Source organism: Phoenix dactylifera, unplaced genomic scaffold, assembly GCF_009389715.1.
Source record: "Phoenix dactylifera cultivar Barhee BC4 unplaced genomic scaffold, palm_55x_up_171113_PBpolish2nd_filt_p 000275F, whole genome shotgun sequence".
NCBI classification, from domain to species: domain Eukaryota; kingdom Viridiplantae; phylum Streptophyta; class Magnoliopsida; order Arecales; family Arecaceae; genus Phoenix; species Phoenix dactylifera.
In genome coordinates this window covers 479630-540577 of record NW_024067760.1, presented here as the reverse complement: position 1 = coordinate 540577, position 60948 = coordinate 479630, and the positions used below count along the sequence as shown (strand labels likewise).

Here is a 60948-nt window from a genome sequence, read left to right as displayed (position 1 = left end):
AAGAGAAGATAGCAGAGAGAAGAAAAAACTGTCACTTAGTTCTCTCATAGAAATCCTCGAAAATGATGAGCCGTAAAGGAGGCCATCCAGTCGGCCATACTATTTGTCTTTCGGTAAATATGGGTGGCTCAGAAAGAGCTATATCTCTCGCTAGTCTTTGAAGATCGTAAAACAGCGATTGTTTGTCTGCATTGCTATGTCGATTTCGAAGCTAGTCGATCATAGTAACTTTTCCATGTTTGTCATGGGAAAGATTTTTCCATGAAATGTAGAATCATATTTCTGTTGGAATACAATTTTTTCGTGTTTTTTGTTTGAAAACTCTAATCAAAACAAGTGGCATCTCATTACTTTTTCATTGACCGTACTTTTTTTTCTTCTTCTCCTGCGAACCAAACGAGCCCATGATGTCGGTTCATTTGGATAGTCATGACTTGAAAATGAAGGACAATTTGGTCACAAGGGCATTTTGATAAAATAGGAGGAGGGGCGGGAAGTCTTCGACAAGGCGAGATCGGGCCCTTTCTTTTGAAACGCAAAGTGGGTTTTCTTTAGGGAGGTTTGGAGGGCGTGGAAGAGGGAGTAAAAGAGAGAGATGACGAAGAAGGAGGGAGGAGGGGGTGAGGGCGGGGCGGCGCCGGCGCTGGCGGTAGAGGAGCTGCCGAGGGCCATCGTGCGGCGGGTGGTGAAGGACAAGCTGGCTGAGTTGTCCACCGGAGGCGCAGGAGGAGGGGAAGAGGAGGTTAAAGTTCACAAAGACGCGCTCCTGGCCTTCGCGGAGAGCGCCCGCATCTTTATCCACTACCTTTCCGCCACGTGAGCCCACTGATCTTCGCCCCTCTCGATGCCCTCGATTAGGGTTTTCTTTCTGTCCCTCTTGCCGTGTGAGATCTTCTAGGGTTTCTGAGACTCCAGTTAGATCTTTTGATAAAGCGATTTTCTTTAATCGAAATATCTGATAAAAGTGAAAAGGGTCCGATTTTGTCGTATCCACACTGTAAATCCAAGTAGAATGAGAGGGAAAGAAAAGTTTTTGATGATAACTTGATTGTTAATTGAGTTGTTATTGTTTCTTTGAGCCTGTTTTTTTTTTTCCAATACTTTTTTGAAAATATACCAATTTATGGATGCAAAGTATTCATCAGATGTAGTTGGATTTCGTTGATTCAATTATTTCAATTTTGTTTCTGTGAAAAATTGTTGTTACTGGATAGGTTATGAGGTGTTGTGAGCTGACTTCAGAATCGTAATTTTGTGCAGTGCAAACGACATTTGCAAGGAATCGAATAGGCAAACAATCAATGCAGAGGATGTTATCAAGGCACTTGAAGAAATTGAATACCCTGAGTTTATTGAGCCTCTTAGAATTTCTTTAGAGGGTCAGTATGATTTGCTTTTTCCCTGAATGTCCTATTTTCTCTTTTGTTCCCTGAACGTCCTATTTTCTCTTTTGTTCCCTGAAAGTCCTATTTTCTCTTTTGTTAAACATATAGTTGCTCTGTATTACTTCTATCCCAATGCACTTATGCACAGTAATTTGAAACTTTTCATCATAGCATTCCTGGTCTTGCATTCTTTTAATTGACATACATTTTTCATGTTTCTTGTCCAATATTTTCCCATTGCTATTTTAATCCTATAATTATCGTGTTTTTTTTTTTGAAATTCATTATAAAGCTTCTTCTTTTTCTTAGTTATTCAATGCTACCATGATATGGATGATTTTAACTAAGTCATGCAATCATATATGGTTATCAAGATGTAAAGCTCTTCTGGGCTCTTTATATTTGAGCTGATTATGCTTGATCTGTTATCTACTTGTGTTATTGCTGAGATAGCATGATTGGAATTCACAGCATATTTTCCTTTTTCATTTTTGACTATTCCTCCTTTTACATCTATCGTTTTGGTGCTCTTTGATGAATCAAATGGAGTAAAGTTCATGCTTAGAGTGTACTGATAAATTAATTACTTTAATTATGTTGTATACACCTTCTGTTGAAACTGCAAACTGTGTATATGAACTGCCCTACAGTTTGCTTGTTTTGAAACAAGCTTTGTGAACTCAAACAATCTGCTGTGAATGCCCCTTTCTGCAATTTTATTATAGTGGAGAACTTGCAAATTTTTGTCTCGAAAGAAGAATTGTAAATTATTCATCCTTTTCAAACAATCTGGCCGATAGCTAATGAAAGATCAGCTATAATATCTCTTATTTTAAATGTAGAAATTTCAAAAGGAAGAGAAAAATTAATTGTTGAAGTGCTGTGAGAAAGAAAGCCAGGAGATTCCATGCTTTCTTCTTTTCCAAATTAGGTGGAGAGAGCTTACAGCTAGGGGTGTAATCAAGCCAAGCTTGATCTGATCAAGCTTGGTATGGAATTAATTTTGAGCTTGAATTCCAAGATCAAGCTTGATTGTTTACCATTATTTCAGGCTTGATTCGAGATTAATTTCAAATCAAGCTCGACATGAGCCTACTTGATCAGCTTGACAATCCTAAATCAAACTGAATTCAGCTTGAGAATAAATTAGCCTTGTGTGAAACTTAATGAAAGCTTGATTCTTGATTTCAAGTTTTCATTCAAAATCTGGTTAAGGTCTAAATTAGCATTTAATTGACACAAAGGATAAAAGAAAATACCAATTAAAACTTTAATTAGATGGCCCATTATATAAAAATTATATAATATGGATAATTTAAATGTACTCGAGCCTTATTGGGCTGAGCTTGATCGAGATGGGTCAATTTTTGGCTCGGCATAGAACTAAGCCTATTTTGCTGGTCAAGGTCAGTTTGTTTAGCTTCAAAGTGAGCTGGATTCGAGCTTTTCTCGACTCTCGGTTCGTTTGACATTCTTACTTACAGCACTCTTTCAAATGCCTGTTCATTCATTTGTTTGATAGTCTTCCTCACATTTTTGTTTCATACATATTGCCTTCCTAAATGGTACTACTGTTGGGGAATTCTTCTTGGATTAGCTAAGTATTGTATCAAACAATGCCTAAATCCCCTATAAATTGAGGTGTAATTCCTGAATATGTATGTAAAGTTAGAGCGAATTGAGTGGCAGGTTTTGGAGTTGCTGTTTGAACTTTGTTATATAGGAGGTTGATGCCTACCATGCCTTGCCAAATATTATTTCCCATGAAAAGTCAAATATTAATAAAACAAATGGGGATAAAATGTGAAAACTAAGTATTTCTAGTTACTATTTTGAGCTTAGTTTTCCAGGAGTTTGATGCCTTTCTGTTTAAATATGCTTTGTGAAACCTATTGAACTTTTGTTCCATTATATTTTCTCTATGATTAATAAGATGGTCATCATAACATCAAAATAAAAGGCTCTGCAGTTGCGTTTTGTTCTTATGGGGCCGAACGGTAGCATTCAGGATAAGAAACTAAAGACAATCGGTAAAAGCCATGCTTTGGTGCTATGTAATGGAGTTTTTTTCTTAATTTCCTAATAGTGGCAAAATAAAAAAGAAGCAGGCCCTATTCTCCACCTCCATAAGGAATTCTGATTCAGCCACTACCTAGGAATACTTAGTTTTTACATTTCATTCTCCAGTGTTTTTTATTAATTAGTCCTTTTGTGGAAAAATGGTGTTTATGCCAATATCTTTATCAAGGAGAAAAAATGTTACGTTTTGAAAATACTCGAGGAGTGATTTGGAAAGATATATAGGTTATTTTATGAAGCAGAGGGTTCTGGATATATTTTCATAAGAATAGCACTAATTATACATTTTAGTTAATTGATGAGACATGAGATATTCAAAGGTTTACCTAGATGAGTGGTTCAATTAGTTGAGGATGGGAACCTTGGGATTCACAAGAACATTGTTTGAGAAGTGTTTTCATGTCCTTTTTATTGGATGAGATTGGTTTCATGAATAACTCATTCAAGATACTAGATCAAAAAGTTTTATGTATTGAAGCTGTGGCAAAATTTTGAAATCGAATGGTTAAAAATTTTGTATTTTTGGGTAAATAACTGTGATTTGATCTTGTTGTGCCAATGAAACATGAAACATTATTCCAAATGATCTTACTTCTGGTGTTTTAGATATAAATAATTTTTATATTCAAAAATATGAAATCACTATATAAAGATTGATGAAATTGTAAATGTTAAATTTGGTGCTATCTCCATGCTCATGTTCCTAGATTGGCTTACCACTATAAGTTTTCTTGACCTGCTTATTTGATCGGCAAACCCACATTGTTTATCATTGTACAACCTTGAATTCCAGGTCTGCACTGATAGCAGAACATTGAGTGGAATTAACTCATATAGTTCCGCTCATTGTAATGATTACAGATACATATTATGGTGGCTTGGGAGGTTGCTTTGAGCCTCATAACATTGTTATAGTCTTCACGCACATTGGTCAGCTCCATGGTCTCTTTGTTTGCTTGTATTGCATTAAGCTTCAACATAATAGCACTGAAACAACATTTATACTAAATATAATGGGATTCGCCTTTTACCTGTCAATAGTGAAATTTTCTTTTGCCAGTAGCATTAATCTTCAAGATTAATTGCTATTTTTTTTTATCATCATTCTTTCTGATTATACAAGTTCGCGAACATGGTTGACTTGTTCATTATTCATCCATTAAAAGGAATTGCTTGTACATACATAAGAACGAGTTCAGTTTCTCTTCCTGCTATTTGGTTTTTCAAGGTTTTCCTCTTCCTGCTATTTGGTTTTCAAGGTTTTCAGCAGGCCCCTCGCTCACCCAAAACTAACAATTTGGGGATTACACCTATTTAGACAGTTGATTCACGTCTGGACCAGTTATGTGAAGCCTTCAAATGAAACATATAGGCTCTTACGCTATCATTCATGCATGATGCCAGGAGAAGGAAAAATTATTTATTTTTTATTAATTGAATTGTGCTAGGAGGGAGGAGAAGTGAGCTAATGCTATGAAGTAGTCACTACTAAATAGTTAGCACTGGCACCACTAAGAATTACAGTGGGTGCAAAAAAGTTTGAAATTTCACGCTATATTACATTACTAGACTGTTTTACAGAAATAGAGTTTGAAAGGAGGGAAAGTCCAAACCAGGGAAGTTTATTAGTAATGAGTACTTTCAGTAAATCCAGTGAGTCGTATGAATGGAGATTATGCTAAGGGATCCCATTTCATATAGTTTGGACATGTGCAGTATTGGTTCAAGATGATCTCATCTTGAAGGAGTCTGAGATTCAGCATGAGAATAACAAAAATGAGTGAGAGACAATAGAACTTGGCTGAGTAGGAGTTTACAAACTAATGGCCCAGTACAATCCATAGAAGTAGCCCCAGATTCATTAGTTAAGTCTTGCAGTTATGCTAGTGCTTTCAATTAACTATTGGTTTTCGAATTTTAACAATCCAAGTGACTCTCAGATCACAACCTGCTTTTATGTGAAAGGCCCTGGACCGGGGTAATGTTTGTAAAACCTATTTGGTCAATAATAAAACCTTGGCGGTGTTACTCATTTTTGTGAGCATCTGTTTTTTATGTTGTTCAGATCCTTATTACCTCAAGGGTTGCAACTAGATGTGTGCGTTTTGCTTCATTATATTATGCTTGCTGCAATTTCTATTCTGAAACCTACTTTTGGTGCTGAAGGAATCTGGGAATGAGTATGCTGAACCGACTTGAATCGCTCGGTTCCGAGCATACTGGCTCGAATCGGCTCGGCATGTTATCGGGTCGATTCAGGGGTTCGGCTCAGTGAACAGTTTGAACTAGGGTGAACCATATGGAACTAAGTAGAACCACCCAGTTAGGGGTAGTTTGGGCCCTTTAGCCATTTTTATTTCCTTTTTTAGTCTCTTTCTTTCTCTTTTCATTATGTTCGTCATTTCTCTCTTCTCCTTTTTATCTTTCTTTCCTTTTTCTTCTTTCTTTCTTTCCTTCATTTATTTTTCTTCTCCTTTCTTTTCTTTCTTTCCTTTTCTTCTTCATTCCTTCCTTTCTTTCTTCATTTTCTTCTTCTTTCCTTTCTTCTTCTTCCCTGCGTGGATGGTAGTTTAAAAAATATTGTATTGGTATGCATATGCATACTGAGTGTTAATATAGTATGCTTCAGTATGGTATCGTACCGATCAGGTATTGATATTGTACTTGGTATTGAAACTGCAGACCTTGCTGGAATATATTTCTTTGCAGGGACCACTATTGTTTTTTTTTCATATGCCTCGTTCACAATGCGTTCTCTTGCTTGCAACAATGATTTTATTTCTACTAACTATTTCTTTGCAATCTCTTAATAAGAATCATACTTCCCAATTCAATTTTGAGATTTCCAGCTTGGTGTCTGTTATCTCACGAGCACCTTTTCCTTTTCATTGCAAAAGGTTATTCCATCTACAAATACCTAACTAAAATTACTTATCGGAGTTCATGAAAATTGTGCTTCTGCTCCATTGTCAATCTAAAGATTTGTGCTCTGAGTTCATCATCTTCCATTTCTGCAGATTTTAGAAGAAAAAATGTGGCAAAGAAGTCCGGGGCGAAGGCAAAAGAAACAGATAGAAAACGGAAATTAGAGCAAGAGATGCCGACACAGAATGGATATGATGGTACAGAAGGTGCACCAGAAGAAGATGAGAATGGACACGATGATATTGAAGGTGCAGCAGAAGAAGACGCAGAGGATGAAGGCAATTCTCCTGAGAATGATGGATGAAGTTCTTTTGCATTTGAGCTCATAGTCTTCCTATTTTGCTTGGCTGTGCTCCTTGTATAGTATGGTGATGACTGATGGTAGAATGACTGTCTTGTCATTGGAGTCCTAACTCCTAACTTTATGCAATAAAGTTGCTTTCTGGCATCTGTGGTGCTTACAGAACCTTACAAACCTATATGAACGTACATTAAGAGCGGTCAGAACTTATCCACGGCTACATACAGGCCTTTAGGTTGCGAAATTTGTTCTAGTTTTTGAATTATCAATTAGATGGCATATGATGCTGGGATTGCCTGGTCGCATAGAACAGTTTCACTGAAAAAAATCAACTTTTCCTTCTCTCCATACATTTGTTTGGATTATGCTTCTTTTTTTTTTGTTTCTGATTCAGATAGAACATATTTTCCATTTTGTCAATGGATACTCTTCCATTTCTATTTTTAAATTTTCTCTAACCTACAAGAAGGGACAAAAATCATATGGGAAGCTTCTCTTACTTAATCATATGGGAAGTTCTTCAAGGCTGGACCTCATCTAAGGTAAGGAAAGAAACAAATGTTCATTTGAGTTATAAGAAAACTAGGGCTGGACCCCTTATTCTCCCTCCCAACCTTGCTTTTCCTTCTTCGATGCATCGACATGGCTACACTCCCGCAATGAGCACTGCAGCTAATCTAATCTACCATTCCAACTTCTTATCAAATTCAAAGGCAACAAGTCTACTCGGACAAAACGATCTTTGCCTCATCACTGGTGGCCTGCACCACCAAACATCATCATCCATATCCAATGAGGATGGAGCAATCACCAACGAGCTAAGCTTGTCATTGGAGGAGGTACCCAAGGTCAAATTGGCATGGGCAAGGTTTTGAGAATGTTGAGGTATGGATTACTTGGACATTGTTGATGTTGGATTCTCCGTAGGAGCGGAATGGAGATAGCATCTTTGGCCAAATTTTACAAGCGCACGGGAGTGCCATCGGTGTCAAAAATCAGCAAGCGGGTGAAGAACTAGTAGCATAGGTCTTGATGTCTTGAGCTTCAAGAATTTTCACTACGGAGACACCGCTTATTCGGAAGAGAAGAAGGTTGGTTGTAGCCGAGGCTACATATCTACACCAATAGCTATTGGTTAGGGACAAACTAGGATAAAGTAAGATAACTAAAGGTAAATGCAAAGATAAAGTAAAATTAATGATAAATAAGAGAAAGGTGTTTGACTAACTAAAGATCTTTTGCTTGGGATTATAATTTGATATTTATAAGTAGCTTCCATTGATTGTTGGGATAGGTGTCACTACTTAACTTTTGATACTTGTCTTTCGTAATTTTAGCTATGTGGGCTATTATCATAATGTATGGTAGTTAACTTTCCTTCACTACTCTTATATTCTGATTAGTGTTATTATTTTTTCCACATTCTGGGTAATATTAAGATAAATGTTACTACTTAGTTTTAATATTTGTTCTTTTTGGTTTGCACCATAGGGACCACTATTGTTAAGCATGACAATTATCTTCCTTTCACTACTCCTATATTCTAGATAGCACTATTATTCCTCCACATCCCAAGAAGTGATAATTGTTGGTTGGCCAACCCTTAAGTTTTGCTATATAAAAGGTCCCGTCCTAGGCTGATAACTCTTGCCCCTTCTCAGCATGCACTCTTGGTATTTTGACTCACATCCTCATTGGCGCATCAGCCTATACTATTGGTGTTTCAGCATGCACCCCTATTGGTATATGCACCTGCACCTATGATGTATCAGCCTGCATCCTTGGTGTTTCAGGCTACATCCTTATTGATGTTTCGGCCTGCACCATTGGTGTACCTTAGTATTTCGGCCTGCACCTTAACTGGTGTGCCAGTCTACATCTATGGTGTATCGGTCTGCACTACTGGTGTTTCTGCCTATTCATTAGTGTATTAGCTTGCTTCTCTTGACACTTAGTCTGAGGCTGGCATCCTTGTAGCACTAGACCTACCAGCCATGTATTGCAGCTTATTATTTGAGTATTTCGGCATATGCTAACTGAGTACAACTTTGGCCTATTGATCGAGTATAACTTTGGCCTGTTGATTGAGTATAACTTGAGCCTGCTGATCAAGTATAGCTAGGTCTGCTTAAGACAATAACATGTACTTCATATAAATCTCCTACTAGTTTTATATTTATGGCTATCTTTTTTTGACTTTATTTTTAGAGTGGAATTCAGCTCTGCAGTGATATAGGTACAAATAAACTAATATTGAATTTTATTTGAATTTACTATAAGGCCAAATTTTCAGCACTTCTTTTTGTGCATTTTGCCATATAGTATTTTTCTTGTTATGTTATCCCGCAGCTGACTTCTTAAATGCTTAAACATCACCTTATGAGTAAAATCTCACACTTCTTTGGCCTAAGACTTGCATGCAACAATAGTCTAGTTTTGGATATTAAATGTTTCTTTTTTGATTAGTCATAACAAATAAGGGATGATTTATCATCTGTTGTTTATTTGGATTATTACATATATGAAATTAAGATGAGGGCTAGTAGCATCAAATGCATTATAATCTTCCGGTCTTCTTTGCTTTGACTTGGACTTTTTAGTTGTGTGATATTTAAGGCACGGACATAAAGATTAGTGATGATAGGTGGAAGGTGAATATTTGATGTTCTCCATTACGCATTAGAAATGTGATAGACTGATCCAGAAAGATCACCATACTCAATATGGCATGCTTTGGCCACTATAGATAGGGCTGAATAAATTCTACAAGGATCTGCCACATCAGAACTGAATCGCATGCCAAACTTTTGGAAGCTATAACTTGATCATACGATGTTTGATTAAAATGATCTTTCTTTTATTTGAAATTAGATCAGTTTTCGAGATCTACGACTTAGTGACAACCCCTTAGAAGATTAAAACTAGTTGAAATACTATTGTTTGAGCCTCAAAATAGGCTGGTCAAATTGAAAGTTTCTTCTCTCCTACAAGAAGGTAAAAATGTTCCCATCTCCCACTAAAAAATAAAAACTTCAGTATCTTCCACTAAAAACAAACTCTAATATATTGAGCCTAAAGCTCAACCTAATTAACATAGGCCAGCACTAAAAAATAAAAATCTTAATAAGATTAGAACTGGGCAATGAATCTCAACATTCTCCTTTATTGCAAAGTCCAAGCCAACAATGTTGGATTTATGGATGACATGAAATGCTACAGTAGCCATTGCTATTTTTACCGTGGCAATGGCAATTACTTGTTGACTCAATAATTGAACAACATGTCTTCTTTATCAACTCAAATAATAATTCCTTCACTAGCCCATCCTCTTCAATGCATATACTAAAATCAACGATGTCCTCCAACATTTTTCCTTAGCATTGACTTCATGGTCACAGTGTTGAGATTCCATAAAATATCTAGTTTATGCCAATAAACATCAAATTCCCAAGTGCAATTATTGCTAATTATAACATTTGACATTACCAGCAAATAAGTAAAATCAACAACAAAAATTTGACTAGACTCAGATGCCTCCACTTGGGTTGCTCATATATCTATATATAATTGCATCTTTCTGAATATGATATCAAATACTTATGCATAAAATCTTCTAACTGTTCAAATTCTAACATAACTTTAAAATTAACTGGCACACCAAATGCCTTATCAAATACTAAGATACAATATGAGCCATTCATATCAAGCATATCTTCTTATTGCTTGATTTTTGAAACTTCTTCAATTAGTCAATTGTTTATCCTCATGGCTGACTAAATCTCCATACGAAACATCCATGTTTTGGATAGCCTCGGCGTGAGACTCTTCTATATGATTTGACTACTCAATGTGGATCTTTATGCTAGGATCAACTATAACATTCTTTAACTCTTCCTGAGCACTTTCAAAATCAACTTGTTCTTCAATCACTTTTTTTTTTAATTTGATATAGTATCCATCTAATTAAGCTCCTCTTACTTCAAATTTTCTTCCAGACTTGGTTGATCCTTGAGCTGATCAACTTTGTTATGCCGAGTCTTTCAAATTTGTTCTAACTGATCAAGCTTCCATTGCTTTAAATCTTCATCTTTGAACCAAATCTACTCTTTGTTTTGGATTTTTTTTAGGAAAACCTGAAACTAGAACCCATTTTTTTGGCAACTTTTGTTTGAGAATATTTTAATTTCTCACCTTACTAAATCTTGAATAGACACCTTTAAGAATATCGCATGTTTTTTTTGGCTCCTTTGTATCCTGAATATGGATATAATTCTCTCTATCAACTATAGCTTGGATAATCCACATCATTTTTGTAGATTTTAGATTTCACTTCTTTTTGGCATCCTCATAATTAAGAGTATTTGTTGGTATCATTTTTGACTCTTTCAAGATACCCACAAATCTAGTCTTATCATATATGCTTTGACCATACACTTCTAACTTAGATAATTAGTATTGTTCAACTTAAGAAGATAAGTAGTGATAATAAAAGCAGCCCTATTGATGTTGGTAAAATCGGTCATCACAATTCGAATATCAAATCAAAATAGAGTCCATATATTTGCCCATCCTCACAGTGAATTATTGAAAGATATAGAACCATGCCGAACTACAAATACAAGAACTACCCATAATCAACTCATTGCTTCGAAAGCTGTGCTCTTGATAAATCTAAGTAAAGTCGCACACCGGTTGACCACACTCTAACCTCGCTCTAATACTATATAGAAAGACACACTACTTGATGTAGATCAAACGTGACGGCTCAAGATTGAGAATAATCACTAATTAGATCAAACAATAATAGCGGAAGAAAAAAAATTGGAAGAGAAAAATAAATTTATCTAAAAATATTTTATACTATCTTGCTTTCAAATTGGTTTTGTTTTAATTTTTCTCATTGTAAATATTTATATATTTTAATTTTCCTTTATCAATTTTGTTTTTTTTTGTGTGTTGTATTTCTTTCATGTATTTGATTTTTCTCTCTTTCTTTTATTATAATTTATAGTTATATGCTTGTTATGTTTGTTATATCTTCCGCATTGCACGTTCTAGTTTACTAGCTTTACCAAATTTCTAGATCGGGAAAAAAATTGTTGGACAAAGTCCATTATATGGCAGGCTAAGGGTAAGACTACATTACACTTATGTTAAAATTTGATTTTTTTTTCTTTAGATGTCATTATTTGTTAATGTTGTGTAAAAATTAAATATTGATTCTCACCAAAGAAAATAATATTAGATGAATATTTAGTTTTAACAATAACAAAACGAGGGCATTATTAGTTTTGTGACCCAAATTTAGCGAAAGTCCACGAATTACACTTTGACCCAGTGGAAAACTTTTATTTTTTACTTCAAAATAGACTTTAAAATGCTTAATTATGATCATAATATGCAAAAGAATTTTCAAAACTAAATAATGTGAAAGCTAATATTGTTTTAATGGAACTAACACCCATTTGGAATGCCAAACTGATCAAATCCCTTTATCAACCCTACTTGAATGACTCAATCATTTGTCTAAACTTCGAGCCCTAAGAAAGACCTTTTTTTTTTTTTTGATATGCGTATGATATCTAGTCAAAATGGAAAACATGCTCATTAAAAATATCAAGATTGCTCCACAATTATTCTAAAGTTCCTTTAACTTACAAATATTAATTTGTTATATTAAATAGATTTTTATCTCCAAGTTCATTTGCACTTGAACTTGTACATATATGTAACACAAGCATGCACAAGTCCTCACATATTCTATTCATTTAAGCCTTGACGTCCTCATTAGGCTAAAGGTTCAAATTCATTCAAATCTAATCACAAGCACCACGATCGGCTCATGGTCAGCCCCAATGAATCCATGTTGCAGTATTCTGTAATCCACATATGTTATGAGCCAGATTCGCTGCTAAGTGTTCCAATCTATTCAAATCTAATCATAAGCACTACGATTGGGCCGTGGTCAGCCTCAATGAATTCGTGTTGCAGTATTATCTAGTCTATATAGGTTATGGGACAAATCCACTCTAATTCCATTAGTAACAATTCAGGACCTCACCCAAAAAAGCTAGTCAGAAGGTATTATTTGGGTTTCTTGATCCTGTATAAGTACCCAAGATCTGTCTAGCGAATAACCGATGTGGGACTAAATACATACCTGCACGGATCCTCACAATATCCAATCTATTTCAAGATTTTTTCTTTTTTTATGACTTACTTTTGATTTGATTTGTTAATTTCGAGATTTATGAACCGGATTCAAGTTTAGCTCATTTACATTCAGTTTGAGCCTAGTCCAAGCTTAACCTATTCGCATCAACCAACAACCATGGTCATCTTTTTACAATTGAATACGGCCCTAGTTATCAAACATGCAGGCCGGAATAAGAAACCAATGCTAATTCTGGAAACTACGTTGTTCCAGAGAGTACCGGTCAGGTGCGAACGCCTCTGTATTTTTTTTTTTGCTGAAAATGGAAGTATTATACATAATGGGTACAGATACAGTCAAGAAAATTAAAAAACAGTACATTATGGAGTGCATGGGGCAACTCCGCCTCCTCCACCCAGAGATGTTCCTCCAAATGGTTGGCAACAAAAGAGGCCACCCAATTTATGGCTCCGTTGACATCTCTAAATACATACTTCGTCTGAAGCACCAATCCGTCAGAAATTATAGTTCGAATATCTATCGCAGAGTCGCCATCCAGCAAGATCTCTCTTCCATGCCAGGCACACCTGAATGCAGCACAAACGCTCCCAGGCACACCTGAATGCACGTGCATCGACATAGAAAATTAGTACCAGTTAAGGCCCTGTTTGGGGGAGCTTTTGGAGAGCCAAAAAGCACTTTCTGGCCCTCCAAAAGTACTTTTGGGGAAAAAAGTGTGTTTGGTAAAATTTCCAAGAAGCTGTTTCAGCTTTTGCGGGAAGCTGAAAACAGCTTTTTGGCAGAAGCTCCAATTTGGAGCTTTTGGGAGGAAGCTGTTTCAGCTTTTTCGGAAAGCTCTATTTTTGACAAAAATGCCCCCATTAAAATCTAATAATTACATAGCTTGCCCCTTTATAAACCTAAAAAATCTGGTTGAGCCAAGAACCCTAGCCGTCAGAGTTCTTTCCGTAAGAGAAGGTATTTTTTTTTTAATTTTTGTATGCATTCCTTGAACAACATTTTAGAATAAAAAAAATTTAATCCTTCTCTGCACCTTTCAAAATCAATGTGTTGTTTTTTTTTTTTTTTAATCATCACCTCGCGGCCCGTCCTCCTCGATCATGGACCACGAAGAACCACCCCTGGACCACGGCATCGCGGTCCAGGCTGTAGCCGCGACACCGTGGACCGCAGCATTGCGGTCCACGATGCCTCCTCTCTCGCGGTCCACGGGTGAGACAGAGGGAGGATCTCTCTCTGTTACAGAGAGATTCTCGGTCCATGCTCAAGCCGCGATACCGTGGACCGCACCACCACGGTCCACGGTGCCTCCCCTTACAGAGAGAGAGGATCTCTCTTTGTTACAAAGAGAGAGGATCTCTCTGTAACAGAGAGAGAGGATCTCTCTCTATAACACAGAGAGATCCTCTCTCTGTACGCTTAATGATCTCGCGGTCCACGGTGGACCGCGAGATCCTCCCTCTGTTGCAGGGAGGGAGTTCTGGTGGACGGCGAGCTCTTTTCCCTCTCTATTACAGAGGGAGAGAGAGAGAACAGAGAGAGAAATCTCTGTTACAGAGAGAGATTTCCCTCTATGGTTCGGGTGGACCAAATTTTTCCTCTCTCTTCGGGTGGACCAAGTTTTTCCTCTCTCTGTTACAGAGAGAAAGATAGATTTGTATTTAGAATTTTAATGGAGTTTGGTAATATTATTGTTGCCTTCTAACTTATGATTGGATCATTTTCTGTCAGGTACTATCACCTAGTGGCTCAGAAATTTGCAATCTCCATTGCACTTTGAAGCTTTAAGAAGTAAGAATACTCCTTTTATTCTTAATTAGCCAAAATATTTTATGCTTATACTTTTGACTTAAAGTCCAAATTACTACTTACATTGTCATTCTTCAACAAAATTCACTGCTAGTGATTCCAAGAATGGACATTTGATGAATATTGAAGCATGTTTTAATTAAAAGATCTTACACCTTATTGTCATTTTAGTGGTGCATACTATTGTTACTAATACTTCCAATATTGCCAAGAAGATATTGGGTACTCAACATCGTATTTGGCTAATATTGGGAACTTGACAATGTAATATGTTTTGGCCTGAGCGTAGTTAGTGCAAGCAACAAAGTGCAGTTAGGCACAGGTTTATAGTGCAGTTAGGCACAGGTTTTCTAATTTAGTGAAATAGTTTACTGATGCCATCCCTCTCATTCATCTCGATCGTAATTATGAGACATGCCCCCTGGACCTTATTAATCTGACAAATAATGTGCATACAACGTAACCATTACATGATTCAAACTTTAGTCTTCATGATCCGAGCATTGGGAATTTCCAAACAATCTCACAATTTTTTTAAGAGAAATCTCGGTGCGCTATTACTTTTATTCCTTCAGAAATAATCAATTTTCATATTTATTACAGAATCATATGAGCATGTTCTGAGAGCTAAAAGGAAAGAACCTGTAGGTGTTAATGGATTTACAATATAAAATCGAGATACTGGAGATAAATAAGGTAATAAATGTTCCTATTAATCTGATCTTATTTCCAATAGAAAGAGAGTCCTACAAGATCTGGAAGTTGAAATTTAAAAAGAAAGGAGATCATGGTACGTAGGCAAAATTTTCCTGAGATCATGGAAAAAATGCTGCTACCTAGTTAGGAATGGGAAGAGTAAGTTTATACATGGTAATGGCAATTTCTTTATTTAGTATCATAATAGCCATCCATCAAATCCTTGATTCTATCAAATAATTGACATTCATTAGACATAGAGTTCTATTAAGAAGACTAGCTTGACCAAAAATGGTCAAGAACATAGACGAAACCAGTAAAGCCTGAGATCCATTTAAGAACTGTGCAAGCTGGTGAAAATGCTTATAGTTCTATCAAATAATTGCCTCTTATTGCATGCCTTGTCTAATATCTCATTGTTTTTCTAATATGCTTTACAAGGTGTTTTATTCATATGGATGAAATCATGACTTATGATTGACAAAATGTTTCATGTCTTTGTTGTTGCATTGTAAGAAAAACAAATGTCTAAGAAGAGCCAACATACCCTTGCTGGTCCATCAACCCAAGATGAGAAGAAGAGGAAGGCCATTTGGAATGAAAAATTGATAGAGGAGTTTATCGATATATGTATTGGTGAAGTTGAAGCTGGTAATCGCCCAGGAACACATTTCAATAGGTTACGGTGGGCCAATATAATTAAGAAATTCAATGAGAAGACTAGAAATCAATATGACTACAAAAAATTTAAAAATAAGTGGGATAACCTGAAAGCAAATTGGAGCATTTGGATGAAATTGGTGGGAAAGGAAACAGGACTTGGATGGGATCCTGTTAGAAATACAATAGATGCACCAGATGCATGGTGGGAAAAAAAATTGCAGGTACACGTGCCACTAGTTTAATATTTGTAAGATTTTTTATACTAACCTATAAACTACTATTGACAACTATATATTGTTAACTTGCAGGAGATTCCTGATGCAGCTAAGTTTCGAGAACGTGGTCTACAACATGCCATAAAATTGGATAGGTTATTTAGAGGTACTAGTGCCACTGGGGAGGGGGCCTGTGCACCAGCTTTACTGGTGCAGGAGGATGTTGAGGACACAATTGAAGTATATGAGAGGTTGGATGGGGTTAATAATGATACATTTGAGGGCTTAGGTGACTCAGATGAGGACCATCATATGATTGAGTATAAAATTGATGATGTTCCCACTGATAATTTTAATGTTAACCTTACTCTTGCATCTGATGCTATCCAAGAGAGAGGAAAGAAAAGAGTTAGCTCTACTTTGCATGATAAGAAATGCAAGAAGGTTGGGGGTGCTGCACAACTATCTCAGCAATTGAGTCGTCTTATTGATGCAGTGGAGAAGAAAAGTACAGTGCCATCCAAGATGATTGATAAACCTGGACGTAGTATCGATGAGGTGATGGACGTAGTGCATATGATGCCTGAGATGGTAGCACAACCTGAACTGCTTTTGATTGCTGCTGAGGTGCTCCTTAAAAGAGAACATCGAGAGATGTTTATGGCACTCCGAGATACCAATCTTCGAATTGAATGGCTCAAGCGAATGTCAAACTTACATAAGTAGTTGTTGACGTACTATTATGGCAATATGTTTTGTAGTTTTAATTATGAACTTCTATTATAGAATGATGATGGACTATATGTATTTGTGGTATCTCTTGGATAATGTATCGTGGATGCTATTGATTTTATGGATATTATAGATGTTATGATTTTGTGATATTATATGTATTTGCATTATATGTTTATATATCATTTGTTTTATTTGCTACAGATGTTTTATTTTTTGCATAATATGTTTTCTACAGGTATGGGCAGCATTGACAATAGTTCTGAGGAGAATTATTCCAGTGAAGATGAGATAGTTGATAATGATAATTATAATATTCTACTAACTGCAACTGTTGGTATGGTTACTGAATATTACACAAAATATATTGAAAAGGAGCCTTGTAGGACCTCTTATCAAACCGGATACAAGTTTGTATCAGAAATTTTACATGGCAATCCATATAGATGCCAACAACAATTTCGAATGGAAAAACATGTATTTATTAATCTGTGCATGGAATTGAAAATCAAATATGGTTTAAAGGCTTCTAGATATATTCCTGTTGAGGAGCTGGTGTCTATGTTTTTGATGATTCTAGGACATGGGTTTGGGAATAGGATGGTTCAAGAAAGATTTCAACATTCCGGAGAAACAGTTAGTAGATATTTCACCCATGTTTTAAATGCTGTTTTAAGGATGTCCAAGGATATTATTAGCCCGCTGGATAAAGAGTTCAAAAATATTCCAAGTAAAATCCGCGATGATCATCGTTGGTGGCCTTATTTTAAGGACTGCATTGGAGCAATTGATGGCACCCATATACCAGTGAAAATTTCTCCATCCAAACAAGTACCATATATTGGCCGAAAAGGGATTCCTACACAAAATGTTATGGCTTGTTGTGATTTTGATATGCGTTTCACTTTTGTTTGTGCTGGATGGGAAGGTACTGCTCATGATACTCGTATTTTTTTAGATGCTATACACAGAAAAGAGCTCCAATTTCCACACCCACCTAGAGGTATGCATTTTAATTAAATATATTATAATATAGACGTATGCATATTAATTAAATATATTATGATCGCAAGTATACTTTTTTAACTTTCATTAAATATATTAAAATACTAACTCATATATATATATATATGCAGGTAAATATTATTTGGTGGATGCAGGATATCCTCACATGTTGGGATATATGGGGCCTTACAAAGGGGAGAGGTATCATTTACCAGATTTTCGACGTGGAAGTCAACCAAAGGGTATGCATGAAATCTTTAATCATGCACATTCCTCCCTGAGATGCACTATTGAGAGGACATTCGGATGCTGGAAAAGTAGATGGAGAATGTTGAGTACCATGCCCAACTTTTCTTATCATAAACAAGTCCAAATTGTGGTGGCTTCCATGGCTATTCATAATTTTATTAGAAATCATGCAATCAAAGATTTGGAGTTTCAGCCTTATGATGATAATGAGGATCTACTCCCTTCTGATTGTTTAGAGATTAATGAACCACAGGAAGAACTGAGTGCAGAGCAAAGCCAAATATTGGGTAACCGTGAGATGGATATTCTGCGTGATCATATTGCTTCTCAACTTATAGCTCGTTGACTTCTGAGTGCAGTGCAATTCCACATGTTGTTTTATTTTGTATTTGACCAAACATGAATGTTCGTTGTATTTTTGTTGCTACTACGTCAACAATGTAAAAAAGTATGAACAAGGTAAAGTTAGAGAGGATGGATATTAACTATGTGCAATCCTTGATTAACTATGTGCTAAGATATATGTATACCATGCTAGATTAATTGTGTCCAATCCTTAATTGTGTGTTAGAAAGGCTAAACTGTGTGCCAGGCTATATGAAGTATATTCCAAGCCTTATTAAAGTATGCACGTAGAATATGCTAAATAATTTTTCATCTATGTGATTCTCGTCTAAACATCTAGTAATCATTTAATCAATTTTATCACCTAACTAGAAAAATTGTTAGAGAGATACCATAATACGTTATCACCTACTATAAATATAATATTATAATACGTTATATCATAATACATTAATATGTTATGTTAAATAATTTAATATTATGTTATATTATGAAAAATTAATTTATACTAATAATTATAATATTTTATACCTTTATTATTGTATTATACTATAAATATTATATTATATTATATTACATTATAATACATTAATATGTTATTTTAAATAATTTAATATTATGTTATATTATGAAAAATTAATTTATACTAATAATTAAAATATTTTATACCTTTATTATTGTATTATACTATAAATATTATATTATATTACATTACATTATAATACATTAATATGTTATTTTAAATAATTTAATATTATGTTATATTATGAAAAATTAATTTATACTAATAATTATAATATTTTATACCTTTATTATTGTATTATACTATAAATATTATATTATATTACATTACATTATAATACATTAATATGTTATTTTAAATAATTTAATATTATGTTATATTATGAGAAATTAATTTATACTAATAATTATAATATTTTATACCTTTATTATTGTATTATACTATAAATATTATATTATATTACATTACATTATAATACATTAATATATTATTTTAAATAATTTAATATTATGTTATATTATGAAAAATTAATTAATACTAATAATTATAATATTTTATACCTTTATTATTGTATTATACTATAAATATTATATTATATTATCTTACATTACATTATAATACATTAATATGTTATTTTAAATAATTTAATATTATGTTATATTATGAGAAATTAATTTATACTAATAATTATAATATTTTATACTTTTATTATTGTATTATACTATAAATATAATATATATTACATTATATCATAATACATTAATATGTTATGTTAAATAATTTAATATTATGTTATATTACCAAATATTAATTTACTCTAATAATTATATTACTATTATGCTATATTAACATAACATTATTTTATATTACAATAATATTATACTATATCGTATATTTATGTATTAATTTATGTTATGTTTTATTATGTTCTGTTGTATAATACTATGCAATGTCCTTTATGGTAATTTTGTCATACAAAAGTACTTTCTCAGTTTGTTTACCAAACACAAAACAAAGTACCACAGCACTTTACGAATGTAGTTACCAAACAGCAAACAGCTTTTTATAACAGCTCTACTTCAGACAGCTCTACTTCCAACAGCTCTACTGCCAACAGCTCCCCCAAACAGGGCCTAAGTCGGATTCTGTTACGACTTGTTGGGATCGTATCCGTGGGCATCTGACGGGTCGGGTTAAACGTGATTTCGGATCCGAGCACTCTTTCGCGAGCGTCCTGTAGGCGGCCGCGGATTCGATCCGGTTCGGAAGGCCTACGAAATCCCTAAAACCTCCCCATCTTCTTCTCCCTCCCATCGCGATCTCCGAGATCCCATCAATGGCGGCGAGGCCGACGCTCTCCCGCTTCCCCATCGACGCGGATACCCAGGAATCGTGCGGCCTCCCGTGGGGCGTCACCCTGACGCCATTCTCGTCGGTGGACGAGCAAGGCGTCGCGCCGGCGTACGGCTCCGACGGGCATCTCCTCCCCCGCTGCGAGAACTGCTGGGCCTACTTCAACACCTATTGCGAGCTCGAGCAGTGGGCCTGGACCTGCGCCCTCTGCGGCTCCCTCAACTACCTTACCATGCAGGTCATCGAGCGCTACTCCCAGTCCGAAGCCTGTGCCGAGATGTGCTCCTCCTTCATCGATCTCGAGCTACCAGGTCATCTCCATTTCTTGAATTTTTAAGCTTTTATGAGTCTGATCGGTTTCGTGTGAATTTGATCTATTTTGAATTTGGTTTTATGTGATGAAATTTTTTTGGATTGTAGTGGAAGGATATCGGGAAGAGTCTCGGCCTGTTTATGTCGCAGCAGTGGATCTGGCTTGTAAGATCTGATCCTCAACGATCTTTCCATTCATAGTTTTCTTTTTTTTTTTTTTGCAAAAAATCTAAAAATGAGATTTGTATGAAGTTACGGAGTTTTCTATTTTTGATTATCATTTTTATGATTATGAGTTGTTATCCTAACTTCGTATTGTTGGATATGAATCCTTATTTTTGGTGGGTGTTAAGAATTTTGTAAGACTCAGATCTTTTTTATACGACTGCATGTAGTCCTAAAAGTTGTTGTTGGAATGAATCATATGATTCTTTATTTTCTTTGGTAGGTGGAAAGTAAAAGCATTGATATAATCTCTTTTCCATTGTTATTCATTTTTGCATGTTTCTATTTCATCAAACATCTTTGGAAGTAGTCTGGCCTGATAGTGCCTCCTTTTTGTCTGTTATATTACTTTTGACTATTTTGATTTCACTAAGCATTGTTAGTTAGTAGTGCAGTTCTGCTAGATGAAAACAGTATTCAAGTGTGTCTTGATTCTTAAAGAGGGTCTTAGCCATTATACTGCATGCTACCAATTCTCCATCATTGGTGTTTATTGGCTCTTACTATAAGTGGGTTGAGATATCACTATTGATGTTACAATGTTAAGTCATTCATGTATACTAACAATATTAAGTTTATTTCTTTACTTTTATCATTGTATGCCAATGACATATGTGCAATTACTATCAATTATCTTGATGTGATTTAATTTTGCTGCAGGTTCTGAAGAGTTTTTAGAGCTTGTCAAAAGTGCTCTTCTAGCAGCTCTTGAAGGTAGGTGATTGATGGCAGAGGAACTTAGAAGATTTCATAGCAATTCGTGGCAACTGATTTTACTTATTCTGTTTTCCTTTCATTTTTTTTACAGCTCTTGGGCCAGGGTCATTGTTTGGGCTTGTTACATTCAGCCATAAGATTGGGTTATATGATGTTCAAGGTCCTGTACCTCTTGTGAAAAATGTTTTTGTTCCACCTGATTTGGACAGTGGATTGCCTGTTGGCCTTGAAGATGTGATGCCATTGCTTTCATTTTTGGCTCCTGTATGTTAGCAGACAATGCCAGATAAAACAGTTTTCGTTTTCCTTTGAACTTTCAATGAGCTATTCCGCATGAATTTCAAGATGCTCATCAAACTGATAACCTGCAAAACAGGCTATTTCTGAAACATGACACTGTCATGTGCATCTGGATGTTTTGATTTAATGGCTTAGTTGTTTGTAAACAGGTGGACACTTGCAAGGATCGCATCGCTGCAGCTCTTGAGACACTAAGGCCTACAACTTCTTGGGAGAGAACCACAGGTGCAGAGCAAGGGCTCGATGGTATATTGTTAGGTGGCCGTGGCTTTGGATCAGCCATGGTTGCTCTTATTGACTACCTCAGTTCAGAATATGGGCATACCTTTGCACTGGGTATGGTAAAGTCTGAATCACATCTTACCATCTTTTCCAGATTCTTATAGAACTGGTTTTTATGTACAAAAGATCATTCAATTTATTGCTTGGATGTCTTTTTTCTTGTATTTTTATATAATCAGAAATACCTGTCTTGTTTAATTGAGGACAGCTAGGGTGTTTGCCTTTTTGTCTGGTCCTCCTGATTATGGAGCTGGACAGTTAGACACGAGGCGGTACGGGGAACAGTATGCTAGCAGAGGGGAGGATGCAGACCGTGCATTGCTACCTGAGCAGACACCATTCTATAAAGATTTGGTAATGTGATCTGGATAAGTATCCATCGTTGTTGATATTGCATATTTGGAAATGCAAATGCTGACCACATATCACAGGCTGCTGGTGCTGTTCAAGCAGGTGTCTGTGTGGACATTTTTGCTATTACAAATGAATACACAGACTTGGCTTCTCTTAAATTTCTGAGTATTGAGAGTGGTGGTTCTCTGTTTCTTTATGCGAATACGGATGATTCCACACTTCCACAGGACATGTAAGTCTACAGAGGGAATCCATATCCAGATGTGCAACTTAGTCTTAAATTTTTTTATTTCTGTAGTCCTTTAGCAACTCAGAGTGAATGGCTTTTTGATTCTAGGCTGATTGCTTAAATAGGTACCGAATGTTGAGTCGCCCATATGCATTTGGCTGTATATTGCGATTGAGAACATCTTCTGAGTTCAAACCTTGTCATTCTGTATGTTACCAACTTTTCTTGGTTTTCATCTTCTCAATTTTGTCTACTTAATTAATATTTGTTATGTTGTTACTGATTGTTTTACCCTGTTTGCAGTATGGTCATTTCTTCCCAGATCCTCAGTATGAAAATGTTCAACATATCATTTGCTGTGATTCTTTTGCAACATATGCTTATGACTTCGAGTTTTCAGATTCTGATGGTTTTTCCAGGTATAACTATTTCCTCTCCAGCCAAGAATAAATGTATGCTGGTGCTTTTGTTTTTAAAGGTATAATCTTTCATCGTGTTGCCTGTTACATTGTTGACTGTTTAAACAATGTATATGGGCCAATATTTGCTGTCAAAGGTGTGTATTGGCAAGTGTTTCATGCTTTTTTCGCCTGCATGATACAATTACTAGTGTATTGTGGTCAAGAAGGTTTCAATTATTAGATGCTAGTGACATTCTTTTTATGCTGATCTTGAATTGTTGGATTGAAATTCTTTAGATAGGAGATGGAGTAGCTCAATCGAGTAGATTTGTGCATGAGGAGAGTTTCCATTCGGATATGGGGAGAAGAGACGACCATAAGATGCGTGAGAGAACCGACTTTTAGAAGAAGTTGTTGAGTGGATGACAATTTAAAGAATGCGTAGGTAACTGGAACTGAATTATTGTTATTATTGTTATTATTATTATTATTATTATTATTATTATTTGAGGAGAGATGTGATGGGCATCTCAATGAGCTTTTAGATTCTAGGATTTTATAGAAGGATGGTGGTTGCACAATTAATTTATTAAGTTAGCATTGTTTTAAAAGATAGTATGCATTGAACATGCAGCAAGAGGGCCCACCTTATGCCTAGTTGCTAGAGAAGTGCCTAGGCAGGCACCTGGAAGTCGAGGTGATTCTGAAAATTGTAAAAGACTTATAAATATAAGGGGAAACTAAGAAAAGTTATAATCCAACAAATGGAGCATAATATGTCAAATAAGATGTAGCAAATAAATGGTAAATATCTGCTTGGCAACATCCAGTGCCAAATTTTAACTGATGTAATCCTCCATACTCTTAGATGATGCAAACAAAATGTTAAGGCAGTTATTAGGCGGCCAAGCTAGCTGTCTTTTAAAACAGTGCAAGTGAGTGTTGTGTATTCAAGTTGTTATAATTGGAAAATGAACTAATACTAGAAAACAAAGATTAGAAGTCCAAGGCGGCAGGCCAAGTTTTACAAAGGAAGCTTTGCAAATTGGATGAAAGATCTGAGGTGACTTTATTATATTAATGGCTATTGTTTCACCTCATCTTTCACTTACCATTTATGGACTAAATAAGCTGACTTTAGGAGAGTTTTTATTGGGCAAACATGGTCAAAGTTATTTTTTTCGTGTTGGAAGAAACACATACTTGATTATCCTGTGTAATTAGTAATGTCACCATTCGACCATCTTACTGTAAGATTCTACAATGCTATACAAAATTACAAAATCATAAGAGAATGCAAATTTTTACTTCTCTATGTAAAAAAAAACATATTTATTGTTGATCATGAGGACGGTTGGGGCTTCTAGCAGATGTGGGCAGTATGCTTGAAATGTTATGGCGAAAGGAGTTAAAATATGTTAACACAAAAGCTTAATATTGAGGAGTTCTATGGTGAGGTAGGAAAGTATCTAAAGCGCTCCTTGAGAATCGGACAGTGATTGAGGTTGAGCACAGGGACAACATGGTTAAAATGGTAGATTTGTTAAGAGTACGGGCCATTGTCACTAGGAGACATGCACACAATGGAGTGCAATAGCTTAAAAGTAAGGGCATGCTTAAAGTGTACAATGGCTTGAAAGAAAAGCATTTGATTCGAGAAAAGAGCTCTAAAGTCGTTTGGCTTAGGAGGGTGTGAGAACAGCAAGTTCTTTTGTAAAATGAGTAATTGAAGGAGGGCCAATGCATTTTGGGGATTCAGGTTGGTGGAAGGAGCTTAGAGGAACATGAATACCTCTTTAAAATGCATTTCGGGGTTTCAAGTTTTAAAATAGTGGATTGTTATTGCACTCATTTTTAATGAGGTATTGTAGTGCTAGCCTAACCATGAATTTTGGGACTGTTTAGTGAGAACAGATATTGCAGAGAAGATAAGTGCTAGGACTTTGATGATGACAAAGGGAGAATGTTGGTGCTGAAAACAAAAGGTGAAAGATGCCATGGCATGATGGGTTTTCTCAGTTGTTTTACCATGAGTTTTGCATGTTCACAAAGGTGTTTTGACATGAACCACTGTCAATGACTACCATAACAAAGTATTCTAAGGGGTCTAATGCAGCCCAACAGATCAAAAAGAAAAACAAAAAGTCCCAATGGAGAGTATCGAGGAGTTCTGAAGCAGCAGCGATGACAATTCTGGTGGTCATGGATCTGCTGGCAATAAAGTGGAGGAGAGGAGACTATTTTTTATGAGACAACCGCAGGGTGGTCTCCCATACACCGGTGAGTCCTAGTTTACGCATACTATACTGGATAGAAACCACGACGCACTATCTGGTAGAGCCTACAAGGATACGATTGCATATAGGAGACGGGCTCCTCGAGGTCATTCAGGAGGACCCGATGCAGCTGCATATGACCTTGCATGCGGAGTAGGATACATAGACTTATCAAGTTCCGAGTCGTATACTGGATCCTATTATCCACAGCCACAAACAGCCTATGACCCATATGGATACGGATATGGATGTGGTGTATCTGAGGCATCTTCCGGTGGTTACTATCCTACGCAGCCCAGAGCATCTCACGGGTCGAATTTGGTTGCCGGCATATTCGGATGGGCCCCTCTACGGTCGTATAATCAGCCAGAGGACACCTCTCGGAGCCAGAGTTTTAGCGAGAGATTGAGAGTGTTTATAACCCAGCACATGTTCCTTATGGGATGAACGTACAAGATTACGTCGCTTGGTTAGAGGGGTGGGTTGATGTGCCTCTTTCTGACCATGCTTATGATCTGGATATCTACTAGAGCCATTGTCACTCGATCTGATTTTAGATATCGACATGTATGTTGTACTTTAAATATATATAACTGATTGTATCTTGATTTGAGAATATTTTATATTGTTTATTTTATGATTTGTATTATTTTAAAGCAATAAGATGCATCATGTAGGTTAAACTGGGATTATAAAAAGATCAAAAAATATAAAAATAACATCAAGAAAACATAAAAAAAATCAAATTAGACTTTAATACATAGAAAAAGTTCGAAAAGAATGAGAACTAAAAAATAAATAAATTAGGGCGTGCTGGTCCGTGAACCGACATGCACTACAAGTTCAGTCGGTTCGGTTCGGCCCATACAGGTACCGAACCATATCGTGCGCCAACTGGTACGGGTCCCCGATACCGGTTCGGCGGACCTTCGTGTAAGGTGCTTTGTCATATTAGGTTATATGTTAGTCATTTGCTGAAGTTGCTAGGGGTCCAAACCAAGAACGATTGGCACAGCGGTGTGAACGGGGTTCCCTTTGAGTTGCTTTGGTTGCGCTCCGCCCTCCGCCGTGAAACCTGCAAGCAAGCCTCGCACCACCACCAGGGTAGTGGGGGCCCTCCGACGATCAAGTCAGGGGAGATCGAAGGAGAAGGAGAAGGAGAGGTAGCAGGTAAGATGATACTCTGGAAAATCTTTCTTACCCTCCCTCTTCCCCCCCCAGCCCCATATATATCAGGCTGGGGGGTTTTTCTGGGGATTGGTCATCGTGTGGCACGATGGGGTTGCCACTGACGTGGCCCGGTGGCCGTTATAGGGCGTCGTGGGGCAGCGCTGGGTACGGCCATGGCAGGGCGTAGTGGAGCTCCACTTTGTACGGCTGTTACAGGGGATCGTGGGGCAGCGCCGGATTCGGCCGTTGCAGGAAGTAGTGGAGCAGGGGGCCGCGGCGTGCCTCAGGGGAACAGTCTGTTGTTGTCAAGAGATTGCCGACCCGAGGTCGGATTGCTGGATCAAGGGGCAGCCGACTCGGGGTCGGGCTGCGGAGCCGAAGATATCCGACCCGAGGTCGGATTGCTGGATCAAGGGGCAGCCGACTCGGGGTCGGGCTGCGGAGCCGAAGATGTCCGACCCAAGGTCGGATTGCTGGATCAAGGGGCAGCCGACTCGGGGTCGGGCTGCGGAGTCGAAGATATCCGACCCGAGGTCGGATTGCTGGATCAAGGGGCAGCCGTAGTCTTCCTGGGCGCGCGTGCCGGTCACGTGGGGCATGGTGGCTAAGTTCCCCCGTAACAGTAGCCCCCCACTTCCGAGCCTGGAACCAGGAGGGGAACGGGTGAAGGGAGTGACGCTTCGAGATTGCCGCCATCCCTCGGAAAGGCGCGCGCACTCCGAGCTCCCCGCCTTCTTTATGGCGTATGGCGGTTGTCGCTGATCTGGCAGTCTGCGGATTTCGGCGGACATCCTTCCTTAATGGTGTCGATTCGCCTTTGGGGCGCGAACGATCCTTCGGCAGCCAGGCGTCCTCTGGCGTCACCGAGGCGTCACCCGCCTTTCCGCCTATTTAACCGGGGGCCCTCCCCGTCCGCCTTTCTTTCCACAGGCATCCTCGAGTTTCTCCCTTGTGCTGCTGCCGTTGTTGTCGGACTGTTCGTTCGCTCCTCTTTTGATGCTCTTGGAGCCGTTCTTCCTTCCCTTCCGGTGAGTTGCCCCATTCTTCAATTTAGGGCTCTCCGTACTTTCTCCTTTCGTATTAGTGTACCCCAGTCGTTCCGGTCCCTTCTCCCCTCTTGACCCCGTCCTGACCGTAGATTCTCTGGCCGTTAGGGATGGACGAAGTAAGAGCGGACCGCATTCAGTCGGAGCTGGTCCCCGAAGACCTAGATAGGTTCGTGGCCCGGTACCACCTTCCCGAAGCCTGCAACATTACGCTCCCGGGGCCTGAGGAGAGGATGTCCCATCCTCCTCCAGGGAAGGTCGCCATCAATGAGGACATCCTTCGGGCTGGGTTCCGCTTTCCCCCCTCGGACTTAGTCGTGCAGGTGCTTCGAGGTTTAAGAGTGGCGCCGACGCAACTGGTGCCGAACTCATGGCGTACCCTGACGGCCTTCCAGGTTCTCTGCCGCATGCACGAGGTTCCCGCCACCCTGAATGTCTTTTGGGAATGCTACGGCCTGAACGGCCACCCCCGGGACAGAGGGTGGTGGTGCTTTGCGGCGCGGCGAGGGTGCGGCCTCGTCAAGGAGGCTCCTTCCTCCCTTCATGGCTGGAAGGAGCGTTTCTTTTTCATCGACGTAGATCCCTCTTGGGGAATTGGGACAACCTGGGAGACGCCGATGAAGTCCCCGATCGGCCTATCGAGGTTGTCAAGGGAGGAGTCCGATGGCGTCGCCGTTTTGAAGGGGTTGGTTGCCGAGGGCCGGCTCCCCCCGGTGGCTCGCCTTATTTCCGAGGATGCCTTGGTGAACGTCGGTCTGAGCTCGGTCCCCGCCGACCGTGAGCCCGCCATCACTCCTTCTTTTTTAGCTCTTTTCTCCTCTTTCGTTTTTTCTTTCCATCAGTTTCTCAGTTTCTAACCATCTCGTTCTTTTTGCAGAAATCGACGACGTCATGCAGTCGGACAGGGCAATGGCTGTTAGTAGGGCGTCCCTACTGGAAGCGGTCCGGAGGAAGAAACGGACTCCTCCGAGCGGGGTCCCACCGGCGAAGAAGCCCCGCCAGCAGGCGACTCCGACGCCGACAGACGGGTCCGGGCCCACCGATCAGGGGGACGCCGCGGGCTCGGACCGACAGTTGACGCCGTATCAGCCCTCCGGTGATGAGACTACCGCTTTTCCGGAGGTGTCATCCGGGCGCGCTCGTGGTCGGTCCCCAGCCCGGCCTTCGACTCGGTCAGCCTCGGATGATACGAGAAAGAGGGGCGCGCCGAGGCCCCGGCCGAGCGGGACCCTGTCAATTTCTGGCGCGGCCCCCGCCCCGAGCACGGTCGGCATGACTCTCCCTCAAGCAATGGGTAAGGGTAAGGCCGCAGAACCACCGTCCGGCTCCGGGGCGAAGTCGGGGTCGGCCTTCACTTTCGCCGGCGCCCGAAACCTCATCGAGACGGTGCTGCTGGAGGGTGACCGTAGGCAGGTCCGGCAGATGAGGATCCCTGAAGTCGGAGCTGCCAGCTGCGTCTGTCTCATGTCGGTGAGTGTTCTTTTGGTCGCTTTCGTCATTTATAGGCTCTATTGATCCCCGTCTGACGCTCTCATTTTTCCTGTCTCTTAGCTCGCCCAGTACATGATCCGTCTGGAGGAGAGCCACGAGGAACAGGCGAGGCTCCTGGCGAAGGCCGAGAGCCGACTGAAAGCTGTAGAGGAGGGAGGCCAGGCTGCGGCGGGGAGAACGACCAGGGACCTCGAGACGAGGCTCCAGGTGGCCGAAGAGCGGGCACTCGGCTTCGCCGCCCTCGAGAGGCAACTGTTGGAGGCTCAGGAGCAACTCAAGGTTGCCTCGGGTCTCGAAAGCGAGATCAGGAAGGCGGAGGAGCGAGCCGAAAAGCAGTCCCGGAAGGCTGCCGACTTCCGGAAAAGGTGGGAGAAGGCCCAGCAGTCGGCCGACAACGCCCGCAACCGAACCCGATCTCTTGAAGCCAAGATGGCCGAATTGGAGTCGGCCTTGGAGGGGACTCGTGCGAGCAACCAGGAGCTTCACTCGCGCCTGGAGGAGGCTGAGGCTGCTCGCGTCGCTGCCGAGGCGAAGCACACAGAGGCTCGGGCCGATCTGCTGAGGGTCTCCTCCGAGGCGGACGACCGGATTGTGGCGAAGGTCATGGAAGCGAAAGCTCAGATTACGGAGCGAGCGGAGGCGGCGCTGGCCGAGAAGAGCGCAGAAATCGGGCGTCAGGCGGTACAGGCCTATCGTCAGTCCGCCGAGTTCATCCGTGACATGTCGGATGCGGGGTCCGACTCCTTTGCCTTAGGCTTCGATGAAGGCCTGGCAAGGGTGTCCACTAAATACCCCGGAATTGACCTGAGTGGGGTCTCCCTCCTCGACTCCCCTCCGATGCCATTACCTGCCGGTTCTCCAACCGTCTCCCTACCCTTCGCGGACGTGCTCGCCGTTCCCGATCCAGGGGTTCCTCCAAGCTGACCCTCTGTACTTTTTCTTTGTTCTTTTCTTTGTATGTTGGCGTTTTGCCATGTTGTATGGGTCTCGGCCCTGATGCAACGAAAGTTAATGCAAACAAAATGTTTCCCCATTTCACTTTCGTCCTTCCTCTTTTTAACTCTTGGTAGCGTCTCGCCGACTCCTGACTCTTGAAGTTCCTCCGGCACTAGGCCAGGCATCCGAGGGTTAGGCCTCAGGAAATTCTTCCGGCGCTAGGCCAGGCATCCGAGGGTTAGGCCTCAGGAAATTCTTCCGGCGCTAGGCCAGGCATCCGAGGGTTAGGCCTCAGGAAATTCTTCCGGCGCTAGGCCAGGCATCCGAGGGTTAGGCCTCAGGAAATTCTTCCGGCGCTAGGCCAGGCATCCGAGGGTTAGGCCTCGGGAAATTCTTCCGGCGCTAGGCCAGGCATCCGAGGGTTAGGCCTCAGGAAATTCTTCCGGCGCTAGGCCAGGCATCCGAGGGTTAGGCCTCAGAAAATTCTTCCGGCGCTAGGCCAGGCATCCGAGGGTTAGGCCTCAGGAAATTCTTCCGGCGCTAGGCCAGGCATCCGAGGGTTAGGCCTCAGGAAATTCCGCTCATTGGTCGGCCAAGGCTGGCGCAAGCCGAGGCGACCGGTCGGGGCTTCAGGCTAGTCTGCTCCCGGGATGATCATCGGGTTAGCCTGGCATCCGAGGGCCGAGCCTCGGGGAATTCCGCTCGTTGGTCGGCCAAGGCTGGCGCAAGCCGAGGCGACCGGTCGGGGCTTCAGGCTAGTCTGCTCCCGGGATGATCATCGGTTAGCCTGGCATCCGAGGGCCGAGCCTCGGGGAATTCCGCTCGTTGGTCGGCCAAGGCTGGCGCAAGCCGAGGCGACCGGTCGGGGCTTCAGGCTAGTCTGCTCCCGGGATGATCATCGGGTTAGCCTGGCATCCGAGGGCCGAGCCTCGGGGAATTCCACTCGTTGGTCGCGCGCCTATCACTTGCCGCTCGACGGGGTTTCTCCGTGGCCAGCTGCGATCGTATTTCTCCTCCTCTCGAAGTGTCGCCTGGGGAACACCAGAAGGCTATTAAATGCTAATTGAGGCGTTACCTGGGAAATCGGATCGGCCAGTTGCTGCTTGCGAGGAGTGCCAGTTAAGCGGCCGCGATACGCGCGTTCTTCGAGGCGGATGCGGCCTGGGCGCGTGCGGAGATACGTGGGCCGTGGGATACACGCCGCCCGGAGTGTCCTGCATGAAGAATGCAATTAAGGAGAACGACGCTTAGGAGGTCGTGGGAGGATACGCCTCGAGAGCCGGAACGGCTCCGGATTCGATGCGCCCGCATTTATTGGAGCCACCCGCATCGGAACGACCGGGGGGCCACAGTTTGGCTATAAATATAAGTGCAGGTGCGGTGGAGCCTGCCAAGCCGGAGCTGTTCAGGTTGCCATGGATCGTGGACCTCCTCTCGGGTGCGTGGCTGGGAAACCCCTGCCGGAGGAACGGGAGGCGCGCCCCTCGCGACTTCCGCCAACTAGCCGTTTCATCTGGGATCAACAAGGAGATTCTCCCCGGCGGAACTCCGCTCTAGGCGTTTCATCCGGGATCACATCCCCCCTCTTTTCAGTCCCACCTCCCGATTGAGCTCTGCGCTAGACGCTTCATCCGGGATCGCGCCCCCTCGCGCTCTTCTCCCTTGTATTCCTTTCCTCCCCTTCTCCTGGGGATGACCGGAATATCCCTTGGAGGTGGCGTTCCTCTAGAAGCAGTGCGAACTTCTTCTTCGTCCGCGCCGGCTCTTCGTCTTTTGCGTGAGGCGTCGATGGCGCCTCCGGGGGGAAGCATCCACGCCCGGTGGGATTGCAGCTGCTTCGGATGGAGGGTTCGGGATCCCAGATCTTCAGCTTAACGGAGTCTCCACCTCTTCCTTACTTTCTTTACTCCCCAATTCTCCTCTGGGAATTCTTTGTAATCACACGAACACGCCATTGTAACCAGGAATTATTGAGATGAAAAGGACTATACATTTTTGAACTGTCTTTCTGGCTTTGTCTTTCTACTGGTAATACACCCGTAGGTTAGCGGAATTCCAGCTCCTTGGAATTTCTCGACCATCTAGGGCCTCCAACTGGTAGGAGCCAGGTCGGTTTACCCAGCGAACCCTATACGGGCCTTCCCAATTTGGCGCCAGCTTCCCACCTTCCGCGGGTTGAGATGCTTTGGCTCGCCTTAGCACCAGATCTCCGATTCTGAAAAGTTTTGGTCGGACCTTGGAGTTATAATATCGGGCCACCCTCCGCTGATACATCGCCATCCGAACCTGCGCCATTTCCCTCGCTTCTTCCAAGAGGTCCAGGTTTCCTCGGAGTTGCTCCGAATTGGCCTCGGGTCGGTGCGTAGCCACCCGGGGCGAGGGGAGTCCGAGCTCCACGGGGACAACCGCTTCCGTGCCATAGGTTAGGCTGAAAGGCGTCTCCCCGGTAGGGGTCCGATGCGTGGTCCGATACGCCCAAAGGACGTTCTCGAGTTCTTCGACCCAAGCTTGCCCCGTCCGACCGATTCGCGCCTTAATTTCTTGGAGGATTGTCCGGTTTGTCACCTCGGCCTCACCGTTGGTTTGGGGATGCGACACAGATGTGGACCGATGCTCGATCCCGAATTCCTCGCAGAAGTCACGGAAATGCTTGTTGTCGAACTGTCGACCATTATCCGAGATGAGGACCCGGGGTACCCCAAATCGGACAATGATGTTTTTCTTCACGAACTTCCGAACTTGCACCTCCGTGATAGTGGCCAGCGGCTCTGCCTCCACCCACTTGGTGAAGTAGTCGATTGCAACAATCAAGAATTTCCGCTGGGCGGAAGCGACGGGGAATGGTCCGAGAATATCCATTCCCCACTGTGCGAAGGGCCAGGGTGCGGTGATTGGTGCCAAGGGGACAGAAGGGACTCTCTGGACGTTGGCGTGGCGCTGGCAGGCGTCGCATTTCCGTACGTGATCCTTTGAGTCCTCCAACAAGGTAGGCCAATAATAGCCTTGCCTCATGATCTTGTGCGCCAAGGACCTAGCCCCCGAGTGCGATCCGCAGACGCCCTCATGGACTTCGCCGAGGACGTAGGCCGCCTCCGAGGGGCGGAGGCACCTTAAGAGGGGGGCGGTAAACGAGGTCCGATACAGCCTTCCTTCATAGAGTACGTAGTGGGCGGACTTCCTGACAAGTCGCCGAGCTTGATCTTCGTCTTCAGGGAGGATCCCTTCGGCGAGGTAGGCGACGAGCGGGTCCATCCAAGACGGCTCTGGATCAATCGCCATCACCGCTCCAGCCTCGCCGATGCTCGGGGCATCCAGGGTCTCCAGGTAGATTGCCCTCGACAAGTTGCGCGCCTCTGCGCCCACCAAGCGGGACAACCTGTCGGCCCTGGCATTTTCGCTTCTGGGAATCTGCTGGATGTCGACACTGCCGAGGTCGGGAATGAGTGCTTGCACCTTCCGGACGTAGTTCTGCATGGTCGGGCTCCGGGCCTCGAACTCCCCACGGACCTGCCCGACCACCAGCTGGGAGTCGGTGAAGACCTTCAAACGCCGGATGCCGAGCTCCCCGGTGAGTTTGAGTCCTGCGACTAGGGCCTCGTATTCCGCCTCGTTGTTGGTAACTGGAAATCCAAACCTCAAGGCATACTCGGCTATCACTCCATCAGGACTGGTAAGGACCAGCCCGGCCCCTCCACCCTTGGGGTTCGACGACCCATCGATGTGAAGCGTCCAGGTCGGGAGGTCGAGGCTGGGCGTTTCCGGCGGTCTAGGTTCCGCCTCCTGCACCGTGCACTCAGCGAGGAAGTCCGCGAGCACCTGGGTCTTGATGGCGGGTCGAGGCTGGTAGCGGATGTCGAACTCACCGAGTTCTACTGCCCACTTCACCAGCCGTCCCGCATTCTCGGGGTTGCCAAGGATCTGTCGTAACGGTTGATCAGTTAAGAGGGTGACAGAATGGGCCTGGAAATAGGGGCGGAGCCTCCTGATCGCGGTCAGCAGCGCGAAGGCGATCTTTTCAGCCTTCGTATACCGCGTCTCGGCGTCCCGTAGGACCCGGCTGATGTAGTACACAGGCTTCTGGAGCTTTGCCTCTTCCCGAACCAGCACCGCACTGACCGCGGTTGGGGAGACCGCCAGATAGAGGTAGAGCATCTCCCCTTCTTGCGGCTTGGACAGTAGGGGAGGAGACGTCAGGTATTCCTTGAGCTGGTCGAATGCTGCTTGACATTCGGCCGTCCAGAGGAAGTCTTTTGGGCGTTTTAACACCTTGAAGAATGGTTGGCAGCGTTCGGCCGATTTTGCCACAAATCGTCCGAGCGCGGCGACCCTTCCAGCGAGCTCCTGAACTTTCTTTACTTTGGTCGGAGGGGACATACCTTGGATGGCCTTGATTTTGTCCGGGTTGGCTTCGATACCCCGCTGGTTGACAATGAAACCAAGGAACCTCCCGGCCGAAGCGCCAAAGGCGCACTTCGCTGGGTTCAGCTTCATGCGAAACTTCCGTAAGGTGGTGAAAGTCTCCTCCAGATCCACGATGTGCTGGTCTGCCTGGCGGCTCTTCACCAGCATATCGTCCACGTACACCTCCATGTTCCGGCCGATTTGCTCTTTGAAGATTTTGTTGACGAGGCGCTGGTAAGTGGCGCCAGCGTTCTTCAGACCGAAGGGCATTACCTTGTAGCAGTACAGCCCCCGGTCTGTTATAAAGGCAGTTTTCTCCTCGTCCTGTGGGGCCATCATTATCTGGTTGTAACCGGAGAAGGCGTCCATGAAAGACAGCAGCTGATATCCGGAAGTCGCGTCGACCAGTTGGTCTATCCGCGGAAGCGGGAAGCTATCCTTAGGGCACGCCTTGTTCAGGTCGGTATAGTCGACGCACATCCTCCACTTCCCGCTCGCCTTCCGGACAAGTACAACATTTGCCAGCCACTCGGGGTAACTCACCTCCCTTATGAATCCTGCCTCCAAGAGTTTGTCTACCTCCTGGTCGACCATCCGGATCCGATCCGGGGCACAGTGTCTCTTCTTCTGCTTCACTGGCCGGTGGGTCGGGTCGACGTTGAGGGCGTGAGAAATGACCTCCGGGTCGATCCCAGGTACATCGGCCGCCGACCAGGCAAATACATCGGCATTGGCTCGGAGGAATTCCACCAACCGGGCCCGAGCTCCCGGGTCGAGATTGGCGCCGACCCGGACCACCCGGTCCCGGCGGCCTTCCTCGAGGGGAACTTCGACCACACCCTCAGCCGGCTCCCCCTGCCGCAAGGCCACCTCGTCTCTGGCATCAAGGGACTCGACGCTTAGGGCTTCTGCGGGCTTCTTCCCTTTGAGGGTCGCTAGGAAACATTGCCGTACGGTCGGTTGGTCGCCTCGGACCTCCCCAATCCCGACCGCTGTGGGGAACCGCATGAGCAAGTGGTACGTAGAGACCACCGCGCGAAGGGCGTTCAGTCCGGGTCGTCCGAGGATAGCGTTGTAGGCCGAGGGAACACGGACGACCAAGAACCCGAGTCGCACCGTGGCTTCTGCGGGTGCGACGCCCGCGGTCACAGGCAGCTCAACGACACCTTCCGCCGGGACAGCGTCACCGGTGAATCCTATAAGGGGGGTGGATATTTTGTGCAACAATTGTCTGGACAAGCCCATCTTTTGGAAGGCCTCGTAAAACAAGATATCAGCTGAGCTTCCACTATCCACAAGAACACGCCTTACATCATAGTTTGCCATAGTGAGGGAGATCACCATGGCGTCATCGTGGGGGGTCTGAACCCCCTTTACATCCTCATCACAAAAGGTGATTACATTGCCGACCCTCTGCCTCTTTGCGACGGCCGCCCCCGACGCCTCCGCCGAGCCCCCTGCGCTCCTCACGGGCCAGGGGCAGCCCCCAGTGATAGTGTGGATCACGCCCGCAACGGGTCGATTCTGCTCCCGAGGCTCCGGAGGGGCCGGGTCGGCCGGACGCGGGTCTGCGGGGGGACGTCGGTCGCTCACATATCGACCGAGACGCCCCCGGCGGATGAGAGCCTCGATCTCGTCCCGAAGCTGGAAGCAGTCCTCCGTGTCGTGGCCGTGGTCTCGATGGTACTCACAGTACGCCCGGGAGGGCCTCTTCCCAGGGATCCTCCGCATCTGTCTCGGGGCCGGGAGGTCCTCCCGCCCCTTGATCTCCATAAGGATCTGGGCCCGGGGAGTCAGGAGAGGGGTGTACCGGTGAAAACGTCGGGGCGGAGAACGAGGGCGTGGGGCGCCGTGGTTCTTCGCCGGCGACGGGCTTCTGCGCCGACGCTGAGGCGTCGGGCTCCTCCTCTGGCGTGCCTCTTTCCGCCTTTTCTTCCCAAGCTTTTGAGGGATCTCGGCGGCCTCCTTGCTCCGGTGGGCGGCCGCCTCCTCGGCGTCCGCATACTGGTTCGCCCGGGACAACAGCTCTGGGAAGCTCCGCGGCAGGCGTTTGTCCAGGGAGAAGGTGAGTCTGCCCTTCCGGAAGCCACGCTTCAGGGCTGAAAGAGCTACCTCCTGACTCAGGTTCCGGACCTCCAGCGTAGCCCTGTTGAAGCGGGTAAGATAATCCCGCAGGCTTTCTCCCTCGTTTTGCCGGACATCAAAGAGGGAGTCGGAGACCAGTCGCCGCCGGCTACTGACGGCGAAATGAGTGATGAAGAGGCGAGTGAACTGGTCGAAGGACCGGATTGAGTCAGCCTCCAGCCCGGCGAACCATGCCCTCGCCGGGCCACGGAGGGTTGCCGGGAAAGCCTTGCAGAGAAGGGGATCTGATGCTCCGTGGAGGAGCATAAGGGTCCTGAAACTCTCGACGTGATCCCGCGGGTCCGCCGCCCGTCATAGGGCTCGATCGCCGGCATTTTGAACCCCAGCGGATTCGGGGTCCGCAGGATCCTCGAGGCGAGCGCCGGCTGGGAGGAGATCTCTAAGTCAGCGAAGGGATCTTTGGAATGGCCCTTCAGGACCTGGAGTTGTCGGTGGAGATCGTCCACCCGCCGGTCCAGGGAGCGCGACCGGTGGGTGGGAGACAAGGAGCGGCGAGAGGGGGACCGACTGGAGCGCGGGTTCCTCGAGGACTGGGAGGTCTGGGAACGCGCCCGGGCCCGCCTCTCGTACCCCGCGCAGCTCCGGTGGGAAGGTCCCGGCAGAATGGAGCGTGCTCGAGAATCCTCCTCGCGCCGGCGCTCCTCCCCATGAGAGAGGAAGGAGCGCGGGTTGAGGAGGACAGGCGAACGCTCAGGCAGCAGCGGCTCCTGAGCCCGCTGCGGCGCCCGGGACATCGCACCCTGCAGATTCTGCACCGCCTCCGCGAGGGTGCGAACCTGCTGGGCTAGCTGGTCGAACTGGGCGGCTTCGACCGTCTGAATGGGCGGTGGGGCGGTGGAGTGTTGCTGAGAGTGCGTTGGAGATGCAGCGGCCTCCCGGCCAGAGGCGCGAGAGGCCCCGCGACCGAAAGCATTGGAAGCTCCACGACCACCTCGCCGTGCCATTACGATCGCTCTGAGATCCGGGCCCTTCCTCTAGCGCCAATCTGTTGCGGGGACGGACGCTTTGGCCGGAGCCTCACGCAACAGTTAGCCCACATTAAGCTAGCAGAGAAAGAGGACTGCGTTCCTCCCGAGGTATTATCCGCTTTGGGCGCTCCGGCCCGTGCGTCCAGCGCAGACGGGGGGAGACTGGTGCCCTCACGGTTTTGTCCCACAAAAGGGCCCTCGAGAGGAAAGGATTTCCACCCCCCATTTAAGGCACAGAACCTTTCCGCTACTAGCCGATGTGGGACTAAATTCGGGTGCACCCCCCCAACAACATAATCTGTTGCGGGGACGGACGCTTTGGCCGGAGCCTCACGCAACAGTTAGCCCACATTAAGCTAGCAGAGAAAGAGGACTGCGTTCCTCTCGAGGTATTGTCCGCTTTGGGCGCTCCGGCCCGTGCGTCCAGCGCAGACGGGGGGAGACTGGTGCCCTCACGGTTTTGTCCCACAAAAGGGCCCTCGAGAGGAAAGGATTTCCACCCCCCATTTAAGGCACAGAACCTTTCCGCTACTAGCCGATGTGGGACTAAATTCGGGTGCACCCCCCCACAACATAGCTCCCCTAGCGGGAAGGTTCCTGTGGCGCCTCCCAGTCCTAGGGGGTAGTCTGCGGCAAGGGGCGCGGCCCTTCCTCTAGCGCCAATCTGTTGCTGGGGGTCCAAACCAAGAACGATTGGCACAGCGGTGTGAACGGGGTTCCCTTTGAGTTGCTTTGGTTGCGCTCCGCCCTCCGCCGTGAAACCTGCAAGCAAGCCTCGCACCACCACCAGGGTAGTGGGGGCCCTCCGACGATCAAGTCAGGGGAGATCGAAGGAGAAGGAGAAGGAGAGGTAGCAGGTAAGATGATACTCTGGAAAATCTTTCTTACCCTCCCCCTTCCCCCCCCAGCCCCATATATATCAGGCTGGGGGGTTTTTCTGGGGATTGGTCATCGTGTGGCACGATGGGGTTGCCACTGACATGGCCCGGTGGCCGTTACAGGGCGTCGTGGGGCAGCGCTGGGTACGGCCATGGCAGGGCGTAGTGGAGCTCCGCTTTGTACGGCTGTTACAGGGGATCGTGGGGCAGCGCCGGATTCGGCCGTTGCAGGAAGTAGTGGAGCAGGAGGCCGCGGCGTGCCTCAGGGGAACAGTCTATTGTTGTCAAGAGATTGCCGACCCGAGGTCGGATTGCTGGATCAAGGGGCAGCCGACTCGGGGTCGGGCTGCGGAGCCGAAGATATCCGACCCGAGGTCGGATTGCTGGATCAAGGGGCAGCCGACTCGGGGTCGGGCTGCGGAGCCGAAGATGTCCGACCCGAGGTCGGATTGCTGGATCAAGGGGCAGCCGACTCGGGGTCGGGCTGCGGAGCCGAAGATATCCGACCCGAGGTCGGATTGCTGGATCAAGGGGCAGCCGTAGTCTTCCTGGGCGCGCGTGCCGGTCACGTGGGGCATGGTGGCTAAGTTCCCCCGTAACAGGTTATATGTTAGTCATTTGCTGAAGTTAGGGTTCTCTTATGCGCATCATACAAAAATGGCATTTGGTTTGTGAATAAGGAAAAACTGAATAAGTTGTTTTATTGCTCTGTATTCTTTTGTATTCAGTTTTATTCTGTTTCTCCTTGCTATACTAGGTCTGAAAGTCAGGTTGGCAGAAATCCTAAGTGTACTGGAACAGTTGCTTTCACTGTTTAGTTGAACAGAATGTAATAAATGGATAGCTGCTTACTTTTTAGCAATTGGACAAAATTGCTATTGACCACATCACTGAAAATGTCTTGAATATGGGAGAAGGTATGTGGGGGCTCTCTTCATTCCCTCTGAAAATTATTTCTAAGCCTGATGATGTCAGGTCTGGCCCAAACAGATCTGATTCAAACCAACAACAACAACAAAAAAAAGCATCCTTAACTCCTTCATTAACTTGCATTGCATGGTTTCCTGTAATCAATGAATAATCATTTCCTTCACTATGAAGTTGTACACATGCTTATGGATCCATTCAATGAAGAAACTGCATTTTTATGGGAAACATGATGACAGGAATTCGGAATCTACACGAGTATTCAATCACCTTATAGGCTTACACCATATATTAAGTTGTTCATGAACTTTGTTACAAACTCACAGAAATTTTCAACATCTGCAAATTCAGTCTTCCAAGAGGTTTGAGAGACGAGTGATGTCGCATAACAAGCACGCTAATAAAGCCATACACTGATCTCAATGGAACTAGAGAAAAGGCATTTCCCACTGAACATGTCACCATATTATGGAGATGTGTTCCTAGAAAAAGGGTGCAGTCATACATCATCTTAGTAAAGTATTTAACCTATAATCACAATATGGAATATTACCAGCTAGAGAGAGAGAGAGAAAATGTTACTAGCATGGAAGCTCAAAGTTGGGAAAAATCATAGGGAATAAACTATAAGAAATGAGTTGCAAATTAGTGATAAGCAAAATAATACTTGCGTACAAGGGATGCAAGTATTATAGGTAAAATATCCCACTATAAGAGGTCGGATGCAAATAAGTCATCACATTGTAGTCCATCATATTGACACCTGGTAGTTGTCCTTAGCGACAATAGTGCGTACACATCCACCATTACTATGTCCATATTAGTTAGGGATGAACAATGACAATGACAAGTAGATGAGGACCATGCACACCAAACATAAGACCAGTAAAGGACAATTAGAACATCAACATCAAATGGACCATAAGCTTGTTCCTTCTTCTCGTGGTCATCTCCTTTGCCAAACCTAAAGCTGCTATATGCATGAACAACTGCCTAATCCAATCTGCCAAAGTTCTCATATAAAGCATGTGAGAGGCCCCTAACTTGTCTTCATCATTGTTCTAATAACAGGCTGTGATGGCCGCCAGGTTTTGTGCCTTTACTGTCATGGGATGGCCCTTGGCATTCTAGAACAGCATTCATTTCCATGGTGGCTAACATGGTGTGCCTGAACTCACTATGGTAGGGCCATGGCAGCTTGCATAAATCCTTAGTGGGCTAGCCTGTCTATTTAGAAGGGGTGTGTGGTTTTGTTTGGCTTGAGAGTGCTAATGCTTTGCAAGAAAGTTTGATCATTTGACAATAAGTTTAATATTTTCATAATACTTCTTATTGCCTCTTTCTCTTCTCTTTTGGTGTTGAAGGAGAAGAGACGTGTGTCATAGTCCCACATTGACTAATCAAAGGGGTGCCACATGGGTTTGTTAGCCTGGGCCAGTTCTCCTTCTAACAACTTAAGCTTTTGGGCTATAAGTCTATGACAAGTGGTATCGGAACCAAGTCCATTGTATGTCACCACCTTTATTAGTCCTATGGGCCCTTGATTGAGGGTAACCAGGGTCAAGGAGGACCCGGTAGAGTCGAGTAGGAATTGGGCCATGGTGCGCTCTCCTCTCTCGAGTAGGAGTCAATCGTGACAAAGGCATCATGAGATTTTAGGTGGGGGGGTAGGAGATTATCATGGTCCCACATTAACTAATCGAAGGGGTGCCACATAGGTCTATTAGCCTGAGCCTGTCCTCCTCCCAATAGCTTAAGCTTTTGGGCCAAGTCTGTGACACGTAGAGGAGAGGGTTGGTTTTTTCCTTTTATGGTTTTCTCCCATGCACCGGTTCCGAACTAGTACGGTATGCTCTGTACCCCCGGTTTGGTACAATACCGCAAATCTTGGTTTCACAATTTTTCAACTTTGGAAGAAAAAACAATTGATTTGTATTAAATTTTATTATAAATGATAATTGATCACATGATTATTGGCACAATCGTTGAACAAGCTACAGTAATGTGAAAATTATTATATTTTAAAGGCCTGACCTTAGGCTCTGGTCACCCACCATCTGCTGTGCACTGTGAACCCCCTTGATTGCTAATTATTCCCTAAGCATTGATGTTTATCGCTCAATCAATGTGTCATATATATATCATAAATCCAACATAGATGACAATGTTCTCTATGCCTCATTTGCTTGGTCAAAGTCAGCTTATTGCATGATATATTTTAGTGTTAGATTCACCAAAGCTAGGTCTAAACAATAATACAATATCAAAGGTTATCACTTTTTCTTCAAAAACTGCCAAATCCACCATTTTCACAGTTGACATCTGCATATGGAGTTGTGCCTTCATGAAGAGTTGCATCCTCCCCACCAGCAGGTGACCCCAAGCTAATCCCTCTGTTTTTGTCCCCTTGTTCATGTCCACTGATTACGGTTGTCAGATTCCCTTTCAACGAGCTCACCCATCCTCCGAAGCTGGTCAGCCGCTTCATGTAGAGATAGCGTAGCCCATGGCTTGTCTTTACTTTATTTTGTTGTAACATATGTCTATCCTTTTGTTGATTCCCGTTAGGCTAGCCTAGTAGTCTTTTGTCTTTCATGATTGAATGCCTGCATCTCAAACTCTTTATGTAAGCCTGACATAGATTAATAATGTGTTCTAGATTTGCTACATTAATTTTTTTCTATTGTTACTTACAAACATGAAATTCTGAACTTTTTTTTGAGTTAATTGCTGATTATGATGCTACAGAAAATATCATAAGACAACTTGTTTTCCTTACAGGCACACAGAACGTCCTGTTCTACAGATTGCATTTCAATATACTGTTATTGTTCCTTATGAGGTGACATCAGATACTGGCTCAAATTCTTCTACAAGGTATCACTGACTAAAATGCTTAACAATTTTGACTACTATTTGCACCAATATGTATATTTTTGTTGCAGTCTGGTTTTATTTTTGCTTGATATACATGTCATCAAATGATCAAGAAACATAGTTTCAACTGAAGAAATTGCATCCGGTCACCTATTTAAACTTTTACTTACAATTTTTGTTAGTTGAGATACTATTATTTTTATTTTTTTTGGTTAAGTATAATATTTCTTTTTTGTGTAATCAATTACTGTTTCATTTATTTTCATATGACCATGTATTCAACTGCTTATAATTTCTATGACTAATGGATTGAGAACCAGACATAAAATAGTTTTGAAACCTTGATTAATTGCTAAAGCAGACATAAAATACTATTGTTTCTAATTACTGCCTAATAATTTTTCTGACTAATAGATTGAGAAGCAGATGCAAAATAGTTTGGAAAGCCTGATTAAATCCATAAAGCAAACGCCAGATAGACATGGCTGTTAATGCTAATGTAATATTAACTAAACACAAAAAGTGACATAAATAGCTGTTCATTGTTGTCATTATCATCAAATTCATTGGTATTGACGACTTCAGTCTAAAATCAATGACATGCTGCTTTATTGAGGTGAGTTAAGCGACTACTGTAAGATTTCAATTGCAGTCCTATCTAAAGGTGCTTAATTTAGGAATAAACAAAAATTTTCAGGCACAAAAATTTTTCATCTCATATTGAGCATCTCAATTGCAGTCCTCATATAAAACTATTGTTTCTAATTACTGCCTGACAATTTCTCTGACTAATAGATTGAGAAGCAGATACAAAATACTTTTGAAAGCCTGATTAAATCGCTAAAGCAAACCCCAGATAGCCATGGCTGTTAATGATAAAGTAATATTAACTAAAGACAAACAGTGATATAAGTAGCTGTTCATTGTTCTCATTATAATTAAATTTGTTGGTATTGACAACTTCAGTCTAAAATCAACGATACCTACTCAAATCCTCATTAAGAGTCTTCAAATTCATAATATTTTTTAAAAAAGTCTGTTTTGCTTTTTTACCTAACGTAGTTGCAGGTCCTTCCATGACAGAGATTTAAAAACTTAGAATTTTGTATAATATTTAACTTTTTCCGAGGAGATGACATAGTTATGAGCATCTCATATGAAACAAAAATTTTCATCATGCACAACTTGTCTCAGTTAACATAATGTTATTGGTGTATTATGGTGAGTCAAAGCCATTAACACCAACATGTCTATATTGGAAGATATAGGGATTAGTATGCATTTAAAGTTCAAAATGGTTCAAATATTAAAACAGAATTTATGCTGGGAATCACCTCCTTTCCTTCAGCCTTTTTCATAAAGTTCTGCAAAATTTCAAAGCTGGGTTTTTCTTTTCAGAAAATCTAACACTAGGTCAGCAGAGTAATAATATTATAGTATGATATTGCTCAGTTGAAATTATTTGGCTTTCCTATTTGCCTGACTGTCTTAGACCATAGTTCAAATTGTTATAGTGAGTGGTTAAGAAATATTAGAAGATTCATAGGATTCCTTGAGGAAGGAAAAGCTAATTGATCGACATAGTAGAATCTATCAAGAAAGTGGATTAAGTGTTGGGAGATTTGGAAACAAAATCTGGGAACTTTGATTATATGGCATCCAGAGTGTGGAATAGAGATACTGTTTAGGAGAAAATGTGATACAAAAATATGTTGATGAAGCTTAGGGACAGAGAGTCCAATATCTACACAAAACAACCAATCCATATGGAAGTAAGCATAACATTAACTAATTTCAATAATAGGTGTTTGGTCTAAATATTTCCTATATATTCAGTATGACCTATAGTCAAGTGGAGTAATTAAAAATTTACTTGAAAAAAGTGGCAACATTGTTTAGAGAATATCTGCTTGCAGAAATTTTTGCAGAAGTGAAATACTCTAGCATGGTAGGCTGAACAAGATGATATATTTAAATAATTTTGATATCAAGCAGCAAAGATTAGATCCTCTTTAATTCCTCATCACAGCTGTAACTGGATATGATGACTTAAACTAAATTGTGTTCTCCCTGCTCTGCCAACTTAAACCCAGTGGACAGTGCATTGATGAATTTGTCTCCTCCCCCCTACCGAGTAGGTTATCTCCCTGGGATGTAAGGAAGATAAGTATAGGTTGCGTTATGGGTGGTGATGAAAGTGAGAGTTCAGGTAGTCTCTCATATGCATCCATGATCCCTACCTCCCAAGACAAGCATTATCCATGACTCTCACCATGGACGGCACCAGACTAGGGTCTGTGGCTTGTGGAGATGCTTGATTTGACACTCACCTAACCCTTTTCTTTTTTTTTTGCTGAAACGGGCATTTCATACATCATGGGTACGAATACACCCAATGGAATCAGAAAACAAAAGGTCCCGAAGTGCTCCGTGCATCTTAGCCTCCCCAGTTCATAGAGTGCCTCCTGAGTAGCTCGCTACATATACGGCCACCCAGTTTGCTGCTCCATTAGCTTCACGATATACATGCATAGCCTGAAATGTAACACCCTCTCTCACCATTGTCCAAATATCGCGGAGCAGGGGATGAACTCCTCCGTCACTGCTCGGGCCCTGTCGGACCCAGCTGATCACCGTAGCCGAGTCACTCTCCAGCATGACTGAAGTCGCCTGAAGCACATGTCGTGCATAACACAGTAGTATGGAGATATGGGGTTGGCAGCCCCCTACATCAAAAGAGTTGCTCGGATATCTTTTTACAGCTCATAAATGGTCCGATAAAGATATTCCACAAGTAGTATGGAGATATGGGGATGGCATCCATAGACAAATGTTCTGGAGAAATAAAATGAAGAGAATGACAGAAAAAAATGAGCTTGTGGTTCAACTTGTTTACTTTTTGAGCTCAAAATACTGGCTTGTGTTCAGCTCATTTACTAATAGAATGAGCAAATACTGAGCTAAATTTTGAGCCAAGAACAAGCTGCTTCAGAACAGTTTATTCAGTTGACAGTGCCTAGTGCAATTTCCATTTCTGCTATTTTAGTATTCTGCTTTACGTGGGGACTTTCAGCTGGTTGTTTTTAGAAGGGCTATCTTGTATTATCATATGTTAGGCTATGAGGTCTTAATCTATTTCATGTTGCCTAAGTCGGTCTTTATTCCTTTACATATTCAAAAAATTCTATCTTGTCTTGTCTTTTCTGGTTGGTTTAACTTCAATTTACCTCTTTTCAGGTTTTGTCTTAAAAGACGATTAAGAATAAGGACACTGCAGTATGGAACGACTGGAAATATCAACGAACTTTATGACAATGTCGATTCTGAAGCTGTTTTGTCTATCCTTGTTCACAAGGTAACTAATAAAATGAGTCCATTTGATTTATTTACTAACTTTTGTTATTTATACAATATGGTAGATATGGCTAAAATGATTGAACATCTATTATAAGATGACCTGAAGTCCTGAACTATCGTACAAGGAAAAAATCAAGAACTATTAAATATAAACAGATGCTTTAACCTTGGAAGTCTAATTTTCTATATCAAGTTTTGTGGAACTCATCGGTCTTATATTCATGGTGTTTTTCTCTAAAGTGTATGATTTCTAGTCAAAGCTTCAGCTGCTAAGTATGCTAAGTAAGTTTGGTAATTTGTTGTGGAGTGTTTTTCAAATTGTTTTTGCTTCTCTGATTGTTTTTGTTGCTTGCCAATAGTTATTATATTTTTTCAACAATTGAAATATCATATTTAATGTATTCTTTCCAAAAAATTATCCGCTTTACTTGCACTGGTGGAATTTGTATTAAAACAAACTTGCATTTTCAGTTATGTTGATCTGTATTAACATAAACTTGCATTTTTAGCGATTTTACTTGATTGCATCTGCTGATAATTTGTGCTGGCTATTTTTTAGGTTATTCTAGCTTCCTTGGAGGAAGGAGTCAGGGAAGGCAGAATGTTGCTCCATGATTGGCTAGTCATTCTTACAGCCCAGTATAACAATGCATATAAAATTGCTCATAATGATAATGGAAGTTCAATTTCTCGTGTTGATGTAGCCTTCTCTCAGTGCCCACAATTGCAGCCCTTACCCCGACTTGTCTTTGCTTTATTAAGGAACCCTCTTCTCCGGTTTCATGAAGAAGGTGTTCACCCAGATTACCGGATATACCTTCAGTGCCTTTGCAGGTATCTATCATTCTTGTATCTTGTGTGTAGATGTTTATGAACTTTGATGTGATTAATTTAGCAATATTAGGAAAAAGAGAGAACAAAAACTTTGGGTGATGTGGGAAGTATGATGTAAAAATTATAGCTCATCATCTGTCAAAATGTTGGAGTTCTCGGTAAGAGTTTCATTCACTATCAGCATGCTATAGGGCCACCGTTAATTGCTTCTCCATGTACTTCCATGTGAGAGGCATGCTCAATAAAGAAATAGGCAAGCTTAGAGTGTTCTGGAACCAATGGGACTTGAGTCACCCTGTTGGTACATCTCTTCTCCGCACTTCAGTTGGGGAGAGGTTCCAGGTTTGGTTCCAGATAGTGGTGCTTCAACTATTGTCTTTTGAAAAAAAGTATTTTAAGACTAAAATCTCCCTTTTGTTCTTAGAAGAAATCTTCTTTTATAGCCTTAACAGAAATATTTCATTCAAAACTAAATTGATTGTTTGGTGCAGCGCACTGGATCCTTCTTCCCTCCACCGGGCTATATATCCTGTGCTGACTTCATATGCTACACCAGACAAACAAGCATATCCACGCCATTCATTAAGTCGTGCTGCTCTCATTACCAGTGGAAGTCCGATATTCTTTCTCGATGCCTTCACAAATCTCATTGTATATTATTCTTCAACAGCTGATCCTTCACTTCCCTTTCCTCCTCCACATGATTGTAAGTAGTTTTTATCAGAATATTCTATGTTCCACATTGAAAGAAACAAGCTGCATTATTTTATATATGCAGGTCTTTCAGTTTAGAAAGCAAGACATGCTTTTATATTACAATCAATCATTTTGCTGTCTCTTAAACATGCCATTTTTCAGGTCTTCTGCGAACAACAATCAATAAATTAAAGCAAGAGAGGAGTATCACACCAAAGCTTACATTTATTCGTGGAGGGCAGGATGATGCCACATTATTTGAGAACTATCTCATTGAGGAGCAGGACGTTGATGGCACTGGTATTAGCAGCGTCACAGGTTTTGTTTCCTTCCTTGAGGAGATCGCCCGGGATGTAGCAGAATATCTCAAATAAAAATATAAAGGTAACTGAAAGTTTCCGATCTTGGCATCTACATAGATAAATGCAGGTATCGATGAAGAGTTACTGAGGTCTGCGTATGAAAACTACACATACGTGCAGGACTGAAATAGCCAAGGATGTTTTTTGTGCCGTTGGTTTTTCCCATTGCTGAAGTAGCAGAAAGAACGTTTATTGTCGACATTTTGTATTCAAGTTGCTATTTATGAGAATGATTTAGGCTATATCCCAGTTCGATTGGTGTATATGCTGAAACAAAGAGCTCCTCTCTCCAAAACCTGTAAAAGCTGCTTGATGAAAGGTAAGATTTGAATGCACATTGATGCTTGAATGATCAAGAACTATTTATTCACTGATGGAGCGGGAGGAAGCTATTCACTCTTCATCCAAAAGCCTGGATTGCATGAGCTCGCGTAGCAGTTCTGGGTGCTTATACTTCCATCGGACTCTCCCCGTGGTGCAAATCTCAACATAATTTTTGAAATCGAGTCAAATGACTTTTTAGCAGTTGCACGGAGCTTCTTTCAGCTGGCATAACGCTTATGTGCGCCTATCAAAAACTCTGAAGAGTTATATACTATTTGCATGGGATCTTCACCAATTTTTGTTGTCCAAGCAAATCTAGTGTGCATGGGATCTTCACCAATTTTAGCCAGTCCAATTGATGATTACTGTCTTCAGAGAAATGGATCGGTGCCAATTGATTACAGGGGAGATAGAGAAACCAAGACCCAACTTGGTTGTTGTCAAGGGTGCGATTAGGACGTGTTGTGACCCATGGGTTGAGTTTGAGTTCATAAGTTCTAATTAGTTGTGGGCTCTTTTAACTAGATCTGAACCAGACCATACGTCCATACCCCAGTTCAGTCTGAACGAACTCAATACAATCCGAGGCCAGCGTTCGCTTGATGACTCAGCATAATGAACTATAATCTTGCACTATTATATGCAAATAAGACTGCAACTAACCTAATACTAAACTAACGAAAATGTCCAGAATCTTTTGGCAATTGGAGGGTTACATATGAATGTGATCCAAACAAATCGTGCTTCTCTGTAGCTTAAGACTCTGTTCTGATGGCTTGGTTTGGAGAAATCCCATTGGAGGTTTGGTTGGTTGGATTAGGACTTGGACGTGTGGAGATTGGGTTGGTTTGGGTTTACGCCTCAACCCAACTTCTCCAAATTGTGGCTTCAGTTGTTGATGTGGCTTTGGGACCCAGCTAATATAGAACTGCTGGTATCAAAATTTGAAAGCATAAAATTTTGACCAAGCAGGTGGCACCTCAGGGGAGGTCTTAGGTTCTGAGTTTAACTTGGCGAGTTTAACCTGAAACTAAAGCACCTGACCCAAACTTTGGGTCTCGTGGGGCTGGTATATTTTCAACTTGAAGGCTGGGGCAGTTCAGCCTACCCTAAACCCAACTTATTCCAGCCTACGGTCCTACAAATCTAACAGCCTGAATTTTACCCGCACTTCTTCAATCAACCTAACAGTAAGTCAAAGCAAGTTAATGTCGGTATAATCCAATTAAGCCTGACTTAACCTAATTGAGTGTAACCTAACCTAACTCAACACAAACAAAATTCATGTTAGAAATTTTGGAGCTCGGCCAGGTTAGTTTGGTTCAGTCGTAAATCGCACGGATAGGATAGAGTCATACAGTTTAGAAATATGATGAGCAAAGCCCTTAATCAACTTCTTTTGCCTAGATCGCACCCCTTGCTTGGATCTTCTCTCAATTAGAATCGAGCATGTGATGCATGCGTTCCAAGGGGCATGCCTAAATAGGGCAAAGTGGAATTTTCGGGGGAAGGTATACTCAAAGGACTCGTTTGGTTCGCGGAAAATATTTTTCTTCTTAGGAATATGATTCCCGGGAAGCAGATTCCTAGGAAGAGGATGCCTAGGAAGGTACTTTTGGCATGTTTGGTTGACCATGGAAAAGTAACAAATTTCCAAAGTGCTTATGTTTGGTTGAACATCCACTTTTCTGGAAAAGTTATGTATAATTCCTATTATACCCTTAATAAAAATTAGATCTTTAATACCTCTTTAATGCTTCTTTAATGCTGAAGGGCTTTTTTGGGAAAAAATAAAAATGGAGTGATTCCTGCCTCATGGGAAAGTAACTTTCCAATGTTTCTCATGGGAAAGACTTTCTCATGAAATGTGGGAATCATATTTCCATTCTTTCTCGTCTCTCTCCTTCGAAAACTCCAACTAAACAAGAGGCATCTCGTTACTTTTCCGTTGACCACACTTTTCTCCCTTCTTTTCTTGCGAACCAAACGAGCCAAAGAGTTCCCATTATACATACTATCAACCTTCAAGTATATATATATAGTAATATGTAGATTGAAAATTCAGTGCCACTAAACTCCACTCTTCCAATGAAAATCAAGAGCCATTTAAATATGTTTTAGGTCACAATTTGTTACGTTTGTAATTAGTTGCACTAATTTAGGTATAGATTATCATCACCACCCATGAAAGTTACTTAATGTAGACTTGTGTGGGCTAGATTGTGTTTGAAATATCTTGGCTCGAATAATTGCAACTATTAACGGCAACTGTTTATTGGCTCATAAATGTTTTTCTTTTTATTTGATAGACTATACTATGTGAACAAAGCCTAAACCTCTCTTGACATTAGATCTTTTGTACAACCACCAAGAAATCTTGCTAAAAGCCTAGCTCGCACTTTCAGTTTAACGTTGATTGGGGCATAAGCTGGAGTAATATTAAATGGATTCATATGGCAAACTGCGTTGAGTGCAAGTCCGGCTGATTTGCTTAGTGCTATGGAGCACCACCACCATGCTCGGTTACTCAAACTTCCATGATGCTAAGTGCCACCATGCGATGGTGCAACCCTTGTTACCATGCAGAGCTCTCTTAAATCACACCAACCTCCTCTAGCCACATTAGAAGGGTAAAACCCAGTAGGTAATGAATCAGCACTATAATTGTTCCTTTTTTAAAGACAGTTGTTTCATGCTGCTATATTGGTATTATACAAACTATTCTTCATCAATTCTAGACAAGTAGATCAAACTGGAAAAATATCTGTTTTACATTGGACAGTATCTTGAGGAGGAGCTGTTTTATATAATAGTTGCCAAAAAATTTTACCCTTTCTATGTCTGACAAACATCACTGTTTATCAAAAACAATTATATAATCTGTTTTCATTTGTCAACTCCCACAAACGACATAGCAATGTACCACCAAATTAATCTATCCCTATTGCTGAATACGAAATTTTACTGAACTCAAAAATAGTGTACATGCATCTGATATTGTCTTCGCTTCAAACTTATATTAATACGGTAATTCTGATGATACCTACTTGAAAATTGTACCAATGTTTGAGCCCTTGAGCGCCCCTAGTGTGGAAACAGTGGGTACTCCTAGTTCTGAAAGAGTGACATTGCCTATAAAAGCATAGCTAGCATAAGCTTCTTTTTTTTTTTAATCATTTTCCGAGGCCAGTCATCATCAGAGATGCAGCTACCTCCTTCCAACCTCTCTTTTTTCTGCATGATGCCTAAAGCAATCTTCTTCCACGTTACTTTTGTTTTGATATGCAAGTTGACATCAAAGGAGCAGGTCAGCTCGAGGAGGCTTGGAATGGCACATATCAGACTTACAAATCCGGACCCTCCAAACCAAGTTGGGATGAAGGAGGAAGGGGTGCAAAACTTGTGCTCGGTATCATTGATCTCGCCATGGGAGATGGGGGCAAAATAATTTCATGCTTCCCCAAACACGGGAAAAATTTCCATTCTCAGTAGATGTAAGTTATAGCTGAGAGGAAGAGTGGCACAGTGTCCAGGGACTGGGTGATGATGCACACTGAAACTGTCGTTGGAGAGGAGGCTGGATGATGCTTCTTAACAAGAAGATTAATGCTACCCTATTCGATCCTATCTTTCTTTCCTCCGGTGAGTGATAATTTAAATTATAATATATGTCTTGGACATTGTTTTAGATTAAATGGTTGATATTGTTCTCGATTTTTGTAGGGCAAATGATATTATGTTTGTTTTACTTTCTCTTTTTTTTTCAGTTTTTTTGCGTATCATATTAAGGATTTTGCTGGTATGTATAACACCTCCATTATGTCTATTCACCTGGGCAAAATTATTTTAATTTGCAAAAAACCCCTCCTATTGGCCATCCAACACTCTCACTAACCATGGTCCCTAGCCATCCTAACCATGTAATCCCACTTTTCCCCTCGGGATAGGATGGAAAGTAGAACTTGTTTAGATCGATGCACAGACATGCCACCAATATTCAAGCAGGAAAAGATAAATAGTAGTAGGTTTCACTCTCTTGATCTTTAAGAACTTTTTCCACTTAGCTACCCTTTCTTGGGGAAGGAAGCGGTAACTACATTGCTATGCTAAGAGTTATAAACTAAAAGATAAATAAAAACAAAGAAAGATTACTAGAAGATAAAATAGAAATGTTGATCTTTATTTCAATGAAGGTCCGTTCTTAGAATTATAATTTAATACATATAAGTGGCTCCTATTGATTGCCAAGATACGTGTCACTACTCAAATTTTAAATTTATTCTTACTAGTTTGTACTACATGGGCCACTATTGCCATGCATGGTAGTTACCTCCTTTCTACTACTTTCATATTCTGGATAGTGCTAGCAGTCCTCCCTTGTTCTGAATAGTGTGGTATGATAAGTGCTAGTACTTAGTTTTGATACTTGTCCTTGCTAGTTTGTGCTACATGGGCTATTATTGTTATGCATGAAAGTTACCTTCCTTCCACAATTCTATTATTTCTATATTTTGGATAGTGCTACCACTCCTCCAATTTTCTAGGTAGTGGTAACTACTGGTTAGCCACCTCTTTTAGGTTTCACTCTACTAAATCCTTATCTTAGATTGATAGCTCTTGCCCTCAAGTTTGCACCCAAGAGACTCAATTTGCGCCTAAGTGCTTCGGCCTGCATTCTTGGTGTTTCAATCTGTTTCTCTAGTATTTGGTCTGAGGTTAGCATCCTTCTAATACCATTGGACTCGTTGGCATTATACTTTGGTTTGCTAGCTAAGTACTTTGGCCTGCTAGCTATATACAACTTTGACCTATTGGTCGAGTACAACTTAGCTTGCTAGCTAAGTATAACTTTTATCTATTACTTGAATACTTCTTCCTGCTGATAGAGTTTTGGTTTGTACCTTGTTACTTGATTGAAAATTGACATTCTTCCAAAATCTTTTATTCAGCTTGCACAAGATATCCCTTTCGATGACCTACTACTATTCTGTCTATAATGGATAACTTTTTGAAGCTTGTTGTTAATTGGTCTATAGATTGTAGTCCTTAGTCTAAATATGGTGTAAACAATGCCCCTATATACTAACAGTTAATGGTCAAGAGAGTGATCGGATGTATGTGACATGATATCTATTGGATGTATTTGACCTTATCAATCACTCACTTCACTTACCAAGAAGGTTGATAGATTCACCTCTAGAAAAGGTGAACTTGAGCAGCAAATGGAGACCACAAAGGATCTGGTGGAGGCAAGACCCATCACTGTGCTTGCCCTCCAGCCCAAGGATTTGGTATGCATGGCTTAGTTGGAGGGGGGGTACCTGATATGGTTGACGCCCCTAGCTCTTAAATTTGGACAAACATAGAGAATATGGTTGCACAAATCTACATAAGGTTCATCCTTTCTTTTATTCATGGAGAGATAAAGAAAGGACGACTTTGTACAATTACTAGGCCAGAGTGGTTATCTCATGCAAGATCTAGATTTAAGGTTATTGTGCTAGGAGATATGAATGTTGTATCAAATGAAGAATCAGAGATAAAGGAATATTTTGTTGAATACACTTGGGCTAAGGAAATAAACACCATGCAAGGCAGTAGTAAAATGCTTCAACTAGTTTTATGACACACATAAAACTAGAATCTATACCGAAAGATCTCATTTAGGATTGGTGGACCAAGAATCCAAGAGCGGGCATTCCTTTAGGAGGACATGTGAATCCAAAGTCACTGGCTATATAATACCAAAAATACCTTTGATATATATCAGGAGGATTTTTTATATATTCTTGAGAATTTAGTAGCCACTACCTCTAGAAAGTTAGATTATATTCTAGTCCTAGACATGATGTGCCTTAGATATAATAAAATGCAAATGGCAATATCTCCCTTGACCCTGATATCAAGTGTTTTTGCACTACACTGATAGACAAAAAGGAAAACAAAGCTTAACCCAATGTAGGAATGGACAGATCAAAAATACTTTCCTTAATGTCAAGTTTGGACAAATTGAATCATAGTTAAATCCATGCAATATCAGCTATTTACAACATGTTCTTATTAATTTATTATTTTTCTGCATATAAATTAAGAGCAATCATGACAACCAACTTTGAAATCTCTACTGCAATTTTCTACCTTTCACCAATTATTCTAGAATTGTGGCCTTTTATTTTTAATGCACTCATGCATTTCAACAAATTGTACAGTAATAAGATCATACATACATACATACATACATACATACATACATACATACATACATACATATATATATATATATATATATATATATATATATATATATATATATATATATATATATATATATATATATATATATTTGATGATGAGGGTAAGATGCCACCCAACTTTTATCATTAGATAAAGCTTATATACAAGTGATTTTGTACATGAGGAAGCAAGGATGTATTAGCTTGCTGTAGACTGAACTAAGGCATCATTACTCTTCCTTTTCCATGTAGCTATTATCTATTGTATTATGCTCTATGGTAACATCCAGTGTGCAGACATAGCTCTAAAAAATTTATGTTCAAAGAATTATGATTCAATATCTTAGGAAATAGACATATCTACAGGACAGGTCTATAGATAAAATCTATACATCTTAGATCCTATACAAAAAAAATACTATGCATCTCAGATATACAGATAGAATTACCAGATAAAAAATAAATATTCTTTTGCATGATACGATGTGTAAGAAAACAAGACCAACCCGATCAAATATAAAAGATCAAACTATCAATGAATCAAGAAAAAAAAGGAATCAATACCTTATGAAATCAACAAATCACTACAGCCAAAAAAAAAAGGAACAGGAAAGAAATAAGAAAGGAATTCAAATTCCTCGTAGATGGTGCTTGCTTGCGGATGCTCTTTCTTGGATGGCACTTTCCTGAAATCTCTCACAACCAAGCTATTATGATATGATTATCAAAAGATTTGGAATCTTAGCTATAAATAGGCTACGATTCTCCGCAAGAAAGATCGGATCCTCTACTATATGCATTTCCTAATACCATCATTACTGCCGCTATTATTACTAAGATCCTTATTTTCTTTATCATCTTCCATTAAAAAACCTTCTCTAACTTAAGCATTGGAGAGTCCGCTTGGAGCCAATCTGGCAAGCTTTCTGACCACGGTTGTTGCTGTGAGAGAACGTATGAAGATTTGCATAGTTTTGTTGAGGTTTGAATCTGATGCAGCTCAACGAAGCATCAAGGTCTTGTGTGGAAGAAGTCAAATGGAAGGATGAAGGTTACGTGCCACCTCTTAAAGAATATCTGACTGTTCCAATGATCTCCTGCTGCTTTGCTGCTCTATCTTGTGTTTCTTTCGTTGGCATGGAAGAACAAGCAACAAATGAGGCATTCGATTGGGTTACGAGCTTCCCAAGAATCATGAAGGCTACTTCCACAATCTTCCGGCTCCTTAATGATGTTGCATCCAATGAGCTTATAGTCTTTCCAAGTTATTATTCTCTCAATTTTACCTAAGCCATTCTCAGGCTACTAACAAGTCGAATAGTCTAACCTTGATTATATTGGTACATAGTGTTCAGCTTGACATGAGCTTATGCAAAGATGAGTTCTAAGCTTCAAGTTCAGCTTGTGATCCACTTGAGCAATATGGTTCTTGAGCTGAACGCTAGGCATGAATTTTGCAAGCTAATTAAAGACAGTTGGAACATGCCTTGTTTATATGCAGAGCCCCGAGATGGTGTTAGTTTGCCCATTTTCTAAATGAACTGACTCAACCTATAATTTTTTTTTTATTCATGAAATTCCAGGTTGTTTTGTATAATTATCTTAGTTATATATTCTTTTCTAAATCATGTAGTTTGAACAAGAGAGGAAGCATGTCTCATTGGCAGTTCGATGCTACGCTAAAGATTACGGCGCTTCAATGCTGGAGGCATGTGAGAAGCTATTAGGAATGATTGAAGAAGAATGGAAAATTCTAAACGAGGAGTGTCTTAATAGGACTGCCATGCCAAAATCTTTGATCACACCAATCGTCAACATTGCACAAACGATAGAAACCATGTACAGAAATTTGATTCATACACGTACTTTTCTTTTTGGCTACAATAGATAATTCATACACTTCTAGTGTGAATACATCCAAAAAAAGTCAAAAAGTAACATGTACTCTTCAACCAAAATAAGAGATCATATGACATCATTGCTAGTCAAGCCCATTTCCTTTTAAGAAGGCAATTGTGAGTTCATATTATAGTTCAGCTTTCCTATAGGTTCACCAACCTATCTACACCATTGTAGATTGGGATTTTCCTGTTGTTGGTCTTTCTTGTATGAGGGGGAATAAATGCACTATTTCTTTTAATTTTTAAGGGGTAAACTCCTGCATTGTAGGAGACGGTTCCTCATAGAGCTTCCTACATGTTCACTTTTCTATTCTAAGTCAGTTCAAGCGTATTGGTAACTTCTCAAATATTTTATTATCATTAAAATCAATCTCTTAAGGTCAACAAGTTTATTTTTCAAATTTGGAAGGCAGAAGTCTTTTCTCCATAGTAATAAATTTAGCATAGAAATCTTCAGGCATCTTAACTCCCAAAGCTATCTATGCCAATTCATTAACTTCTTGGTTCTCAGTTCAGGGAATAAACTTTAGCCACTTTAGCAAAACTCTCAATTAGCTTTGTAGCTATCATATAGTATCGCATGAGATCCTACCATATTTATACTCTTCACAGAGCTATTTACTTGAGAGTCACCCTCAACTTCAACTATTGTAACTCACATGTATAGTAGTATTTCTAGGCTGAGTATTAATGCTTTGTAATAGTAAGCCTGATTATTTGAGTAGGAGGAACCCAAGTAGAAAGAAAAAGTTGTCCTCTTTCTAGTAGGAGATTTAATGACAATCCCCACTCCAATAGCTTTTTCAGTCTTTGAGCCATCGAATAATAACTTCCAAGGGAGTAGGTCGATCCCTCCAATCTCCATGTGTCATACGATCTATTCATCAATGGCTATGCATGGATGATCATCTAGAGAATCGGCAGAGCCTGGCACTTTATGGCTGTTTGAGGAAGATACTACGAAGCAAACTCAGATAAAGTGATTATTTATTTGCCGATCCTTCCATATATGATTGGCCTAGTTAACACATATTTGATTACATCAGTGGTGCAAATCACATAGATAGGAACATGAAGAGTATTAATATTAATACAAGGCTAAACAAAGTTTCTTGATTGGTGCATATCGCCGCTTGGTCTCTATCAACATCATGCTTAAGTAATACACAGCATGTTCATGTCCAACTTCATTACCATGAGCTAAGAGGCTCTTGATAGAACATTTGATTGCAAAGATGTACAACTTCAACAGGCTTCTGCAAGTGTCCTAATTGTGATAGAATTAATAATTGATTGGATTTCATATAGGTAGATAATGCCAACTGCTGGGGCTGAGAGTGGTGACCTGCGAAATTTGTATGCCAACATTTCGAACTTACTCTGCAATCTTCTCTTCGCATCAACCTTTTATTGTCTAAATCATCTCTATTTTCCACTGTTTACAGGAACAAACTGTTCTCTGGGTATGTTAAAATCCAACAGATTTACTGCTGTCAGATTTCCAAATTAGAGGTGAACTAGTAGAATCTCTAAACAACAGATCAGCAATTAGCCTTGAAGCCGATTGTTTTATGCCGTGCAATGATTGATATATGGATCAGATTCGATTAGATCTGAGCCAATAACTGCTGTAGATCGTGTATATCTGAACAAACGCTACATCATTTCTGTATCTCAATCTACTTAACGTCTTAAAAAGAAACACCAGCCAAATTATCAGAACAAATTAAAAAGTGATGTTCAACTACCGACAGCATCTTAATTAAAGGTGAGTAACTAATAACAAAATTTGATCCCATAACAAATAAACTTTGTACTCTCTTGGAAGCATCACAAAATCAAGTCACTCTTCGCCAGGAAAAAGAAACCAGAAACCGGCCCAAGGGAACATGAAAGTACTCATCCTAGAAAACTAACATAAGGGAAACCCCTCTAGGTATTGGTTGCTCTAGTGTAGATCTGCTGACTGGCATGTGCTGATACCATCCTGATGGAACCCCTGGCCATTAAATCCTTGATAGCCCTTCGGGCCAGTGATCCATTGATCTGGAAAAGAACAATGAGAATCTTAGAATAAATACATAAACACCAGTACTGAAGAAAAATTCTACTCAGGGAATTGCATTAGTTAAACAATCAGTATAAAATATCCCAAAAGTAAAACAGAAATTCATGAGAAGATAAATTTATTATTTCTGCAATGAATGCCATATGGTGTTGGTGATACAATCAACAAGGTGGCCATGAATATACAATGAATGAATAATACCAGTAAAAGGTGGTCTATCATAACTGAGCATAGAATAATTCAGGTTATTGCTGCATGGAGAAAATAAGTGTGATCAAAGATAATGTTATATCATAAAGATCATAAATTGAAACCAACACCATATAGCATGACATGTAAAAGACAACCATAATTTAATCTTCATGGTCCCACAATAGATTCATATAAAATTAAGAATTTAGCACGAATAACATGATCACCTGAAGCTTGCCAGTGTCATAAGATTTTAATGAAATTAGGCATTCAGACACCACAGCATTCACACAAGCACACATTCCATGCGAGCTTATATGAGACAACTATCTGACCGTGCACATAATCAGAAAATGGGAAGGAGATACAAAATACATATCACATGATTGAGAGCATAAGAGAGAGAAAAAGAAACACCAAATACACAATTAGATAATGGAAGAGAGAGAGCTCATGTGAAATGATGAGGGAGGCGGAGATCCAATTATTCATAAGAAAATCGCAGAAGAGAGGAGCCATATAATTACAGAATGGAACAATGGGCGAGAAAAAAGTTCACATAGTGGGAGAGAGGAGAAGAGGGGTTGAATATTAAGCCTAGTAGCCAAAATTGGGAGCAAGTGTGAGAGCGGGAACCAGTACAGCTACAAGGAAATGGATATTCTTAAAGCATTCTGAGTAAGGAAGCACAAAGGGAGCATGTGCAGGTTTGAGTTTTTCAGGGAGTTTTGAAGTAGGTACCTTGCCCTAGATAGAAGCTTCCTGCTGCTAAGAGACTAAGAAATAAAAGTCTATGAATGTCTTAACAAAATGGAAGTTGACCAACCAAGAAAATCATATCAGTGCTCTTAACATGGATACAAGAACAAAAACAATCCTCAACCAGATTGCAAAAAGGAGTATGTTGCTTGCTTTTTTCAAGTTTTTTCTATCTTATGTTCCATGTTAGTTAAAAAAATCCAAATCTAAATCATGCAAGCATAAAATTACATGTGAAAGTTTTCCCCTTTTCAAAACTTCCTATCAACTGAACCAGCAAGAATAACCCTGGTACCAACCTCCCTGATATATACTAGCCGTGAATCTCTGTGATTATTATCCTTTTTTTAAACATTATTGCAACAGTTTGTTAAAAAAAATCATTCATCTGCACATCATCACAACACTCAAGCCAGCAAATAACCATTTTACCACCACTCTTCTGAATAGCATCAAAAACCCATCAACAAGAATTTGAAGAATTAAACACCGAATAGCACACTTTACATGCAGGAATTACTAGCATAAGTTTATATAGAAACCAGCATGAGGAGCTTCTTCTTCTACGTAACTAGTACATAGCACATACGATGCCCATGAAAAGCTCATTTAAGTTAAATTTTTGTCAGTACTTTTCTTTTCTGCAAACTCTTCCGCAATTATCAGTTGGGCAGTTTTTCTCTTACTTAATCCTTATCTTTCCTCGCATACCATCACATAAGACCATTGAACCAACAACAGATGCTCAGGAGTTCCTACTGAATATAGTAAGATATTAGAGATAACAGAAGGAAAGAAAAATGATACTTCTAAGAACTTGCCTCAAGAGAACACGCTGCATCTCCTACGGGTTATGCCCATCATTTTGGCAAACAGGCATCCCTAGATAATGCAGATACTCCATAAATCACAAACCGTAAAATTAGTGAAAAGGATATCCAACTTGTGTTCTAAGCAGTCATCCCTCAACTACAACACTAAGTAACAACAATGACCCCTCCATATAGTTCATAACTTACCATGCTCATTAGCGTAAAGGCCCAAAATGTTAAGGCACAATAAGTCTAGCAAAATATAATAATCAAGTCACTGATTATACTTTTTCCCTATAAGCTAATCGCTAGTATTAAGTGACCATTCCAAGAATTCACAACAAACCTACAGTCAACAAGATGAGAACTAACTACACTAGATCAAGTATAGGCGATTCAGCTTCACGAAAAAATAAATTAATTAACGAAAATATAAAACATCTAAAAGGAATGAAAGATAAAAAGAAGGAGGTTGAAGGGGATAGATACCCTCAATCTCTCAGACAACACCGAGGGAGTGATCTGCTTGTACTTGGGCACCTCAGAGAGCATCTTATCGTAGCTCGCCTGATCGAAGAGAACCGCGTTGTTCACCTTCTCCTTCTGCTTTCCCTTGCTCCATTTCTACATTCAAAACCCTAACAACTTGTTAGACCCAGATCTGCAGCTACAGAGACAAAACTCGACCTTTCATTCGAAAAAAACAAATCGAAACGACAATCCAAAAGGAAAACAATTTTTCACGAACAAGATCCCAAGAACAGATCCAAAACTGCCATGAATCATCAAAAAAATCCCCAGAAACCCTAACTAGATTGAGCTTACCTTCTTCTTCTGTTTTCCTCCGCCGGACTTGGCGGGCTTCGAGGACGGCGGCGGGCCCTTGTCCTTCTTCGGCGCCTGCGAGAGAGAGAACAGAGAAGAGATCAGCGAACGGGAAATCAAAAGGAGAAGATTAAAAGAGACGCCATTGAAGTAGAGATCCGTAGATTACCATCTCGCGGTGGAAGGGTGAGTCCT

General features: G+C 41.5%; 5 protein-coding genes across 7 annotated transcripts in view; 4 read left to right on the top strand and 1 right to left on the bottom strand.

Annotated features, from left to right (window-relative positions):
* Positions 1–483: 483 nt before the first annotated feature.
* On the top strand, positions 484–6837 carry LOC120105394 (DNA polymerase epsilon subunit 3-like). Its single transcript, XM_039117799.1, has 3 exons — positions 484–816; positions 1261–1379; positions 6482–6837. Exons 1-3 carry the CDS (start codon positions 596–598, stop codon positions 6691–6693), a joined length of 552 nt encoding a protein of 183 aa, XP_038973727.1. The 5' UTR covers positions 484–595; the 3' UTR covers positions 6694–6837.
* A 7582-nt stretch (positions 6838–14419) lies between these two features.
* Positions 14420–18740, top strand: LOC120105392 (protein ALP1-like). 2 transcript variants are annotated; one of them, XM_039117796.1, is made up of 3 exons: positions 14420–14656; positions 17219–17983; positions 18117–18740. In XM_039117796.1, exons 2-3 carry the CDS (start codon positions 17221–17223, stop codon positions 18578–18580), a joined length of 1227 nt encoding a protein of 408 aa, XP_038973724.1. In that variant the 5' UTR covers positions 14420–14656; positions 17219–17220; the 3' UTR covers positions 18581–18740. The 2 variants fall into 2 exon arrangements, with proteins under 2 accessions (XP_038973724.1, XP_038973723.1); XM_039117795.1 differs by lacking the exon at positions 14420–14656 and having other exon boundaries at positions 17108–17983.
* On the top strand, positions 15334–17130 carry LOC120105393 (L10-interacting MYB domain-containing protein-like). Its single transcript, XM_039117797.1, has 2 exons — positions 15334–16254; positions 16342–17130. The coding sequence occupies exons 1-2, from the start codon at positions 15895–15897 to the stop codon at positions 16972–16974; spliced, it is 993 nt and encodes a 330-aa protein (XP_038973725.1). The 5' UTR covers positions 15334–15894; the 3' UTR covers positions 16975–17130.
* A 1624-nt stretch (positions 18741–20364) lies between the features above and the next one.
* LOC103706585 (protein transport protein SEC24-like) lies at positions 20365–48258 on the top strand. Of its 2 annotated transcripts, XM_008790733.4 has the most exons (15): positions 20365–20766; positions 20876–20932; positions 21653–21706; positions 21801–21973; positions 22159–22345; positions 22500–22645; positions 22723–22877; positions 23000–23081; positions 23178–23293; positions 42295–42390; positions 45628–45745; positions 46307–46581; positions 47073–47287; positions 47440–47661; positions 47760–48258. In XM_008790733.4, exons 1-14 carry the CDS (start codon positions 20439–20441, stop codon positions 47649–47651), a joined length of 2214 nt encoding a protein of 737 aa, XP_008788955.2. In that variant the 5' UTR covers positions 20365–20438; the 3' UTR covers positions 47652–47661; positions 47760–48258. The 2 variants fall into 2 exon arrangements, with proteins under 2 accessions (XP_008788955.2, XP_008788954.2); XM_008790732.4 differs by having other exon boundaries at positions 47440–48258.
* Positions 48259–57810: 9552 nt separating this feature from the next.
* The window catches only part of LOC103706584 (40S ribosomal protein S25-like), a 3261-nt gene continuing 123 nt past the window's right edge, over positions 57811–60948 (bottom strand). Inside the window, exons 1-4 of the mRNA XM_008790731.4 lie at positions 60923–60948; positions 60754–60828; positions 60418–60552; positions 57811–58143 (exon numbers count right to left, since the gene is read on the bottom strand). The exon at positions 60923–60948 is cut by the window's right edge and continues 123 nt beyond it. Coding sequence (XP_008788953.1) covers positions 58030–58143; positions 60418–60552; positions 60754–60828; positions 60923–60925 — 327 coding nt within the window. The 5' untranslated portion in view covers positions 60926–60948 and the 3' untranslated portion in view covers positions 57811–58029. The remainder of the gene's footprint in view (positions 58144–60417; positions 60553–60753; positions 60829–60922) is intronic.

What these genes read in the sequence shown, in the direction of transcription:
- LOC120105394 (XM_039117799.1), top strand. Translation starts at nt 596, where the DNA reads ATGACGAAGAAGGAGGGAGGAGGGGGTGAGGGCGGGGCGGCGCCGGCG. An exon ending in ATCCACTACCTTTCCGCCAC is followed by an intron (nt 817 to 1,260) that starts GTGAGCCCACTG and finishes AATTTTGTGCAG; the next exon opens with TGCAAACGACATTTGCAAGG. An exon ending in TCTTAGAATTTCTTTAGAGG is followed by an intron (nt 1,380 to 6,481) that starts GTCAGTATGATT and finishes CCATTTCTGCAG; the next exon opens with ATTTTAGAAGAAAAAATGTG.
- LOC120105393 (XM_039117797.1), top strand. Translation starts at nt 15,895, where the DNA reads ATGTCTAAGAAGAGCCAACATACCCTTGCTGGTCCATCAACCCAAGAT. An exon ending in GGTGGGAAAAAAAATTGCAG is followed by an intron (nt 16,255 to 16,341) that starts GTACACGTGCCA and finishes GTTAACTTGCAG; the next exon opens with GAGATTCCTGATGCAGCTAA.
- LOC120105392 (XM_039117795.1), top strand. Translation starts at nt 17,137, where the DNA reads ATGTATTTGCATTATATGTTTATATATCATTTGTTTTATTTGCTACAG. An exon ending in ATTTCCACACCCACCTAGAG is followed by an intron (nt 17,984 to 18,116) that starts GTATGCATTTTA and finishes ATATATATGCAG; the next exon opens with GTAAATATTATTTGGTGGAT.
- LOC103706585 (XM_008790733.4), top strand. Translation starts at nt 20,439, where the DNA reads ATGGCGGCGAGGCCGACGCTCTCCCGCTTCCCCATCGACGCGGATACC. An exon ending in TCCACACTTCCACAGGACAT is followed by an intron (nt 22,878 to 22,999) that starts GTAAGTCTACAG and finishes TTGCTTAAATAG; the next exon opens with GTACCGAATGTTGAGTCGCC. An exon ending in TACCTTCAGTGCCTTTGCAG is followed by an intron (nt 46,582 to 47,072) that starts GTATCTATCATT and finishes TGTTTGGTGCAG; the next exon opens with CGCACTGGATCCTTCTTCCC.